This window comes from Pelobates fuscus, chromosome 1 (genome assembly GCF_036172605.1).
Source record: "Pelobates fuscus isolate aPelFus1 chromosome 1, aPelFus1.pri, whole genome shotgun sequence".
NCBI classification, from domain to species: Eukaryota; Metazoa; Chordata; class Amphibia; order Anura; family Pelobatidae; genus Pelobates; species Pelobates fuscus.
The window spans coordinates 386,615,098-386,687,186 of NC_086317.1; the positions used below are offsets into that span (position 1 = coordinate 386,615,098).

At 44.9% G+C, this 72,089-nt stretch overlaps 1 protein-coding gene across 1 annotated transcript; it reads left to right on the top strand.

Annotated features, from left to right (window-relative positions):
- The first annotated feature begins 531 nt into the window (after positions 1 to 531).
- BLOC1S1 (biogenesis of lysosomal organelles complex 1 subunit 1) lies at positions 532 to 34,619 on the top strand. The gene is made up of 4 exons (XM_063426351.1): positions 532 to 763; positions 4,120 to 4,192; positions 32,623 to 32,755; positions 34,484 to 34,619. The coding sequence occupies exons 1-4, from the start codon at positions 703 to 705 to the stop codon at positions 34,592 to 34,594; spliced, it is 378 nt and encodes a 125-aa protein (XP_063282421.1). The 5' UTR covers positions 532 to 702; the 3' UTR covers positions 34,595 to 34,619.
- The last annotated feature ends 37,470 nt before the right edge of the window (positions 34,620 to 72,089 follow it).

A 72,089-nucleotide genomic window follows, 5' to 3' on the forward strand; every position in this document is an offset into this window, starting at 1 on the left:
GGGGTTTTCTGGTATAGCCTGAGGAGAGGATGTCCAGCGTTAGGCGACCAAAAGGTGGAGTTAACCCACAAAAACTATTATTGCAGTTTATTACAACGCCACGAAATTTGCTAGCGCTATATAAATAATAATAATAAAGAAATATATACACCCAGACCGCTTTGACTCACCTCAACTATACTGTCCCTTTAAAACAGTCTGGACAGGCACTAATAAATACAATAACTTCTCAGCAAATGCCCAAGCATACACTAGTCTTGCATTGGTATGTTATACTTTTAATTTATGAGGCAAAGGCTTAGACACAATTATTCATAGGACTTTTACCCTACAATGCAAGCCAGTAACCATTTGTAAGTGTCACAGAGCAGACTCGTGCTAATATTGTGAATACCCATATATCACCCGGAAGACATGAAGCACATGTCACTCCTCTCCACAGTCCATTCTATAATGATGGCCCCCCTCCCTGGATTCATACACTTTAATACCCAGTGAGTCTGTGTATTATGTAAATGGTCGCTCTCAGGGGAGCTCGCTGCGTGTCAGTCAGCAGATAAACCCGTCAGAGCGGTGAAGTAACGCTCTATGTAACAACGCTCCCTCCACTTCCGCTCTCCGCAGCTTCCTGCCCGGACTGCCAGCATCGCACACAGCGCGCCGTGTCACACGGGCGGAGGGTCTCCGCTGTCTGTCTCAGCCATGCTCTCCCGGCTCCTCAAAGAGCACCAAGCCAAGCAGAATGAACGGAAGGAGCTGCAAGGTGAGCCGCGCTTTCCCGCCCACTCTGCGGCCTAGCTGCCAGACACACCACACTGACTGACTGACTGACTGACTGACTGACGGGAGGGAGGGAGGGCAGCACGGGTCTCCGTGACAACAGTCCCCCTTCTATCGCAAGAACGCCCTCTGATTGGTACTTTCTGCTGTCAATCACGCATCTTACCGGAAGTGGTTACTAACAGCCATTGTCATAGTATAATAATAAGTTTTATAGTGAACGAAAAAAAAATGTTTATGAAAAACTCAGGAAAAGCAGCTCTTTTTGCATAAGATCATGTGTTAATACTTGTCTATGTGTGAGAGCTGCAGTGATGTTATGTGCAGTTAGAATTATTTCCTGAAATCTGCTTAGATTGACTTATTACGGTATTTATTTTATTGCTGGTATTTATAAAGTGCCAACAGAGTCCGCAGCGCTGTACAATTAGGGCAGAACGTACAATATACACAGACAAATACAAGAGGTAGAGAGAGCCCTGCCCATAAGCTGATAACAAGCCATGGAAGCTCTTTTATACAAAGTGCCTAGCTAGATAGCCCGTGAGCTTACCTTATCCATCTTTAAGGGGTATAACGCTTTCATTGACTCTTACTTAAAGGACCACTATAGGCACCCAGACCACTTCAGCTCAATTAAGTGGTCTGGGTGCCAGGTCCATCTAGGGTTAACCCTGCTTGCTGTAAACATAGCAGTTTCAGAGAAACTGCTGTTTACTTTAGGGTTAATCCAGCCTCTAGTGGCTTTCTCATTGACAGCCGCTAGAGGTGCTTCCGCGCTTCTCACTGTGATTATTGAGAATGCTTTCCTTTGAGACTGGCTGAATGCGCGGGCGGCTCCTGCCGCGCATGCAGCTGATGACTGCAAAAGAAGGAGGAGATTCCCCAGCGCCGGAGAGTCCGGCGGGGGGAAAAAGGTAAGATTTAACCCCTTCCTCACCCTAGAGCCCGGCGGGAGGGGGCCCAGAGGGTGAGGGGGACCCAAGGACCCTATGGAGTCAGGAAAACAAGTGTTTTCCTGGCACTATAGTGGTCCTTTAATGCTGACTGGCTGTATATGAAAAATGCTGACATGTAAAACAGTAGGGGAAAACAATCACTTTAAGGGACACTCCAGGCACAGCTTATGCCCATTGCTGTGGTCTGGGTGCCAACTCCCACTACTCCTAACCCTGCAACTGTAATTATTGCAGTTTTTTTTATAAACTGCAATAATTACATTGCAGGCTTAACTCCACCTCTAGTGGCTGTCTAGTGGATTTTTTTTTTACATTTATTAAAATAATCGTTATGTCATAATATGCTATCTCTTCATTTATTTTTTTAATTCATGCATACGGAAACTTTTTTAATAAACCACTGGCATACTTTTTTCCACTCCCCCTTTCTGACAGCTGTCTTTGTGCAACATGTATGCAAAATTACACTTCATACATATACACAACTGCATTCACATATATACATCCATACGTTGTACAGCGCTGCAGAATTTGTAAGCACTAAATAAATAATAATAATATGTTCAAGACTGACACAGCATGTAAACAGACTATTTGAAGAACCAACATACAAAAAACACCCATGCATTCACAAAAACATTGACACTGCACAAATGTAATTTTGCGGTCACGAACACTTATAATCTTATGAAGCAGGATGCCACTGGGCAAGGCCAAGGGGTGGGCAGGTGATGTGAATTGCCTCTTTGGTGCCGCCCAAGGGGACCCACTGAGAAGTGGGCAAGTACACCTAAAGAAAAGGCAGGTCAACATGGCTCTCCTTGAGCAGGTCCAATTATGCCCTTCCCTACGCTTTATGGGGACAGTACCATGGTATACCCAAAAGCGGGACACCTGGGAATATAGTCTGGACAGGAACCTAAAATAGGGACTATCCCACTGAAATTGGAACTGTTGGGAGGTCTTTTAGACTCAGGGTGCTTTATGTACTATCCTTAAGGTGCTTTAAGTTTATCCCCTTAAGGACACATGACATGTGTGACATGTCATGATTCCCTTTTATTCCAGAAGTTTGGTCCTTAAGGGGTTAAAACTTCTGGAATAAAAGGGAATCATGACATGTCACACATGTCATGTGTCCTTAAGGAGTTAAAGACATGAAACAGCTTCATTGAATATGTCTAGATGTACAAATATTTGAAGGAGTGTGAATTATTCTAGATAAGTGGGTTTTTTCTCTCTCTTTTTTTCAAAGGATCTAATTATATACATGGCGTGAACTTGGTGAACAATTCTAATATAATATATATTACAATGAATTCTGTACAATGTTTGTAAAAAGAGCATGGGAAACAATTCGTAGGGGAGATTTATCAAACCAGCAGTTGCTCTTCAGAGGCAAAGTGCTAAATAAGAGCAATTACCATGGGAACCGTTGGGAAGCCTCCACATTTAGTAGTTTGTTCTCAAAATGGCATGTTTGCCATGACAATTTTCACTTAAGTCATGGGTTAAACAACAATGCTCTATATATGTGCTATAACAGGTCCCGCAATATAATTTGCTCTAATTTATTTTCAAAACCTACCATTTTTGAACTACAAAGGTTGACTTGGCAACAAATTTACCACTATAAGGGTCTGTTAACTAAACAATGAATTGAGAAAAAATGCAAAATTGAAGGGAAAACAAGATTATTCCCCCCCCCCCCCCCATGCTACTCTGGCCTACATTTTGCAAATTGACTTTCAGCTGACCAAACCCTGCTGTTAAAGGGACACTCCAGGCACCCAGACCACTTCTGCTCATTGGAGTGGTCTGGGTGCCAACTCCTACTACCCTTAACCCTGCAAGTGTAATTATTGCAGTTTTTTATAAACTGCAATAATTACCTTGCAGGGTTAAGTCCTCCCCTAGTGGCTGTCTACTAGACAGCCACTAGAGGGAACTTCCTGGTCCCTAGCACAGATTATCTGTACTAGAGCGTCGCTGGACGTCCTCACACTGTGTGAGGACCTCCAGCGTCGCTCTATTCCCCATAGGGAAGCATTGAAATTAATTTTCAATGCTTTCCTATGGGGTGCGCCAATGCGCATTGGGACTCAGTCTCGCCCACCGGCCGACGGAGGAAGAAGGTGGAGCGGCGGGGGAGGAGCAGGCAGCGACGTGGGACATGTCGCTGCCTGAGGTAAGTGACTGAAGGGGTTTTCACCCCTTCAGTAACCGGGTATTGGTGGGTGGGTGGGAGGGAGAGGGACCCTCCACTGCCAGGAAAACGGATTGTTTTCCTGGCACTGGAGTTTCCCTTTAATTGGTACACAAACTCCTAATTTGTGGTTATAATATAGGGTTTCTCATTGATTGTCACCTTTTCTTACAGAGAAGAGGAGGAAAGAAGCCACAGCTGCTGCAACCACGTTGACAGAAGCATTGGTAGACCATCTAAATGTGGGGTGAGTGTATGATTTGAAGAACAGACAGTACCACCACTAAACTGGATCTTTGTTAAAACTGTATATTTTCTCCTTTGTACATCCTTACATTGCTGTCTGTGTTGGAAAGAATTTACATAATGCAGAGATATACAATCTACTTTATCATGATGTTCTTGGAGGGGCAAGCTGTGAGTGCCAAGGAGAGCCTGGGCTTTTGTCAAACTGCTCCAAAACAGGCCTCCCATTCTCTTGCATCACAGCTACTGCATTGAGCTAAAGTGACTATAGCGCTTGGGTGGATTGTTTAAAGCATATGAAGATATCAGTGGCATTATTGTATATAAAGTTATAGCAGATCTGCAGAACATATAAAACAGTATTCATTTCACGTTTTGTGTTTCACAATTTTTCTACCGAATAAAAAAAGAATAGTTCATCTATAGTTATCTATAAAGTACAAAGAAAAAATATATATAATGCCTGCTTCCCATAATTCCTCAGGTTTTGTAACTTTTAGTAGTACCATACAGCTATAAGTGTGGCCTATGGAAAAATAGCCCTGCGCATTGACCATCTCACACATACAACAGATGCAAGTGTTTGGGTGAGAATGCAGCTTGATAACTGCCTGGACGAGACAATGATGCTATGGGATTTTTACATCTCTATTTATGTACATGACGAACACTGGATAAATAGCAGATGTTTCCCAAATAACAGTACTGAGCCATGTTTCCATATTTAGTTATCAAGAGGGCATGCATTTCTAGTTTTTACTGTTCGGTGCACTAATTGCAAATGTTGACGTTTGTAAAAACATGAAAATCCCTAAAAAGGTTAATTTAGCATAGATATGCTCGGTATCTCTGAACTGCTTTTAACCTAGTCTTCAATAAACCTGTATTTTCTAGTCACTAAACATTGAACTGCTTCGAAGTTGTAAGGAAGTCGCTGTTCAGTGAATTACTTATCACACTGCCAAGTTAAGTCCCTGATGAGGTCTGTGGTGCCAAGAAACCCGCCCAGTTTAATTAAAGGGTTCTCAGAGGCAACACTTCTTAAAGGGACACTGAAGATGGAGATGAATCACATTAGGCTTAACAAAATGAAAGTTAAACAAATATCTTTTGAAATTCCTGCATTTTCAACAAATACTCTGGGCTTGTATCTTCTGCCGTGATCACCATGCTTGCCAGGAAAATTCTCATTGTAATTCAACACTTAGTAATAGCTTAATTTGTGAAAATATGTGAATAAAGCCAGCTTGCAAGATAATAGAAGGTGTTGCTTCCTTTGTTGTACTGAATAGCTACATTGATGTTTTTGGTTTTTTTTTTGTATTAATTAAGCTAGTCAAGCCTGCAACACATAATTTCATGGAAAGCAGTGATAGTAATGCTTATACTAGAAGTAAGAAACATAAATTCCCCATATAAAGTCATTGAACTTGGATCCAATCATGGTGTGCACTGGCACACTGGAGAGGAGATCAATAACCAATTAATAGGAATATCTAGGTTACAAAATGCATATTTTAATGCTTTTGAACAATACTATTAAAAATGTATTGATTTGGTTTTGAGCAGGTTAACAATGAATGAGGGTCCCTGTCCACCAACAGTTTGCCCCTTCTAGAGGTTTGTCTTGGGCAGAGATTACACATTTCCTTTTAGCCATACCAATTCATGCCAGAAACAGGTACTACCATAGGCTGAAAGCAGTCAGCTGACACTCTCAGCCAGTCACAGTTTACCATTGCTGCTCAGTCTAATGCTTCCTTATTAGCTCAAGCTGCATGGATGGGATGAGCTGCTGGTAAAACACTACAAGCAGTTTAACGCTGAATTTAAGGATGCCACCAGTGGACTCTCGATAATATTACCACTTCAATTAGATGGAGTAGCTACAGTGGCTATAGTGTCTTCTTAAATGCTTTAAAGGGAATCTATAGTATTAGGAATACATAGCTGTAACACTATAGTGTCGTCCATTCCCCGGCTATTGCTGCAAGCTAATTAGGCCATCCCTATAGGAAATAATTTCCTCAGTGCTTTCCTATGGGGATTTCACTGACACTGGATGTAATCATGCAGAGTATGATGATGTCCAGCGTTTTTTAAGGGACTCAGTCTGCTAGAATCCATGAAGTTTTTGTTTCTCTAAATTTTACGTTTCAGGACCAAGGGGGGCATGGACAGAACACACAGACCACTTCAATGATATGAAGTGGTCTAGGTGACTATAGTGTTGCTTTAAATGTAGATGTAGGTGACACATCACAAGGTGTAATTAAACATTACTATTGACTTGTGAAGTCCAGACGGGCAGAACATCATATTAAATGGAGGGGGGTGCTCCAAGAGGAAAGGACTTTTCTTCATTTTACAATTTGTAACAAGCAGCCAAATTTGTAGCATCTCATAATATACACCACTCCCTCTTTCATTAATATGAACACAAATAACTCCGCACAGGGCTGATTAGATTGCTTTATGTCTGTGTAAATGATTCATTGCATGAAGATTCATCATGCACATGTTACTTTCTATGCGACTTTTAATCTTGTCAGATGTGGAGTAGTAATTTTGGTCATATTTTGTATGAGAACAAAGCTCATTTTCTAAAAATACTCCACTAGTGTTTTTATTTTGGTACAACCCATGCCATGCATCATGTGTTGTCATGTAGTACTTTTGCGTTGAAACCAGAATATATTTTGTTACATTTATTTTAAAATCTATTGTTCTTCACGTTTCTGACTATGCTACTCCCATCTGGTTTCCAAGTAGTCACTTTTTTCTTGAATTTTAAAAATTACTATTTTCGATAGTGTAAAGCTTCTCTGCCACACCAAACGTACATTTCTCCAATCGTTTCCCTTTTTCTTCCTCTCTCTGAATATGTTCTTCTTCTTTTCCTCTCTATTTCTTTTTTTTTTTCTTCTTCTTGTAAAATAAATACGACAAAGGTGGAACTACTTAAGACAAGCTCAACTTTTTATGTCAAGATTTGTCAAATTCCATTTCCCCAGAATACTCACCTGCCAGTGATGTCCCTAATCTATATTCACCATTCTCTGTCCTTTCCATGCATTCCCAATACTGTTGCTTTCGCCTCTGGGTTCCTGGGCATTAGCGGCCAGTGGTTTTTTCCGTAGCACCAGAGTAAAGACAAATGAAGGCAGAGACTACACGTCACTGCTAGAATACTGAATATGGCGCCCACTTGGATAGAGATCTAGCGCCGGAATAGAATTGTTAACAAAGGTACAATCTGGCAAAACTAAAGAAAAATAAAAAATTCTTAGAAGCGAGAGAGTTGGGGGTGACAATGGGGAAAAAAAATAGCCCATGGCTTTAAGGAATATTTGATATTTGCTTACTATCCGCCTACTATTTTTTTGAAATTTGTATGCATACTCATTGGGGATGTGACAAGTTATTATCTTACTGTCCCTACAACTTATTATACTCAACTTTGCAATGAGCCAAATGATTGGTGTATCCTAATACCCTCCCATGTTACTTACTGTGATAACAATAAAGTAAAATAATATGGTCATGGAAAATGCTTACACAACATGGTAAGAGCTTCTATTTAGTAAATGTTGGTAAACTATACATGCTATCTTACGCTACTTTGAGCATTTCTATCAGAAATGGATTTAGTGGATTTGAAGAAAATAAGCCTTTTGGCAAGAGAATATCAGAAAGTAAATCAACCCATGAAGTACAATAGTAGAGCACAATTGTGGGTTTATTTTTTTTAGCACATACAGGCTACAGATCAAAGTACATTTTTACATCTTGGGGGGTTCATTAAAACTCCTAAATTAGCTGGTAAACTTGCTTCTGAGTAAACACTGCTGTTGAATCTTTCATGCGAGAGAATATAGAACTGGCTTTTTTATGGAGGTTTCTGTGACGTGTATGGCTTTAGTAGGATCTTTCTATTTGTAAACAGTTTGTTATAATTTGCCATAAATGTGAAAATACTCTGGCAGAATTATGCATTAGATAAGTGTATCTTTAATCTGAACATTTGATAGTAAATCCAGTTTACTGTACATACCTACATGAAGGTGACTTTGCCCCCTAGTGTTGTTGATGAGTGTTTACTTTAAGCTGAGTTTGTCAGCTGGTGACTGTTCTTAGAAGTTTGCTTCTAATAACGTTAGGAATACACATTGGTTTTGAAGAGGAAAACATGTCCCTTAATCTGCGTGATGTCACAATTTCCTCTTGGAGCTTCTATTGAGGACTAGCAGATCATATTTATGTGGGTGACTCCTATCAGAAAGGAAGTAAGAGAGGAACATATGATGTTGTCTTACTCATAAGCTGAGATAACTTGGATATAATAACACAAATTTCCACATATCCAGAAAGTGTACACTGGCACCTTCCATGGATAATACCAGTTTAATTTTGAAATTAGAAATCTATTAGACCATATTTTAATGAGGGGTTGCAATTCCAGACTTTCTTTTAACAAGTGCTCACCTCTTAACATGGGATTTGCCTGGTAGCAAATATATCAGAGGCTTCAGCCCAAGGGTTAATGTTGTGGCCCCTCCCAAACCCTCAACCTGTGGGCCGCTTTATAGCAAACCCTAATGTTCTATCAATCACATTGTAATATAAACATCTTTCAACTAATTCAGAGTATTTTATAAACTATATTAATAAACTATAAACCTGTTTTAACCCCTTAAGGACCGGACTTTTTTGCGATGTTGTACATTTGCGACCAGGCATCTTTTTGACACTTTTGTGGTGTTTGTGTTTAGCTGTAATTTTCCGCTCTCTCATTTACTGTTCCCATACAAATTATATATTGCTTTTTTTTTCAGGACAAAAGGGGCTTTCTTTACATACCATTATTTATATAATCTCATGTAATTTAATTTTAAAAAAATGAAAAAATATGATGAAAAATTGAAAAAAAATTCACGTTTTTTGAATATTATGTGAAAAATCTTTTACTCATCTACAAAAGCGAATGGAAAAAAAATGCTAAATAGATTCAAAATGTTGTCCTGAGTTCAAAAATACCCAGTGTTTACATGCTTTTTGCTATTTTTTTGCATGTTATAGGGCTATAAGTACAAGTAGGATATTGCGGTTTCAAAACATACATTTTTAAAATGTATCAATAGTGACATTGTAACACTATTATCTGTCATAAATTGCTAAATAACACCCCACATGTACATATTTTTTTAAAAGTAGACAACCCAGGGTATTCAATATGGGGTATGTCCAGACTTTTTTAGTAGCCACTTAGTCGCAAACACTGGCCAAAGTTAGCGTTCATATTTGTTTGTGTGTGAAAAAAGTAAAAAACTAAATTGAACGCCAATTTTGGCCAGTGTTTGTGACTAAGTGGCTACTAAAAAAGACTGGACATACCCCATTTGCAATACCTTGGGTTGTCTTCTTTTGCAAATGGTATGCCATCATGGGGGTAATTCTCATTCCTGGGCTACCATACGCTCTCAAAGGCAACGTAACCAACCTGGCCATTTTCAATGTAAAAATATTTGACCCATATATTTGACCCTGTAACTTTCAAAAACGCTATAAAACCTGTACATGGGGGGTCCTGTTCTACTCAGGAGACTTTGCTGAACACAAATATTAGTGTTTAAAAACTGGAAAATGTATCACAACAATTATATCATCAGTAAAAGTGCTGTTTGTGTGTGTAAAATGCAAAAAAAGTCACTTTCACTGACAATATCATCGCTGTGATATGTTTTACTGTTTTGAATCACTAATATTTGTGTTCAGCGAAGTCTCCCGAGTAAAACAGTACCCCCCATGTACAGGTTTTAGGGTGTCGTAGAAAGTTACAGGGTAAAATACAGTGATCGCAAATTAAATTCTCTGTACTTTCGGCCTGGGTTGGCAGGCAGGTCCCTTAAATTGCAATCAATAAAATAACTTAATTATGTAAAAATATTACATAAATACGCACGTAGAATTTAAATATATATGCATATGAAGTCTACGTGTATATTTATATAATTATTTATGTAATTTTGTATATGGACATATGAATAGTTTGCATTCTTTTTATTTATTTATATATACATAGATATATATACAATTTCATTCTAAGTGTATTTTGATATAAATATATATATATTAATATCAAAATACAGTTAGAATAAAATTTCGTATAGATATATAATTTTTTTTTTAATTTAAATTATTTATTATTCGTATTTTATAATATATATACAATATATATAGTTATTATATATATTATATATATATATACACGTGTGTAAATTAATTATAAGTGTATTTTTATATTAATATATGTACATATTAATATAAAAATACACTTAGCATGACATTATATATATGATATATAGACATATATTATATAGGTATAATATATGTCTATATATCATATATATACACATATATAATAATATTTTTTTTTTTATTAACTATAACTTTAAATTTTTTTTGATTTTACACTGATTTTACAGTTGCAGGGAGACTGCCTGTCAGCACAGACAGTCCCCCTGCAGGCAGAGACTAGGACACCTATTGTGACCATGTGGTCGCCCTGTTGGGCGATCACATGGCCACAGGGGTCCTAAACCGCCATGGGGAGACTGTCTGGGCTGCAGGCAGTCTCCCCACACCGGGAGCACCACCGATCGCCGCCGGGGGAACGACGGCGATCGGGTAAGTACATTGGACGGTTCAGGACCGTCACCGGTCGGCAACGCAAAAATGCCGATGACGGTCCTGAACCGTCCTCCGTCCTTAAGGGGTTAATATTAATGCCACACCTTGCTGTAAATATCAACATAAAACTTTCACCTGCTGCAATAAAACCCTGCTTCCACAGTCATATCCCCACACCATGCTGTAAAATTATCTCCAAATATGGTGCCTTAAAGTGTCTGTTACAAATTATGTTACTGGAGTTACTATTTCCTTCACAGTGTTAAAGGGGACTCAAGGCTACCAATGTGAGGGTGCCATAATCGGACCAATATATTTACCCCTAAAGTTTAAAACACATCCAAGTCTCATCCAAGTTATTGTAGTCATAAATTACATGTCCTGTTTCTACATGCTGTCATTCATATTGGCATAATAAGTTGTATATTTTATTTTCTAAAACATCCTGACTCCTTTGTGATAATAATGTTTGATCTCTGCTGCACTCTCTGTTTACACTAATTGTGATGATATCACCCTAATATCTTCCGTGGGTACTTACATTAACTTGCACAGCTGATCACTATACTAAGTGCTATGACCTGGGCTTGGAGTCTCTTTACCCACCAGCATTCACATTAAAGCAGATCTTGGATAGTTACAGCAAGGAAAGAGACAACCAGCTTCTATCTTGGTACAAACAGCATCAACCTTTATTTTCACTTTACATCAGGATATACAAACTACATTTCCCTTCCCCCATCTGCAAGTCCACCTTGACAACAAAATCATTCCTCCATGTGCCAGGCAGGTATCTCAGCATGGGGGGAGGTGTTCTATCATTCTGCTATACCTGTCAGATTTCTATACCCTTGTCACTTCCGGGGAGGGGGATCAGCTGGATCCTGTGCTGCACATGCGTGCTAGCACTCCTGGATTAGGGACTTGTTCATATTTAGTGATATTTCACAATAGGGGAATATCACTAAATAGTGATTTCTCACACTCTATTTTAACCCTTACCCCAAGGGTTAGGGTAAGAATAGAGAGTGAGAGAGGTTAGAAGCACTTACCTAACCCTAATTTGAACCCTCACTTAACCCTAAATGTCCCGTGTGCCTAAGCTTAGTGAATGCACTAACTATAATGAAAGTGTAAAACTAGTTTTACTTACCTTCCAGGACCTGACAGTGGAGGAGTAGCAGGAGTGCTAGCACGCATGTGCAGCACAGGATCCAGCTGATTCCCCTCCCCGGAAGTGACAAGGGTATAGAAATCTGACGAGGTATAGCAGAATGATAGAACAGAGGCTCTGCAACTTGTGCCATGTGACACATTAAAGTCTCTTTTTTGCCACATTTCTCCCACCCCCCTCCCACAAAGAAAAACCTGATACAAGGCTGGGACCCTACTGCTCGGGTCACAGGCTGCAGGAGGACAGGGATACCCCTCTATTCTCCTAGACAGTCCATCAGCATTGCCATGTGACTGGCCTTTGCGATAATGGATGGTAAAATTGTACTGCTGAAGTGCCAAGCTCCACCTCAGCAGTCGCCCATTGTCACCTGCCACTCGGTTTAGCCAGCAGAGGGGATTGTGGTCTGTTACCACCGTGAACTCCCTTCCATGGAGATTGGTTTGTAGCTTCTTGAGAGCCCAGACTACAGCAAGACACTCTTTCTCTATGGCCGCATAACTGATCTCTCGATCCAGCAGCTTCCTAATCATCCACGAACCATAACCACTGTAGTTTATTGTAGTGGTGATGGTGCAGTGAGTGGAGTGGATGATGCTATCTGATTTCTGTTAGATTGTTTGAGAAAATCTAGTTCTCTGCAAAGCAACCAAATCCTCTGCAGACAATTGTATAACGTGGAAGATTCGTTTTCACATTGCCTGTCCAATTCTGCCCAACCTTAGACGGCAGTGGGAGCAGTTTTGGTCAAACTCCTTAAAGTAGTTTTACATAATACCAAGGGTAATCGCCAAAAGGCTCAACGCACCACAGCCCTAACAATGAAATATATTGATTTAAGTGCATAGAATGCTTATTTGAAAAAGGACACTCTAAGCACCAAAACAACTTAAAGGACCACTATAGTGCCAGGAAAACATACTCGTTTTTCCTGGCACTATAGTGCCCTGAGGGTGCCCCCACCCTCAGGGTCCCTCTCCCGCCCGGCTCTGGAAAGGGGAAAAGGGGTACCTTTTTCCAGCGCTGGGCGGGGAAATCTCTGCCTCCGATGCTCCTCCGTTCCACCCCGTCGGCTGAATGCGCACACGTGGCAAGAGCTGCGCGCGCATTCAGCCGGTCTCAGAGGAAAGCATTTACAATGCTTTCCTATGGACGCTTGCATGCTCTCACTGTGATTTTCACAGTGAGAATCACGCAAGCGCCTCTAGCGGCTGTCAATGAGACAGCCACTAGAGGATTTGGGGGAAGGCTTAACCCATTAATAAACATAGCAGTTTCTCTGAAACTGCTATGTTTATAAAAAAATGGGTTAACCCTAGCTGGACCTGGCACCCAGACCACTTCATTAAGCTGAAGTTGTCTGGGTGCCTAGAGTGGTCCCAGGGGCGGACTGAGAACCCTCAGGGCCCCCGGGCAAAATAAATCAAGGGCCCCTTTACAGGCCCCACCCATACTCCGCAGCAAGCGCCACCCATGTCCCGCCTCCAGCCACACCCTACACAATCTTTAGACACAAGGAACAAAAGTGCAATAATTCCTTCAAGGCCCCAGTAGAGACTACAATTGAGGGCTAATGGGCCATGGAGGGGGGTCTTTCTAGCAGAGGCTATCTCAGTGTCCTTTAGAGAGTGTGTTAGAAAGAATCCCCTCCAGGCCCTATTAGAGACTACAATGGAGTCTAATAGGCTTGGAAGGGGGTCTTTCTAACAGAGGCCATCTCAGTGTCCCTGCTGGAAACAGTCGCCTCCAGGCCCCAGTAGAGACTACAATTGAGGGCTAATGGGCCATGGAGGGGGGGAGCATTCTAGCACAGGCTATCTCAGTGTCCTTTAGAGAGTGTGTTAGAAAGAATTTCCTCCAGGTCCCATTAGAGACTACAATGGAGTCTAATGGGGGGTCTCTCCAACACTCTGGTTCCTATTCACAATATAGCAACACAACATAGCTGATACCTAGGCCAAGTTGGCTCCTCTTACCTTAATTACTGTTGCTGGCTGGCAGTCTGTGGGCTTGCTGGAAGGCTGTGGGCTTACTGGCTGCGGCTGGCAGGCTGTGGGCTTGCTGGCAGGCTGTGGGCTTGCTGGCTACTGCCGGCAGGCTGTGGGCTTGCTGGCTGCGGCTGGCAGGCTGTGGGCTTGCTGGCTGCGGCTGGCAGGCTGTGGGCTTGCTGGCAGGCTGTGGGCTTGCTGGCTACTGCCGGCAGGCTGTGGGCTTGCTGGCTACTGCCGGCAGGCTGTGGGCTTGCTGGCTACTGCCGGCAGGCTGTGGGCTTGCTGGCTGCGGCTGGCAGGCTGTGGGCTTGCTGGCTGCGGCTGGCAGGCTGTGGGCTTGCTGGAAGGCTGTGGGCTTACTGGCTGCGGCTGGCAGGCTGTGAGCTTGCTGGCAGGCTGTGGGCTTGGTGGCTACTGCCGGCAGGCTGTGGGCTTGCTGGCTGCGGCTGGCAGGCTGTGGGCTTGCTGGCTGCGGCTGGCAGGCTGTGGGCTTGCTGGCTGCGGCTGGCAGGCTGTGGCTTGCTGGCTGTGGCTTGCTGGCTGGCAGGCTGTGGCTTGCTGGCTGCAGTTGGCAGGCTGTGGGTTTGCTGGCTTTAAGCCTAACTGGTGGCCTGTAGGCTGGCTGGCTGTCTACTGGCCAGCCTGTGGGCTGGCTGGCCTGTGGGTTGGCTGGCTTGCTGGCTACTGGGGCACTCGTAGATTATTTAAAGAAATAATCCATGCACAATAACCACTACTACTCTGTGTAGTCGTTATGGTGCCAGGAGGGCCGGGCCCCCCTCCCAGAGTAAGTAGTCAAACCGTTTAAGAACAGTTTGACAACTTACCTGGGGTCTGCTGGGATATGAGGCTGTAGTAGGGTATAGGAGCAGTGGTGCAATGTGTAAGGGGTGCAGTGTGTGTAAAAGGTTCAGTGTGTGTGAGGGGGTGTAGTGTGTGAATGTGTAGGGTGTGTGGGGCAATGTGTGTACGAGGGGGCTGTGTATGTGTGTGGCAATGTTAGTATGGGGGGCTGTGTGTGTATGGGTGGGCAGTGTATGTGTGTGTGTGTGAGGCAATGTGTGTAAATGTGTATGGTGTGTGTGGGGGCAGTGTGTGTGTGTGGGGGCAGTGTGTTTATGGGGCTAAAGTTCACTCTCACCACTGCGACCACCAGGAATACCTGGTGGTCACAGTGTTGAGAGTGAACTCTAGCCCGTAGCTCCAGGGCTAGAGTTTACTCTCGCAAGAGCCGTAACGTTGCCGTGGTAACCGCGGCAACGATCTGTGCTCGCGCAAGAAGGACCCAGAGGAGCTGCAGGCTGAGCTCCCGGGTCCTCTCTTCCTCCCTCCCCTGCCGGCTGCCCGCACGGTGCCTGCGGACAGGGGAGGGGGCAATTGCCCTCCTCTTACTCCCCCCTCCCCCTCTTCTTACCCCCCTCCCCCTCTTCTTACCCCCTTCTTACTCCCACTCTCTTCTTACCCCCCTTCTTACTCTCCCCCTCTTCTTACTCCCCCCTCCCCCTCTCCTTACTCCCCCCTCCCCCTCTTCTTACTCCCACCTCTTCTTACTCCTCCCTTTTCTTACTCCCCCTCTTCTTACCCCCTCCCCCCTCTTCTTACCCCCTCCCCGCTCTTATTACCCCCCCTCTTCTTACTCCCCTTCCTCTTTTTACTCCCCCCTCCCCTCTTCTTACCCCCTTTACTCCCCCCTCTCTTCTTACTCTCCCCCTCTCTTCTTACTCTCCCCTCTTCTTACCCCCCTCTTCTTACTCTCCCCTCCCCCTCTTCTTACTCCCCCCTTCCTCTTTTACTCCCCCCTCCCCCTCTTCTTACCCCCTTCTTACTCCCCCTCCCTTCTTACTCCCCCTCCTCTCTTCTTACCCCTCTCTCTCTTCTTACCCCCCTCTCTTCTTACCCCCCTCCCTCCTCTTACCCCCCTCCCTCTCTCTTCTTACCTCCCTCCCTCTCTCTTCTTACCCCCCTCCCTCTCTCTTCTTACCCCCTCTCTTCTTACCCCCCTCCCTCTCTCTTTTTACCCCCCCTACTCCCCTCTCTCTTTTTACCCCCTCCCTCTCTCTTTTTTTTTTTTAAATTCTTTATTTTGAAAGATTTTTGTTTTATGGGGTGGGGGTACAGAAAAGAAAACGGGAAGTTAAAGTTTGTAGTACAAATTTCACAAAACAGACGTGTGCTTTTTACAGAAGGCAAACAGTTCAAGCGTGTATATCAGTTACCTGTTGGTGGTTTCCACCTGTTTTAATTGCAAATAATCATTTTCTACAGTCTAGTCGATATCTGTTGTTCTTTGTCTGGGGATTGGGGTGGGGAACAGAAATGAAAAGGGTGGGGGGTAGGGTACATATTCCTTTACTTTGCGTATAGAGTCCATGGTATTGTCAGGTTGTTTGGTAGGGTGCAGGCCCTGAGGAGAGGGGTCAGGGAGTTACCCAGTGTCCCGTCTATGTTTCAGTGCGTCTTGTATCTCTTGTGTGCTACTGCTATCGAGTAGTTGCAGGGGGCGGTGTGTGTCATCTCGGATGGCCTCATTATCTCCAATGTGCAGTGCCTATGTATGCAGTTGGCGTGTTCATGAGGGCCAGTGGTGTGGGAGAGGGTAGGTATTGGGGTTGTCTATGCAGTTTGTGAGTCTCGGTTGGTTTCGGTTAGCGGAGTGTTGCCGGGCAGAGTCTGGTCTTGTGGGAGATGGCATAATTTACAGTCGTGTATCGGCTGTGTGGTGGGTTTTGAGTGTTGCAGGTGGGTGTGGATGGGATTCACGGCCTTGGGGGAGGCCATGTGTTAGGTGAGGGAGGTGTGGGTCAGTGAGACGGGTGCTAGGTCATCCGGTCTCAGGGGTTGTGCATTAGGTGGTGTATCAGCCAGGGATCCCATATCTTGTTGTGGTGGTGGGTGGTGTCATGTAAAAGGGCTGAAAATTTGTCCATCTCCATTGCCTCTTTTATTTTTTGTATCGTCGTTGCCAGAGTGGGGGGGTTTTGATTACCCCACTGTTCTGCTATTGCACGTCTGGCAGCCAGCGCTATCTTCGCTAGTAATTTGTTTTGGGATCTGACCAGTGGGGCATAGGGTTTGGAGAGTAGCCATATCCAGGGGTCCATGGGAATGTCCGTGTGTAGGACTTGGGATGTCAAGTTGGTAACGGCTGTCCATAATTGGGATATGTGGGGGCATGCCCACCATTGATGGATGTAGGTGCCTTGGGCTCCGCAGCCCTTCCAACATGTATCTGTGGTGGAGCAGCCCATTTGTTTCATTCGTAGGGGTGTTAGGTACCAGCGGTGGAGCGTTTTATATGCCTGTTCCTTGTGGTTTACGCATATCGTGAGGGAGGCTGTTGCTTCCCATATGCTCGCCCAGTCCGAGGTGTCGGTCGGTGGGCCTATATCTCTTTCCCATGTTCTGGTGTAGGAGATTGCGTCTGTCTGGGAGGTGGAGTTTAGTTGGAGGTAGATGGAGGAGATTTGGCTTTTGTGTACTGGTTTGTGTATGCAGTTGTGTTCGAATTGGGTAAGTTTGGTGGTTGCTGTGGCCTTGTGAGTGGGGTTAGAGAGAAAGCTGCGGATTTGTATATATCTGAATTGGTCGTGGGTGGTCAGTGGGGTTTGTCTGGGCAGGTCTGGAAATTGGATTAGTTGGGTGGCTCTGAAGAAGTGGAAGAAGCGGGAGAGGCCATTGTCTTCATAGTGTGCGAAGTCTCTGGGTGTCATCCCAGGGGGGAATTGTTTGTTGCGTAGGATTGGGGTGAGTGGGGAAGGTTTGTTGATGAGAGTGGTTTTGCGGATGACTCTGTCCCATATTTGGAAGGAAGTTTGCAGGGTTGGGGCTGTTTGTGGGGTGTTCGGTCTTAGTTGCTTTGGGAGCCAGAAGAGTAGTGAGGGGTGGTCTCCGCCTAGCAGGTCGTGTTCTAAGTCAACCCATAGTTTCGTACCTGGGGCGGTGTGTAGATGTTGGATCTGTGCTAATTGGGCAGCTTGGTAATAGTTGTAGAAATTTGGGAGTCCGAGACCTCCAGCTTTGGTGTTTTGGTACATTGTGGAACGTTTGATTCGTGGTCTCTTATTGGACAAGATGAAATTATCAATTTTGGTTTGGAGCAGTTTGAAGTCTTTTCGGGAAATTTGGATGCTCAGGGTTTGAAATAGGTATAGGAATCTAGGCAGCAGATTCATTTTAATGGAGGCTATTCTGCCCAGCCATGAGATTGGCATATTGTCCCAGCGTTGGAGGTCTGTGTATGCTTGTTGGATTAGGGGGGTGTAATTCACACTGTAGAGGGTGGGGAGGTGATTGGGGAGTAGAATGCCGAGGTATCGGATATTGTCGTTTCTGAAGGTGAATGGGTGCGTGGTTTCCAGTTGTCTTAGAGTTGGTTCGCTGATTACCAGTGGTAGGGCTTCAGTTTTATCGAGGTTTAACTTATATCCCGATAGTGTCGCGTATTCGTCTAAGAGTGTGATCAAGGGTGGGAGGGATTGCGTGGGTTTCGTGATTGTCAGCAATATGTCGTCTGCATAAGCTGCGATTTTGTACTCGTCTCTGTTTATTTTAAGGCCCTGTATTAATGGGGAGTTCCGTATTTTTTGTAGAAGGGGTTCTAGGGATAGGGCGAAAAGGAGAGGTGACAGTGGGCAACCCTGTCTCGTTCCGTTGTAGATTGTGATTGTCGTTGGCGTCGCGTTGGGTATCAAGAGCGTGGCCGTTGGTCTGTGGTAGAGGGTAGTCAGGGCTGTGGTGAAGGGTGTGGGGAATCCGAATCTCCTAAGGGTGGAGAATAGGTAGGGCCAGAGAAGGCGGTCAAATGCCTTCTCTGCGTCCATGGAGAGGAGAAGGGTCGGGATCTGTCGGTGTTGGGCTACCCACATGAGGTCCAGGGTACGTCTGGTGTTGTCGCTTGCTTGCCTGGAGGGGATAAATCCCACCTGATCCGGGTGGATCAGTGTTGGAAGGAAGGGTTGTACTCGGTTTGCCAGTAGTTTAGTGAATATTTTGGTGTCTACATTTAGCAGGGAGATGGGTCTGTAATGTCCCGGGTCAAGGTGTGTTTTATTTGGTTTCGGGATGAGGCATATGTTAGATCTCAGCATGTCGCTTGGCAAGGCGTCGCCCTGTAGGAGTGAATTGAAGACCGTAGCTAGGTGTGGGGTGAGAATGTCGGGAAATGTTTTATAGTATAGGCCCGTAAATCCGTCCGGGCCTGGGCTTTTATGTGGTTTGATTGTTTTCAGCGTGTATGTTATTTCCTCCGTCGTGATGGGGGCTGCGAGTTGCTCTCTCGCTTCGTCGGTCAGTGTGGGGAGGGGGATGTCGCGTAGGTAGGAGTCTATGGCTTGTTGGGAGGTTGTTTGGCACGGTTGTTGCCGGGCTTCCGGTTTGTGGTCGTATAGTTTAGTAAAGTATTTGGCGAAGATGAAGGCTATGTGGTCAGGGGTGTCATAAGTTGTCCCCTTGGGTGAGTTAATTTTGTCTATCCGTTTGGTTTGGGTTTTATGGCGTAGTTTGCGTGCAAGGAGGGAGTCTGCTTTGTTGGATTTGTCGTAGAAAAGTTGTTTGGTCCATAGGAGTGCTTTTTGAGAGTCTTTGGCCATGAATGATTTGACTGATTGCTGGTGGGATTTGATTTGCAGGAGGACGTTTGGGGTTGGGTTCGTTTTGTGTTGGTCTGTGAGGGTCCGTAGTTGGAGTAGGTGGTGTTGTAATTCCGCCAGTTTTTGTTTTTTCTGTCTGGTGGCCTGCTCTATTAACTTCCCTCTAATCACCGTCTTGTGTGCCGCCCAAAGTGTGCCCACTGAGGGTACCGAATCTTTGTTTTCCTCGAAATAATTCCCTAATTCTGTACGTATGGTCTGCCTTATCTCTGGGTTATGGAGTAGGGTGGGGTTCAGGCGCCAGGTCCATGTCCTAGTGGAGAGAGGGATCTGAAGTTCTAGTGAGATGTCCGCATGATCTGACCATGTAATGTTGCCTATGGAGGAGTTTGTAGCCAGTGGAAGTAGTGAGGGGGAGATCAGGAACATGTCGATCCTGGAGTATGAGGAATGTGGGTGTGAGTAAAAGGTAAAGTCTGGTGTGTCGGTATGTTGGAGTCTCCATACGTCTAGGAGCCCGGTGTGGAGTGTGAGATCCGTCAGCGATTTATCAAGTTTGTTGGGGTGTTTGGGGTTTTTATTGTTGGTGGTCGTGGCCCGTTTGCGGTCTAGAAGGGGGGACATGACCGCGTTGAAGTCACCTCCTAGTATAATGTGATGTGAGGTAAATAGCTTTAGGTGGGCCTTGAGGGTTATCCAGAAGAGTGGATCCGGTTTGTTGGGCGCGTAAATGGTAGAGATGGCATACCTGTGGTTCCCCAAGTTGCCAGTGAGAGTCAGGAATCTGCCTTGTGGGTCTGCTATTGAGTCTTGGAACGTTATCGGGCAGGATTTGTGTAGGAGTATGGCCACCCCGTTATGTTTGCCTGTTTGGGAATTTGCTAGGTGGCATGTTGTGTAGTGTTTATTTTTAAGGGGGAAATGTCTACTTTCCTCATAGTGTGTTTCCTGAAGTAGGATTATGTCAGCCCTTGTGCGGGTCGCCCAACGCATCAGTTGATGTCGTTTGGCTGGGTTGTTTAGGCCCTTGCAGTTAAGCGATACACAGGAGATTGATCTAGGCATTGTTTGTGGTGGGTTGTCTGCGGGTTTGTGGTGAGAGGCCTGCAGGTCCGGTTCTCTTTATTCAGAGAAGGTTGGGTGAGGGGTGTGGGGTGGGTCGTGGGTTGATCGTGGCGATCTGGGGTGGGGTGGAGAGGTTGAGGGGGATGTACCTGGTCTTATATCTCTGGTGCCAGGCGTTGTGGGGGGTTCGTTGGTGCCTGTGGGGTGGGGTTGAATGAGTGGAGTGCCCCTTAGGGGTCCGGGTGTGTGTGTGTCCGGGAGAGAGGAGGAAGGTTTTCACGTTCCCGCCCGTAACCTCTCCCCTCTAGCACATTATGTCGTGTGTTACTCACGGTTTTTGAGAGATGTAAGTCATCCATATTGTCGTGAGTCTTTCCCCTGTGTGTGTCGTGGTTGCATCGGTGCTGTGGCTGGTTGGTTCGGGTCGGAGGTTTAAGCGTGGGGTCGCTGGGGTCATGAGGTATCTGCGGTGGAGTCTGGAGAGGTTGGAGCTCGCGAGGGTTAGCGAGGAACATACCAACATATGTTGTGGCAGATATCTGCATAAAATTATAACAGTACAATACATATATAATATAAATGATAGGATATTTTAGGGATTCTGCTGATGTACCTAGAATAGAGGATAAAACATAGTGCAAATATTGTTTGATACTCAGAGGTAGTGTACTGGTATATATGCACTCACAGATTCCAAATGGATTTAGCGTTTTAAAGGTGCCGCCCCACAATGTAGATGGGGGGTATCAATCGGTGTTCCTCCTCGAGTGGTAGCCACTGGGGTATCAGGGTCAGGCTAGATGGTTCAAAAACAAACTCCGACCAGAAGAATTCCTCCAAGGCAATTTATTCACTCATAAGATCAGGAGGTGTACAAAATAAGTAAAAACAAATATGAAAAATAAAACAGGTCACCGGTCCTACGCGTTTCGTCTTGGAACAAGACTTCCTCAGGGACCCTTTCAATAAAACCAGCAGTAACATGTACAGTAGTTGGCAATGACATCCTAAAAAACGCTAACACATAAAATCTTATATAGGGCTAGTCCCTCCAAGTCATTGGTGGAAAAGTGGGTGTCTTCTTTCCTCTCAAAATTCATTCGCTGCCCGGTATTTTCTTCAGGTGTGGATTCTTGCCGGAGATTGGAATTCCTCCTTGTGTGATTTTCCTATCGCTTCCGCGTACGTCACGCGTTACGTTCCGGTCACGTGACCCGTATGCGTTCCACACTCGGGAGTAAAACATGGCCGTGCGTTCCACCATAAAGGAAAATGAGTCAATGTATTACTTGATGGTACTTGAAAATCTAAACGAGAGGGCTGTTATACATTGCATACAGAATACCCATAATGCCAATAGGGACATTGATATGTCCTCTCTAACTTATTGTGAGAGCAGAAAAGTGCAAGAAATGAAATAAAAAATATATGAAAAAATATATATAATAAATGCAACAACTTCTACCCATAATGCCAATTAGAACATTAATATATCCTCTATACCTTATAAAAAACAAAAAATTGTATAAAACAGATGAATGCAGCAACTTCCTATCCAAGTGTGCATACAAAATTAATTCTTAAACTATATATCACAAATTTCATATTGTATGCCATTAATAGTTAATAGATTGTGAGTTTCTTAAAGTGCCTTTTGAACCCATAATTCATGTAGATATATAGCTATGGTTTTTAAATCTCTTATTTTAAAGTGACATATCCATATTTACATTTGCATGTTGTGTTAACACTAATTTATTTCTCGTGCTTAATCGCAATCCAATAATTGCATGTGCTTATAATGTGCAACATAATTTATTTCTTTTACCAAATCATAAAAAATGGTGTGCTCAAGTTTCAAAAAACTTTTGAAAACTTTTGAAAAAACTTTTCAATGTCAGAGGAAAAGTATATATATCTCTCTCTCTTTTTGACTACATCAATCCAAAAAGCAGATGATGTCCATATCTACATTCAGTCCCCTTGGTGTAAGGGTACCCAGTCTATGAATCCAATAGGACTCTCTTTTAGCCAAACGTTTTTCTCTATTCCCCCCTCTCCAGTGTGGTTGAATTTGTTCCATCCCCATGCACCGTAAGCCTTTTAAAAAGAAATGTGGGCAATTGTTGCAATGAAGAGAAACAGAGTGGGTCTCAAGTTTTTTCTTGATATTGTTGATATGTTCAAGAAGCCTCACTTTCAAGCACCTCTTCGTACGTCCAACATACTGGCTGCCACACGGACACTGAAGTAAGTAAACCACAAAGTCCGAGCGGCAGCCAATCCCCGACTTAATGTGAAACTCCTTCCCAGTGGTGGAGCTGGTGTATGACATAGCTTTATCTGTATTGACCTGTGAGCAAGCTTTGCAGTTCTTACATCCCTTGAAACCTTTGTCACTCTTTTTACTTTTAAAGACATTTTTTAGGGCATAACTTGGTGCCAATAAATTTTTTAGATTTTGTTTTTTCCTATATATAATTTTTGGTTTCTTGGGCAGATGTTCTCCCAAAATAGGATCCTCCAGCAAAATTGGCCAGTATTTACACAGACTCCTCCTGATTTTAGGATGATCTATGTTATACTGGGTAAAAAAAGATTGTCTAAAGTTCTCTTTGTTTTTACCCTTCGGATTATTTATTAAGAGGTCATTCCTGTCTTTTTTAGACATCATATCAATTTCTCTATCTATTCTCTTTTTGTTGTAACCTTTTTGGACAAGTTTATTAGCCACATGTTTGGCCTGTGTCTGGAAATCTTTAATGTGGGAACAATTCCTCCTGATCCTGGTGAGTTGTCCCTTTGTTATCCCTTTCAACCACGGTTGATGGTGACAGCTATGTTTGTGTACATAGCTGTTTCCATCAGTTGGTTTAAAAAAACACTTTGTTCTAATTTCATTTCCTTCACTAAACAAGGTAAGGTCCAAGAAATTAATTTCCCTGCGATTCCATATTGGAGAGAGTTTGAGATTATAAACGTTGGAGTTCAGGTAGTTCACAAAAGTCATAAACTCCAGATCTGACCCCTTCCAAATAATAATGACATCGTCTATATACCTCCGCCATAGGACCAGGTTCTCCACCCAGTCATGCCCCAACCTCACATAGAGGTCTTCCCACCTGCGCATGTATATGTTGGCATAACTGGGGGCGAACCTGGTACCCATGGCGGTCCCCACCAACTGTAAAAAAAACGACTGATCAAAGAAAAAGTAATTATGTTCCAGTATGAACTGGATACCAAAAAGTACAAAGGTTTTCAGTTCTGGAGAAATGTCTTCATCCCTGTCCAAATAATAGGCAACTGCTTTCAACCCCAAATCATGACTGATAACTGTATACAGCGAGGTCACATCTAGTGTGGCCCAGCTGTAATCTTCCCGCCACTCCAAATTTTCAACCTCCTGTAGAAATGATTTAGTATCCTTGGTATATGACCATGCCTTTTGCGCATGTTTTTGTAGGTGAAAATCTAGGAAGGCGGACAAGTTTGCTGTAATCGATTCAATGCCACTAATTATTGGGCGTCCTGGTGGATTTCTTAAGTTTTTATGGATCTTTGGAATAAAATAAAAGATTGGAATAACGGGATAAGGATTCAAAAGGTATTCAAAATTCTTTTTAGAAATAATATTTGCAGCTTTTGCTTCTTCTAAAAGGGTTTTGAGTTCTGCATTAAAGGCTACGGTGGGATCACTTTTAAGCTTTTTATATGTCTTCTCATCTGCCAAAATGTTAAAGGCCTCTTGTCGATAATAATGTTCTGACATAATCACTATCGCTCCACCTTTATCCGCCTCCTTAATGACAATGTCTTCCCTTGAGATTAAATTTTTTAATGCTAGCTGTTCCCCCTTAGTTAAATTTTGTGCCTCCTTTCCTCCTTTATATTTATTTTTTCCTGTCCATTTTTCAAAATCTTTTTCCACTAGACTTTCAAACGTCTCTAAATGGGCCCCTTTACTTTGTACTGGAAAAAATTTTGACTTTCGCTTGAAACTCTTTGGTATATCCTTTTTTTGGACTTCAAAGCTTGTCTCAATTGGATTGGGGAATTTTAGAAAATGTCTCGTTACCGTCATGGATCTAATGAATTTTTTTAAATCAATGTACAATTGGAAATCATCTGCTGTCTGATTTGGAGCAAATTTCATTCCCTTCTCTAACAGATCAATCTCTTGTTCTGTCAAATTGGATCCGGATAAATTGACTATCCCCCTCTTTAGTTCTTCCGCCAAGGGGTCTAATCCCTCCCCTGTAGTCTCTCCTGATCCTCTGCTCGTTTTCTCTTTTGTGGGGATTCTATGTATAAATTGGAAAAACGATTGGGATGTTCCCACCTTTTCTCTCGGGGACGGAAATAGTTGGTGATCATTTTCTCTTTGGGGGCTCGGGTTCTCCCCTGAAAATTTTCCTCCTCTCTTGAGTCGGAAGTATTTCCTTTCCTATTCTCATCCTGATTTTTTAGGGCCTGTGCATAAGATCCAAACCTTTTTATGCCTCTGTCTGGAGATCTTTCCATACCATTCGAGTTCCTATTTACATGACTATTTACATCATCATCAGCTGTTCTTCTAAAAGGTGGTCTCCCCTCTCTCTCTGGGGTTCTCTTATATGTCCCCCTTGTTTTTTCTGGGGTTCCCTTTCTATAGTGATTTGATGACTCTCTTTCTCTCACTTGGATTCTCTCTTTGTGATGGATAGGAGGGGTTTTTTTACCAAAAGAATATGGTGCTTTCCTTTCTCTCTCTGGGGTTCTTTTTCTAAAATTCGATGAATTTCTAGTGAATTTTCTTTGGGCATTTGATCTACCTGATCTCTTCCGAGTGACCCTATTTCTAGTTGAAAAGGTATTATATGTCAAGTCCTCTTTATCCCTTAGATATTTATTATTTTTGGTATCTGAAATTTTTTCATCTAGATTCTTTAATCTTTTGAACATGGTTTCCTCTTTCTCTTTAAATTCTGGGTCCTCTCTGTTCCCAACTTCTATTTTATCCAAAATTGATAAATCCTCTTCTGCTTTTGCTTTACTTGCTTTAGAGAATTCTAGTAATAATGTCATTAGTTGACAAGAGCAATTGAACAAAATATGATCCCATTTATTCAAAAATTCCTCATTTTCCAAACCAAACGCTGGGGTTTTATCTATGCGGAGCCCTCTCGGAATGAGGCCTTCCCCTAGATAACTCTCCAGAAAGGCAATTTCCCACCATTTTTTTGTTTCCAAGCTTAACAGCTTCTCTTTCTGTCTAAAAAATTCCTCTAGCCCTTCTACACATTTCGGTTTGGCTACATTCTTAAACATTGACTCAAATTTTTGAGATCTCGCTTTCTGTATCCTTTGTAAATAGCTGCTGCTATCTGCCATTGTATCTGATTTAAAAACACAATATGGATATGTATAGCAATACTGGGAATGTAACAGAAATACAAACAAACGCGTGACGTACGCGGAAGCGATAGGAAAATCACACAAGGAGGAATTCCAATCTCCGGCAAGAATCCACACCTGAAGAAAATACCGGGCAGCGAATGAATTTTGAGAGGAAAGAAGACACCCACTTTTCCACCAATGACTTGGAGGGACTAGCCCTATATAAGATTTTATGTGTTAGCGTTTTTTAGGATGTCATTGCCAACTACTGTACATGTTACTGCTGGTTTTATTGAAAGGGTCCCTGAGGAAGTCTTGTTCCAAGACGAAACGCGTAGGACCGGTGACCTGTTTTATTTTTCATATTTGTTTTTACTTATTTTGTACACCTCCTGATCTTATGAGTGAATAAATTGCCTTGGAGGAATTCTTCTGGTCGGAGTTTGTTTTTGAACCATCTAGCCTGACCCTGATACCCCAGTGGCTACCACTCGAGGAGGAACACCGATTGATACCCCCCATCTACATTGTGGGGCGGCACCTTTAAAACGCTAAATCCATTTGGAATCTGTGAGTGCATATATACCAGTACACTACCTCTGAGTATCAAACAATATTTGCACTATGTTTTATCCTCTATTCTAGGTACATCAGCAGAATCCCTAAAATATCCTATCATTTATACTATCCTACTAAACGGTTATCTACTGGGAAATAACCTTGGGAGCTGTGTACCCAGAAGTTAAGTTTTTTAATCACTTTGTTTCACGGGTGATTTTGTTTGTATTCCAATACATATATAAACAACATTGCAGGAGAAGCAAACACAAAGAACATTGTTAAACCATTAATAACAAAAACCATCGTCATTACATTTTACAATTCGGCCAGTGGTATGCATATGCGTGCTGTGTGGGTCTGCTTGTCCCTATCCCTGAAGTCAGATAAGATCATTGGGTCCGGTGTATTCTCTGTCATAGAGTGGTGGAGCTTGAGTGTTCGGTCAACGTGGATTTTGGTCTCTCCCCATGGGGAGTGGTAGCTATCATTATGGTGGTCTATGCGGGGTGGGTCATGGGTTTCACTGAGTGTGGAGGATCGTGCTTGTGTTGTTCGTGTGGGTGACCATGGACTTCGTGTGTTTGCAGTGTGAGTGGTCGTTGACGGTGGGATTGTCCAATTGTGTATGTATGTGTGTGGCTTGCGCCTGTTAAGGGTGGTCTGTCTGCAGTCTTACTACGTCCTATGGGTATTGAGTGTTGTGTGGCGTGCCCATGTTTCAGGCGTGTGTTGTATGTGGATAAGTGCAGGTGCGTGGTTATCCCGTGTGCCCCCCAAAGTCCGCATTGCAGTATACTTGCTAGACCACAACGGTAAATGGCGGTCTTCTTGCGACAGTAGGCTGTATCGGTGGGGTTTCAGGATGTTGGGTAAGTAAGTTCTCGATGGAGTCCAGTAGGCCTGCGACTATCGATGTTGGCATGGATGTAGCAGGCTTAGAGTTGCGGGTGTTAGTAGGGGGTGGTGGTATAATGTATAGTCCATGGGTTTCCCGGTTGATGAGTGCCAAGTGAGTTGTGGCAGGTGGGTTGTTGCGGTTTTCTATATGTTAGTCCAGTCCATTTGGTGCTGCTGACCGTGTGGGGTTGAGAGGTGGAGGGGGGGGATTCCGGGGGCACTAGTCCTCGGTGCTCGCCCGGCTTCCCTTCTGGGGGTGGTTGTATTGGGGTGGTTCTCTTGGCAGATGGTTGAACGTTGCTTTCTGGGATTCAGGGTCGGGTTGCAGGTTGGCGCTGGCCATTGTGCAGTAATTGTGGGTCACCCAGGTGGGGCGGTTGGAAGGTCAGTGGAGGGGTAGTCGTGCCAGAGAAGAGTGGCGTATTTTGTGTCAGTTACCTTCTCCGCGGCCCGGGTGGACCTATCTTGATATGGTGGCATGGTTAGTGCCTAGGAGCTGTTCGCTCCAGTTCCTCTGGTTGTGGTTGTGTCGGAGTTGGTGTTTTAAGCTTCTTTGGTGGTTGTTGTGTCCTTGGCTCGTCTGTGTGTCTGGAGTCGGACCAGTTACGGGTTGGTGGGGCGTATTGTACCAGTTGGATCCCCAGTGAGTCAGCGAAGGGTCCCATTTCTATCGGGGAGAGGAGGGTGTGGGTTTGGTCATCTTTTCTTACCATCAGTTTAAAGGGGTGACCCCAGGTGTATTTCATCCCCTTTTGTTAGAGGGCTAAGGTGAGTGGTTTCAGGTCCCTTCTTTTTTTCAGCGTCGATGGAGCGAGGTCCTGGAAGAAGGTGAGGCGATGATCTTGGTATGTAGGCTGCTTGTACCTGGCTGCTTGGAGCAATTTCTCTTTAGCTGGGAAATGGTGGAGTCTCGTGATTATGTCTCTTGGGGTGGTGGGGTTTAGGCTGGGGGGTCGCAAGGCCCTGTGGGCCCTATCCATTTCCATATCTCTCACTGTGAGGTCTGAGGCCAGTGAGCGAAATATACCTTTAAGAGTGGGAATCAATTGGTCCGGAGTGACTGATTCAGGCAGGCCTCTAATTCGTATGTTATTTCTCCTTGAGCGGTTGTTAAGGTCCTCAAGGCTGTCCTCTAGGGCTGCTATGCGGCCGTGAAAATATGCAATGTCCTGGGCCTGCTCAGTGGATGTGGTTTTGAGCTTGGAGATGTGGGTGTCTGTGAGGTCGGCCCTATTAGTGAGCGCAGTGATATCCTTTCTGAGGCCTACCAGTTGTTTGGTAACTTCGGCAGCCACGTGTGTCTTTATGTCGGCCGTGGCCTCGTGGAGCATACCCCTCAGGATGCCTATTGTGAGTGGTGCTGTGGGGTCCGAGCTGTGGGCATATTCCTCCGGTTCCGATTCTTCCTCCTCTCGGGGTTGCGAGGAGGGGGGCCGTTGCGAGGTGGCCGGCGCGCGGAACATTGTCGCCACCGATGGGGTAAGATCCTTCTTTTTTTTACCTCCGCCCATGGAGTGGGTTGTCGGGCAGAGCTTGATGCACCGGTACGGTGTGATTTCGGGGTCTGTGTACAGGGGGGGTCGCTGATGGTAGCGGATGGCAGTGCTATAGGGAGAGGGAGCACAGGGATCAGGCGTCCATCTTCCTTCGCGGTCAGGCTCCGCCCCCCCTCCCTCTCTCTTTTTACCCCCCTCCCTCTCTCTTTTAACCCCCCTCTCTCTTTTAACCCCCCTCTCTCTTTTAAACCCCCCTCCCTCTCTCTTTTAACCCCCCCTCCCTTTTAACCCCCCCCTCTCTCTTTTAACCCCCCTCTCTCTTTTAACCCCCCCTCCCTCTCTCTTTTAACCCCCTCTCTCTTTTAACCCCCCCTCTCTCTTTTAACTCCCCCCCCCCTCCCTCTCTCTTTTTACCCCCTCCCCGTAGCGTGGCCGAGCTGCTCTGCGTCCGCGGTGCCGGCCGGAGTGATAGGAAGGTGCACACACACTGAGTGTGCACCTTCCTGTCAGTCCGGCCGGGTACAGGAAACAGAAACTCCTGTTCCGCGCGGAGTTTCTGTTTCCTGTACCCGGCCGGACTGACAGGAAAGTGCACACTCAGTGTGTGTGTGCACCTTCCTATCACTCCGGCCGGCACCGCGGACGCAGAGCAGCTCGGCCACGCTACGGGGAGGGGAGGTGAGAAGCTGCAGCCGCCTGAGCGCTCTTAAGAGAGCGCTCAGGCGGCTGCAGCATTTAAAGGGGCGGCCGGGCCCCCTGATGGCGGGCACCCCTCCCGGCTGGGCCCTCGGACCATGTCCGAAGTGCCCGACCGGTCAGTCCGCCCCTGAGTGGTCCTTTAAGTTTAATGAAGTTTTTGGTGTATGGATCATATGTATAGATCGTACCAATGCGGTGTTACTCCTTTTTTACAATTTCTGCCATTTAAGAGCTTAATCACTTTGTTTATACAGCCTTAGCCACACCTCCCCTAGCTGAGAGTCACACAGCCTCCAAACATATGTCCTGAAATAGTGTCTGAAAGTTCCATTACTGTTAATAGTCTAACAAAGCATGCAGTAGTCTCCTGTGTGTGATTAAAGTTCATTTAACAGAGCAGGAGATAATGACTTCTAAAGTAAGCACACTGTGCTGTAAAATCTGTAAAACCATGTTTATCATGGAAGCTGAGTGAGTCAGTCATGGGAGGTGTACCTAAAGCTTTTTAAATACACAAAAGGGATTTAACGCCTAAGTGACAGAGAATTGAGCAGTGAGACTGCAGGGGCATGACGTATACATTAAACTTGCTTAAATAGTTTTAAAGCTTAGTGTTCCTTTAGGATAATAAATTAGGGATATAATCCAGTGGCGTACACACGATACATGGGGCCCCGGTGCGAAACTGATCCGTGCCCCCCCCCCCCGACACATACATACAGACATACATAGAGGCGCGCACACACATACAGACACATACATAGGCACACACGCATACAGAAACACACACGTACACCCCCCCGACAGACACATACATATACCACACACGCATACAGACTTATACACACACACACACACAGATACATACAGAGACACACACATACAGTCTATATATGTGTGTCTGTATGTATGTGTGTGTGCGTCTCTATACATGTCTGTCTGTATGTATGTGTCTGTCTGTGTGTGTGTGTTTCTGTATGTATGTGTCTGTATGATACAGATACATACAGAGATACACATACAGACACACATACATACAGACACACATGCATACATACATACAGACATACACATACAAAATGTTTAAGTCACCCTACTGTTTCCTACCTTTTGCAGGAGGGTGACATCCCTGGGGTTCAGTGTGGGCTCAGCCTGATGGGAGTCAGAGTTCCCACTCTGACTCCCTCCTCCTTCCTCCTGCGCAGCTCTGTCAGCTGGGAGGAGTGACGTGCAGTCACTTCCTCCGAGCTCTGTCTGACATCATCACAGGGGGCCTGGTCAGCGCTGGGCGGGCTGTTAAAGCGCCCAGCGCTGACCGGGCCCCCTGACAATCCGTCTCCATCGGGTGGCCCAGACAGCATGCGCCATCCGATGGACCGCTTAACACGCGGGCCGGGGCCGCAAAAGATGGTGGCAGCTGGTACCCAGTGGCAGGGGTCCGCAGGGCGGCCGGACCCTCTGGAGTGACGGGCCCGGTCGCAGATGCGACCGCTGTATGTACGCTGCTGTTATAATCTAACTTTTTAAGTAATTTTGTTTTGTGGGTTAAATTTACTATTCTCGGTGCCAAGTATGGAGACCCACCATTTAACCTAAGAGAGCAGAACTATGTATGTTGATTGAGGGATTTTATTTTAGAAGTCATAACAATGTGTTAAGATTAATTAGGGGGTAGGACTGCTAACCTATATCCTGTCAATTAGCCCTCCCCCGTTTTCCTCCGCTTTTACCGGATTCACAAGCTCCCAATCTAATAATATGTGGACCCAGGTACACCCATATTGCCCAATCATATACTGTATTTTTCCCGTGTATAAGACGTCCCCATGTATAAGACGACCCCTATTTTTTTAACTCAAAATTAAGAAATCCATTTTTAAGCATCAAATAGAACAACTTTGATATTTTAGAGGTGACTTCTGAGGAGATCAACACACTTCTGATTCTGATGCCTCGCCTGTGCTACGGTATTCTGTGAGGTTAATGGCTCTGTAGTGCATGCTGGGAGACTACAGCTCCCACAATACAGCAGGTGGTGTGAGGGCATGCTGGGACATCACAATAGTATTCCCTCTGCTCCCTGATCCCCATTTCCCCCCCATGAATATAAATCCAGAAGTAAGACCTACCCGAGGTGGAGCAAACCTTAATATGGCTGCTCCTTTTATGATGTGGCATGTCTATGGAGCTCCGTTGATGGTGAGTGCTGATGTCTGCTGCAGCTCCTACACATATAGGGGCTTCTTCCTCCTTGCCACAGCATTTAGAAGTGGACCAGTGGGAGGGAGGCCAGGTATGTGTGTGGGCCGGGGCACTGAAATGCGGCAGGCGCCATCTGAACTTAGGTTAACTTAACCCGCGCACAAGTGTTTTTCTTTAACCCCTGCAGTGACATTCCGTGTATAAGACGACCCCCAATTTTAGACTAAAACATTTAGAAAAAGACATCTTATACATGGAAAAATACGGTCATTTAATTTTTTAAATGCTCCTCCAACCAATATAGGACCAGTTGTTGCCCAACCATTTAATCCCAAGTGGATAGCTGGCAACTGCTTAAAACTCACTACCCCATTCCAGAATATACAAGACACTCTATCTGTCCCCTTCGTCCAACTTTAACCAAAATAATATGATGCTCAAGTCAAGTAGCTGTAGTCCACAGCAGAGCAGAACAGGGCAGCGTCTACCGTTCCATATGACCTTTCAAAACTATCCTCGTTACTACTGGAATCTACATTTTTTAAAATTAATTGACAAAGTCTCAAAAGGTTGCCTACAAAAACTAACTAGGCATCTGAAATATACTTTTTGACACTCCTCCAGACCCCCCCCTCCCTCCCAATTCCTGATGTTTCTTTTTAACTTGTACTTACATTTATTTATTTTAGTGTGGCACAAGCGTATGTGAACCAAAGAAAGTTGGACCACGAGGTGAAGACCCTACAGATACAGGCTGCTCAATTTGCAAAACAAACAACACAGTGGATAAGCCTGGTGGAGAACTTTAATCAGGCCCTTAAAGTAAGATCCATAACAAATTAAATAAAGTTGGCTTACATGGGCAGACAACAGAATCAGGGTTCCATCTGCTGGACGTTAACTAAAATGCTACCATTTTATTGTCTAGTAGACTGGTTTAAATAAAGATGCATGGATGAAATGATTTTATACAAAATGAAAGTGACAATAAAAAATATTAAATTTTTTAAATTGTGTTTCACATAGCAGAATGTAGTAGTTTTCTCTATATATGTTCCTAAAGTAGTAATATTAAGATGTATAACATTAGTTGGAAATGATTGATCCCTGCAAAAAAGTGGCAAATGTTACTCAACCAATTCTGACCCTCTAATTGGCACTGCTCTACATATCTCATAATCCCCTGCCCAGTGCTGTTTATGGCATATTTAGGTCCGCAGTCATAAATGGTTTAAAACCTTAGTGACTTCATGCAGATTCCATCATATGTTTTAAATAAACAAAGACACTCCCTTAACAAATCTGAAATGACTTGTATGGTGGAGGACACTTTTTCAGCTCCTGGCAGCTTCCCCTGGCAGGAGTCATTGTCAATATTGTCTTCTCGCACATGCACGTCAGTGCAAAATGGGGTTTACTGAATATCCTGTGCAATAGTCATCTATTGCATATTAAACAAGATGATGCCTTATCCCATTTGCCATTGTGGTTATTTGCCATCTAGGAAATGACAGGGTAGCGGTGAAATCTTTGGCAGGGGGTTAATTTGCAAATCCTTATGAAGCACACAATTATATAGTTTACAGTTTTTAAGGAGACCCCTTTTTTTTTTTCTTCTTAGCTTAGCAAAATCTTAAAATGACATTGCAGTCTAATGGGGATAAGAACTGAGACATGTAATGTTACCTATAAATCCTCCCTACAGTGCTGGATCCATCAAACAGTGCAAATTTGGAACCCCTTGCCCACCAGACCGGATTCTTCTGAGGCCATCAGAAATACTCTGATACACATTATCTGCTTCTCAAACAATGTTTGCCCAAGGATCTGTAACCAGGCAGCCTTGCTGCCAGTGTGATGCTCATTGCCATTCTTTGTTGTTGACATACCTCAACCTACCTTGATTTCGTGCCTCCCAATGTTGGCAGTTTTTGCTAAAACATACAATGTATTCATATATAAAGATTATCAATTGCATTTTTTTACACACTGCTCTTCCACCAAAATTCTTTTTGAATAGAATGATCCTGCTAGCTGGCCTCAGTTAAAATGAAGGAATAATATCTCAACTAAGCCCATACTACAGGAAAATAGCATTAGTCTTTTATAAAATTATCTTCATCTCTGCATTACGTTTTTGTTTTTATTTTCTCTTGGTTTAAAATTAGTTGTTTATTGAGGAGAATAAAAAATATTTAAAAACATTCAAATTCAGGGGGGCACATAAATGATAAAGGAAAGTAATTCAGCCTTGCAATACGTGAGCTTTCTGTGGCAGTACAAGCTGCATTTCTTGCCAATGGGTGCTTTAACTCATGTATTCAAAGATAGAAGCTACTTTCAGAGGCATAGATAAGAGGGGGGGGGGGGCTGTGGGGAACTATTGTCACCAGGATGAAGGGCCACCACAGTGCTATCCAGGCCACTCCCCTTTTCCCCCAGTGCCATGGCGGCAGCGCCTGCTGCTGAGGTGACATTTTAGTAAAGATCTAGCAGTCATTGGAATTTCCAGGATATAACTTAATCCACTTGGTTTTTCTTTTTTTTCAGGAGATTGGTGATGTGGAGAATTGGGCAAGAAGCATTGAGAAGGACATGCGCATTATAGCAACTGCTCTTGAATATGTATATAAAGGACAACTTCAACCGTCTGCCTCCTAGGTTGCAAATCTTCTTCTTTTTTTCTTTTTTTGCAATCAGTCGACTATCAGCATCTTTGGTGCCTGTTATGATTACACCACTACAGTATTAACTGTTGGTAGCTAGGATATATGTCTTTGCATTTTGATAATAGTGTTATCTACTTTTAGTCTTGGTTCCCAGTCCAACTTGTAATTACATAATTGTGCCCCCTACCTCTTTTCCATAACTGGTGTCTTAGCTCGATGCACACAAAACTGAGGCCATGTCTTGTCCACAGTATGGAAAATATAACATAGCTTGTGTAAAGAATATTAAATGCACTAAATGCTTGTGTCAATGTGTCTGAATTATTATTATTATAATTTTTTGGGGGTGAATTTATTTTTATGGTGATTCAAATTTCTAGTACAAAATACAATAAACAGGCATAAATAAATTATTAGTACACACCTAGTTAACATTCAACATAGTGAGAAAAATAATTGCCTTCACAGGTCAACGGGTATGGTAGAAGATAATTAAATTATAAAAAGGGGGTGGGGAGACCAAAGTCACCTTCATTTCATTTATTGTAGTTGGTTAAATCTTATCACAATAGTTGGAACACACAGAAGGGGAATGCATGATTTTATGAGATTGGTATACAAGAATAGTGCTAAAAAGGGTGTAAGTCATTGGGAATCATCAGTCAGGGCACTCAAACCTCTGCCTGGTCAATTACCGCTGTTATGCTGGGGAAGTGGGATAAGTTAGTAATATATTTACCAAGAAGGTACCTCTCCTGGCAGTAAAGCTTGAAACTCTGCAGATTGGTTGGTCAGTAGCCATTGATACCTTATGAGGAAGTAGGTCCAATCTGATGTGTTGAAAATGAATTACTCTATAGTGTAGACACTCTTAAGGGGTGATGGAGTGGTTTGCTTTCAAAATGAGGATAAACCCTTTGGCGATCTTTAACATACTGATTGTCAAAGACTTTTTGTATATACAGGTCTTAACAGTAGGGTAGTAGCCTAGCAGTGAGTTGGAAAGGTTGGGAGTTATTTGAAAATTGCACTAAGATTGTATGAATTCTCTTTCCAGAATGGTCGTACTATGGAGAAATAACACTAGATGAGAAGGATAGAGCCCTCCTCATCAAGACACTTCTATAAGCAATTGCCTGCTGAGTCATCAATGGCATGTACCAGTTGGGGTGTCTTGTACCAAAGGGATTAGTGTTTATAAGCTGACCCTTGGAATTTACTGGATATGGAGCAATGTAAGGTTAAATTGCATATTTTCTGCCATTGTATAAGAATGAAATTAAACCGCAAGGCTTCTTCCCACTGTCCGAAAAAATTGCACCTGGTTCTGAAGAGTTGCATACAAGTATGCTACTCTGTGTTCCCACAGTTCAGGTGTAGAGCATAGGGTCAGGTCCCTCCAGCGTTGAGGATATTGAGGTATGGAGGTATGTAATGAGGTTTGTTTGTTTTTTTTACACCGAAACTGCTGCATAAAGGTGATCTGGGAAGCACCCTAATAGAGTTCTTGATAATGTCTTAATTTTGCCATTCTCAATTAAATGCTGGACTGAGATTGATATGCCCAAAAAGGTCAGAATATACGGCTGCCTTAAGCTTAGGGGGAACACCGGATTATGTACTAGTGGTACGAAAGGGGAGGGTATAGATGTAAGTTCTAGTTTTGGAGCCAAGCATGCCAGACATGAAGTGTAGCTGAATTAGAGGCTGTGGATTTGCAATTTTAACACCCGAGGGCCTGTCCATGCACACGAATACCACTACAGATGTACTTATCTTCATGTCTTCCACTTGGCCAGGGAACCATTTGTGTCAAATTTTGCATAATATTGTGGAGTGTCATCTCCGAATTTGTCACATAAAATAGATCACCAGCATATGCTGCAACTTTGTGTATAGTCGTCCCTACCGTAAGGCCTGTGATGTTTGGGTTTTGCTAGACTACATTAAGGAAGGAGAAAGCGCAGCGGAGATAAGGGGCAACCCTGGCAGGTACCATTTTGAATCGGAAAGGGTTCAGTATAAGCCCCATTTACACATATCCTAGCTGACGGCGATGTGGCTTGTATAAAAGCCAACAAATGTGGTCCAAAGCCCATATTATTTAGAGTAGAAAACAGGAAGTCCCAACTTACCCTGTCAGAGGCCTTCTCTGTGTCAGTAGACAACAAGAGGAGGGCCTTTGAAGCCAATTAAGAATGATTAATAAGAGATAAGATACGGATGGAGTTATCTTTCGCTTCTCTTTTTGGAAGAATCCCCAACTGGTCCCCCTGCACCAGGTCGGGTAAGTAAGCCTGTAAATGTCCAGAAAGAATTTTGGTAAACAGTTTTAAATTAAACACGGCAAAATGCAGAGATATCCTTAATGAAAACCTGGTCTTGAATGCTCAGTACATCAGACTGGACCAATGGTTCACCTTCCAACAGGAAAATTACCCTAAACACACAAGCCAAGACAATGCAAGAATTTAGGGACAACTATGTGAATGTACTTGAGTGGTCCAGTCGGAGCCTGGACTTGAACTTAATAAAATATCTCTGAAAAATTCTTGAAAATGTCTGTCCAATTACAGTCCCCATTCAACCTGACAAAGTTTAAAGGTACACTGTAGGCACCGAGACCGCTCCAACTCATTGCAATAGCGCCTGCTTGTTGTGGAACAGAGGAGGGGGTGGAGCATTGACAAGTTGAGTAAATAAATGTTTTTTAATCCATTATTTAACACAAGGGGGGTGGGGGGAGAGGCGGGGGAGCTATAGTGCCAGGAATATAGCTTTATATTCCTGGCACTTGTAGTATCCCTTTAAGAGGATCTCCAGAGGTGAATGGCACTACCCAGATCCAGTTGTGAAAAGCTTGTTGCATTATATCCAAAAAGACAGACTGTAATCATTGCCAAAGGTTTTTCAACTAAGTACTGAGTTAAGGGTCTGATTGCTTATGACAATGTGATCTTACCATTTTTTCCATTTAATGTATTTGCAACGGTGTCAAAAAGTTGCTGTTTGCTTTGCCATCATGGGATATTGAGTGTATATTCATGTGGAAAAATATAAATGAATCAATATAAATGAATCAACTTTTGCATAAGGCTGCAACATAAAACATGTGAAAAAATGAAGAGGTCTGAATACTTTCTGAATGCACTGTATACACGCATATTTGACTTGGGGCAGCTAGTTAATATTACCTTCATATTCTTTATGAACACCACCTGCTGTTTTCTGTCAACATGATTTTTAATATCTGTTTTAGACATCAACTTTTGTTGTCATTTCACAGCAGTTACTCAGCAACAAGGAAGTCAGCTGCTAAGGCCAGTATTGTGTGGGAAATGATTGAAGCCATCTGTTTGTAATGACATGTCATGACAGCAGCTTGTCCTAGTACCTATCTTGGTTTATGTAAGTTATTGCTTTTTTGTTTGTTTTGCTCATGTTTTAAAGCAGACCTGCACAACTTGGCAGTAGGTAAGGCCCAAAATTAAAATAGGTTAAACTTCCTCGGGCAGCACACAGGGTTTTTAGCACCTCACTTTCTAAGTAAAGGTATAAAATTACATATAAAAATACAGATACACACACACACTGACAGACATACAGATACGCACACAGACACATACAGATACACACAGACACACACACTGAAAGACATACATACACTTTTATAGCCACCCTCCAGTTTCCTACCTTTTGGGTGCTGGTGTCAAGTCTGCAGGCTGAGGCTGTTGGGAGATAAGGGCTGGTTCTTGCAATCCTCACCCCCTTCTCTTCTGCTCTGTCCTCCTGTCCCTCTACCAGCCCCCCTCCTCATTGCCTCCTCCCCCTCCTGCGCGGCTCCAGTGAAAAGCTATCACTTCCTGCCAGGCAGCAGATATGCAAGGGGATCGATCTTGTTGTTAAAGGGCCACAGCGCCCGACCGGGTCCCTGCTGACATATGCCCACAAAGTGGCCCTAAGTGTATGAACCACCCAATGGGCACCCTTGGTAGTTCCGCCACTGACTCCAATTCATCACATAGAGTCTATAATTTTGAGGGCCGCAAGCATTCACAGGCTGTATGTTGTGCAGGTCTATTGTATCAGACAGCCACTAGAGGGTCTTCTGGGTCGTTTTTATCGCCTAACTTACGCTGGACATCCTCACGCTATGCATGACGACATCCAGCAGTTGATGGTGAGCATACGTTTATTGATGCATTTTACAAAAAAAGTGCTGATAATGGATATCCTAGTTTTATAAAGTCTGTCTGAATTCTACAGCCTTGAAAACAGAGAGAGGCCAAAACCCACAGTAAGAGAAAGCTTGACTGGGTGACTGATTGAAGTACATATGTCACAAAGTGGATCTTGCTTCTCTAAATCAGCACATGAGACCAAGATAATCAATTTGTATGAACTGGTGTGAAGACACAGCCTCAGTATATTTGCCTGATATAATCTCTGAACATGAGCTGGTGTCATCAGTGTGTGCCCCATATATATTATTATAAGGACACAGCCTTAATATATGTACCCACTATATGCTCTATGTATGAGCTGGTGTGATGCATTGCCTCAGTATATGTGTCCACTGAATGCCCTCTGTATGGGTTGATCTGAAAACACAGCCTCAGTATATGTATCATCTTGACATATGCATAGTTGCCCTCTAGGCATATGCATTACATTACCCAGATATGCTCTGTGTATGAGATAGTGTGAGGACACAATATCAGTATATGTACCCACTATATACTCTATGTATCAGTTACTGTGAAGTCACTTAGTATATGTCCTCAATATGCTCTATGTATAAGGTGGTGTGAAGACACCACTTCAGTATGTGTCCTCTAGTCAGAAATCAAAAATCAGCCGCAGTATATGCGCATGATATAAATACACCGCCTCAATATATAAGTCCAATATAATCCTTGTGTATGAGCTGTGTGTGTGAAGACAACTAAAGTATATACGTCCAACACAAGCCCTGTGTGTATACTGCTGTTAGTCACAGCTTCAGGATTGGTGAGTGATATAATCTCTGTGTAGTATGAAGTAATATGAAAACTCAGCCTCAATTTATCTGATTTGTATAATCTTAGTATATGTACAAAATAGAGTAGGGGATTATCTGCTAAACACAGATAAAATGGAAAAACATAGCGTTTAACTGTGTGGGAAAAATAAGGATGTATAATAAGCAATTGGCCACTCACAAATTTTCAGATGTAAAAAAGCCTTGAGTGTAATCTTTTTCCTCCAGATTTTCTATGTTCATCCTCACACTCCCATCAGTAGTTTAGAGATATTTGCTCCAAAAGAGAAAATATATACAGAAAAATAAGGTGCAAATCCAGAGTGTAGTAAAAAAGATTTAATAACTTACATGTATATTTAAAACAATCAGCATATCACCACTGGGCGTCCTACGCGTTTCGTCCTAAAATAGGACTTCCTCAGGGACTTGGTGCATCAAATGACAGCAGAAAGACAAATATAAAACATTCCCCCCCCCCCCGAGTTCTTATATATCCCCTCCGGACATTCATTATTCCATCATTCTCGGCCGGTGTTCTTTCGCCGTTCAGGCGGCACTTCCGGTTTTGACGGGATGTTGTCATCACGCACGTCATCTGCGTTCCAGGCGTGCGTTCCACATACCCGGAAGTGGGTGGCGATCGGCAATTATGCAATGTTTTCTCGGAGGCATGGAAACAAATAAGAGCACATGAGGGGGAAAAAGCATTAAAAAAACTCTGGATCGCTCTACAATGTATTACTCTTATTTCTCTTGCTCTAAACCACACAAAAGTGGATGTATCTATTATACTTAAGTATATATATATATATACTATATGAACCCTGAAACATACATAAATCATATATATAAGTCCCATATGTACATATATGATCCCAAAATAAAATTATGTACAATTTTTACAACAGGTATGTACAATAAGACAGATACATTCCAGATGGGGAAGGAGATCGGAATTTGTGGACCATCACCTCCAAAAATATGCACAGGAAGCACCTTCCTATTTGAAAGACACAGCACATATTTTAAGAATCATGGAACACATAACTTGGGAACCAGATTACATCTGGGTAACTATTGATGTTGCCTCATTGTATACTGTTATCAGGCACCATAAAGGCCTGATTGCAGTAGAACAAGTTATGAAGGGAGACGAAAATGTAGCACCAGATTTTCGAAACTTCATCCTGAAGAGCATTCATTACATTCTCAAACATAATTTTTTCTTTTTCAATGACTCATTTTACTTACAGACAACAGGCACGGCCATGGGGACCAGGTTCGCCCCCAGCTATGCAAACATATATATGCGGGATTGGGAATCCAACCACATATGGAGTGGGCATGGCTGGGCAGCGAACCTGGTCCTCTGGAAACGTTTTATTGATGATATCATAATGATCTGGCGAGGCTCACGAGAGGAGCTATTATCCTTTTTGGACTATATTCACCACAATGAATACGGTCTAAAATTTACACACGAGATGGATGTGACCACTATTAACTTTTTGGACATATCCTTTTTCGTGGAGAACAACAAAATTGAATCAAAATGCTTTTTTAAAAAAACTGAGGGCAACAGCTATATACATAGAAAGAGTTGTCACCAGGAGAGATGGTTAGAAACAATCCCAAAGAGCCAATTAATACGGGTGAGGAGGAATTGTACAAGGAAATCAGATTATAGGGAGCAAGCCGGGCACCTAAAAAACAAATTTATAGCTAAGAAATATGAATCTACCCTGTTAGATAAAGAAATTGAGGAAATAGAAAAAAAGAATAGGAAAGATCTAATGATACCTAAACCAAAAAGAATTCCCAAAAAAGATTATAATTTCTCCTTCATCACACAATATAACACGCAACATTGGAAAATAAAAAAGATATTCAATAAACATTGGAACATTCTATGTAGGGATCCCATATTAGGCAAAATACTACCAAAGAAAACACCAATGATCTTTAGGCGAACAAGAAATCTAAAAAACATATTGGCACCCAGCTATGCATTAAAAATGGAACGAAAAGGTAGACCATTGAATATCAGTGGTTTTAACCCGTGCAATACCTGCAAAGCATGCAAAAATCAAAAATTTATACAAAAGAGAGAATTCGTTAGCTTCACAACAGGAGAAAAATTTAAAGTAAAATCTAACATAAACTGCAATACTAAAAATGTAGTGTACATGCTTCAATGCCCATGCGGGAAACAATACGTGGGAAGAACTTGCAGAAAACTTAAAGAAAGAATATTAGAACATCAAAATAATGTAAGAAAAAAATCAACTAAACATGTAGTACCACTGCATTGTAACTCTTGTAACCAATTTGGTGAGCAAAATTTTTCCTTTATGGGCATTGAGCGTGTAGATCCCTATTGGAGGGGAGGAGACCTGACCAAAAAACTCTCGCAAAGAGAAACATTCTGGATAAATAAACTAAAAACACTCCAACCTTGGGGTCTGAATATAGAGATTGATCTGTGGAGTTTTTTTGAGGATTAATTGAGATTACATAAGCAATATTTTCATAGAAGTTGCACTTCTCCTTTTCTATTTCATCCTTCCACTTTATCATTTTTGTTTATGTATATTATCGTTTTTCAGGTATATACATTTTATATGTATTTTTTTTATTTTTTATTTTATTTTATTTTGTATGGGGGTACTAATTGGGAAAGGCCATAAGAAAATTCTTACATAATATAACCCCTTCCACTAAAACAGAAATAAATACTGATATTACCATCAAAAACTGGGGGGCTTACATACCAAAAAGCCTAAAATAAATTAAAAGGAATTTTTGAAAAGAGAATTCAATTGATGGAAGAAACCGAATTATTGTGGAGGGTGAGATGAAAGAGGAGAAGTACTTGGTACATAAGGGTTTCCACCTCACCTAAATCACTTATATAAAGTAAGGCACTAAAATTGCTAGTCGGATTTATATGTTCTGTACACATTCTTAGGATGGGAAACGAAACAATTGATTTACATGAAGTATCATGTTATTTAATATAAATCTCCTTCCCCATCTGGAATGTATCTGTCTTATTGTACATACCTGTTGTAAAAATTGTACATAATTTTATTTTGGGATCATATATGTACATATGGGACTTATATATATGATTTATGTATGTTTCAGGGTTCATATAGTATATATATATATATACTTAAGTATAATAGATACATCCACTTTTGTGTGGTTTAGAGCAAGAGAAATAAGAGTAATACATTGTAGAGCGATCCAGAGTTTTTTTAATGCTTTTTCCCCCTCATGTGCTCTTATTTGTTTCCATGCCTCCGAGAAAACATTGCATAATTGCCGATCGCCACCCACTTCCGGGTATGTGGAACGCACGCCTGGAACGCAGATGACGTGCGTGATGACAACATCCCGTCAAAACCGGAAGTGCCGCCTGAACGGCGAAAGAACACCGGCCGAGAATGATGGAATAATGAATGTCCGGAGGGGATATATAAGAACTCGGGGGGGGGGGAATGTTTTATATTTGTCTTTCTGCTGTCATTTGATGCACCAAGTCCCTGAGGAAGTCCTATTTTAGGACGAAACGCGTAGGACGCCCAGTGGTGATATGCTGATTGTTTTAAATATACATGTAAGTTATTAAATCTTTTTTACTACACTCTGGATTTGCACCTTATTTTTCTGTATATATTTTCTCTTTTGGAGCAAATATCTCTAAACTACTGATGGGAGTGTGAGGATGAACATAGAAAATCTGGAGGAAAAAGATTACACTCAAGGCTTTTTTACATCTGAAAATTTGTGAGTGGCCAATTGCTTATTATACATCCTTATTTTTCCCACACAGTTAAACGCTATGTTTTTCCATTTTATCTGTGTTTAGCAGATAATCCCCTACTCTATTTTGTATGTATGCTGAAGACAAGAGGAAGTCTTTGGGGACCTTTTCCAGGAAACTTCACCTTATACAGGGAAGCTCCGTTTTTTGTATATTATCACTGTTTCTCACTGGGGTTGTGATCACATATTTTGTTTGTATATAATCTTAGTATATGCACTGGTGTGGAGACATAGATACCGTATGTCACTATATATAGAAAATGTATGATGTACTGTTGAAACACAGCCTCAGTTTAAGGCGACTGATTATCTCTGTATATGAGGTGGCATTGAACAAATATATGTAAATTCTCTCCTTCAGTTTTCTAAATGACGACAATAAGAGAAACATGATGCCTTTTGTATTTGCATTAGATTTCACCTACCACATGTGTTTTAGGATTAGCAATTAACCACTTTAGATGGACTGCAGGTGTTACTGAACATTTCTGGGTGCCTCTGATTTAAAAGTCTTGAATGCTAGCTGTTTGTATCACCAGGTCACAAATCCCAATATTCTGTTTAGTATGTCCCCAACTTTAGTAATAATTTAGAATTTATGTAAGATTATTATCTGCAAAATTCATTACTCCTGGTCTAGTTTAAATGATCAAATTCAGGTTTCAGGATCAGTGCACTGAAGTTGGTTTAGAAATTCCTTTACAACTGAGTGAAATTTCTTAACTCCTTAAGGACACATGACATGTGTGACATGTCATGATTCCCTTTTATTCCAGAAGTTTGGTCCTTAAGGGGTTAAAGCTTAATCTGTTTGAGAACATGCTATTTGTTATATTTAGTATTCTGCTATTTGATCCCTTGAGGATCTTATGTTTGGCAATCCCTTTAATGTTTGTCATGGATGGCTTGCTCTTGGTTGTTAAGGAGCAGGGCCAACACATCCTATAGGTGACTTATGCAGTCGCCTAGGACGCCCATTACGAAGGGGCACCGCCAGGAGTGCCGGCCCCTCATGCTGCAGCCGCCTGAGTGCTCTATGGAGAGCCTCAGGCGGCTGCAGCTCTGCCCGGGCCGTCGCGTCCATGAGGCAGCACTTCCTGTCAGTCCGTCCGGGTACAGGATATAGAAGCTCCTGTACCGCGGACTGGACTGGAGCTCGGCCACGCTACGCTAGAGGTAGGGGAAGGGGGGTGAGGAGAAGGGAGGTGGAGAGAGGTAGACAAGGGAGGGAGGGGGCGGAGAGAGAGACCATGAAGGGAGGGGTGGAAGAGAGAGACCATGGAGGGAGGGGGAGAGAGAGAGACCATGGAGGGAGGGGAGGACAGAGAGACCATGAAGGGAGGGAGGGAGGGGGGAGAGAGACATGGGAGGAGGGGGTGAGAGACATGGGAGGAGGGGGAGAGAGACCATGAAGGGAGGGAGAGGCGGCGAAGAGAGATTATGAAGGGAGGGGGGAGAGAGACAAGGGAGGGAGGGGAGAGAGAGACTAGGGGGGAGGGGGGAGAGAGAGACCATGAAGGGAGGGAGGGGGTTGAAGAGACCACTATGGAAGGGAGAGAAGGTGGAGGAGAGACCACTAAGGGAGGTGGGGGGGGGTGAGGAGAGTCCACTATGGGGGGGGGGGGTGAGGAGAGACCATTAATGGAAAGGGGGAGGAGAAGATGAGAGACCACAATGGGAGGGCGGGAGGAGAGATCACTAATGGGGTGGGGGAGAGGAGAGACCACTAAGGGACAGGGTAGGGGAGAGCAATAAGGGACAGTGGGGAAGGATACAGCAGTAAGGGACAGAAGGGGAGAGCACTAAGGGAAAGGGGGCAGGGAGATCACTAAGGGACAGTGGGGCAGGGGAGAGCACTAAGGGACAGGAGTGAAGAACTCTAAGAGACAGGAGGGGAGAGCGAGAACACTGGGGGGGACATGAGAGAGGAGAGACCAATAAAAAACGGGGTGGGGGACAGGGCCGGATTAAGAGCACACTGGGCCTGGTGCTGACAAATATGATGGGCCTAATTACAGAATCTTATCGACCAAAAACACTAAAACAGTCATACCTCCCAAGCGTCAAGTATCTGATAGAGATGGTGCTGGAGGGAAACTCATAGGATGCAGCTATAAGAAAACACATACTCTATGCTAATCTCTCTCTAATTTATGCTTTCATCTTTCAAGTAAATCCATAACCCCTCACAGCAGTGTCCAGTGAAGCAGGAAGTCAATGGGCGGGGTAAAAGGGTGGGCCACTGGTGCGAATCACGTGACCAGACCTGCCAAAAGGGGAGAACATGCCCAAAAAGGGGGTATGTTTGTCTAAAGAATTGGAAGGCCAGCCTGGCATGAATGCATGTCAGGCTGCCCGCCAATCCTGCAGGCTGTCCAACTTAGGGCATACTATGCAGGCAGCACCATGAGCTTGACATAAATGGATCTAATGATGCGCTCACTCCGTGCTTTCTAAGGACTGTCCCCTAGCACTCGCTGGTCCACTTGTCTCCTTGTCTTCTTACTAGCAGGCAGAAGTTCCTGGTATATAGTCTGAGACAGAGAAAAGGTGTATGTAGTGAGTGTAGAAGAAAGGGGACATGCCACAGTGTTAGAGAGACCAGCGTCTGCATTACCTAAACTAATTTTATTGTCAGCTAGTCCACACAAGTTTTGTGCCCATACATCCCTCTTAAGCTTCCAAACTTAAAGGGACACTATAGTCACCAGAACAACTACAGCTTATTGTATTTGTTCTGGTAAGTAGAATCATTCCATTCAGGCCTTTTGCAGTAAACACTGTCTTTTCAGAGAAAATAACTCTAATAACACTGGCTACTCCTTAGATGGCTGCTAGAGGTGCTTCCTGGGGCAGTACTGCCTAGTGTGCAGCATTGCCATTCAGTGTCTCTACCCTCTGCATGCAGACACTGAACTTTCCTCATAGAGATGCATTGATTCAATTTATCTTTATGAGGAGATGTTGATTGGCCAGGGCTATGTTGGACTTGTGCTGGCTCTGCCCCTGATCTGCCTAGTTGACAGTCTCAGCCAATCCTATGGGGAAGTATTGTAATTTGCTCAGACCACCACTTCTGATGATGTCAGCAGACAGTCAATTCAGAGGCAGAACCAGCAGCTGCAGACTTGAATACAAGTTATATTTTACTATACCTAGGCAGGCAAGAAGGGACCAGGGTGGTGGTTTTAACATAATAGGGTCAGAATACATGATTGTGTTCCTGACCCTATAGTGCTCCTTTAAGCAAGAGTATGTGAAGAGTAGTTAGGGTTGCCACCTTTCTTGGAAAAAAAATACCAGCCTTAATCATTTGTATAATCCCAAGGAGTGACATCAGAGAAAATTCTGTAAAATCACCAACAAACTACTCACAGTTTGATTCTGCTGTATAGATGGATTGCTCCCAGTGTCTCAGTCTCGCAAGTCACCCAGTGTCTGTGTCCCTATGTATCACAGTGTCAGTGTCCCCATGTCACTCAGTCCCCTAGTCTCCCACTGTCCCCATTTCTCCAAGTGTCCTAATGTCTCAGTGGGTCCCCATGTCACTAGGATACTGAGGACACAGTGAGACATGGGGACACTGAGAGACCCGGGGACACAGAGACATGGGGACACTGGGAGACATGGGGACACTGAGACATTTAGGGAAACTCGGAGAAATGGGGACACTGAGACACTAGGGACACAGACACTGGGAGACATGGGGACACTGAAACATTTGGGGACACTAAGACACTAGGGACACAGAGACATGGGAACACAGACACTGGGAGACTAGGGGACACTGGGAGACATGGGGACACTGGCTGGGAGACAGACACTTGGGGACACTGGGAGACATGGGGACACTGGGACATATAGGGACACTGGGAGACATGGGGACACTAGGCACACTGAGAAACTAGGAACACAGACATTGGGAGACATGGGGACACTGAAACATTTGGGGACACTAGGTAACTAGGGACACAGAGACATGGGGACACTGGGAGACTATGGGACACAGACACTGGGAGACTTGGGGACAGTTGTGGACATAGACATGGGGAAACTGGGACACATGGGGACACTAGGCACACTGAGAGACATGGGACACAGACACTGGGAGACTTGGGGACACTGAGACACTAGCGACACTGGATGGGGGACATGGGGAGAAATGGGGACATAGTGTCTCCGTGTCCCAATGTCTCAGTGTCTCCCAATGTCCCTATGTCTCACAGCATCCCCATGTGTCCCAGTGTCCCCTAGTGTCTCAGTGTCCCCATGTTTTCCAGTGTCCCCAAGTGTCTGAGTGTTTCCAGGTCTCCCAGTGTCTGTGTCCCCACGTGTCCTAGTGTCTCAGTGTCCCCTAGTGTCTGTGTCCCCATGTGTCCCCTAGTGTCTGTGTCCCCTAGTGTCTCAGTGTCCCCATATGTCCCCTAGTGTCTCAGTGTCCACATGTGTCCCTGCTGCATTTCCCCCCATCCCTCACTTACCTGAGCTGTAGAGCTGCTGTCTGGACTCTGTGCTGTGTTGCTGCTCCCCCACGGATCAGTAAGTAGTAGAGAGAGGCAGGGATATGCTGTAACTTCCTATTGCTGCCTCTCTCCACACACAGTGGCCCCTACTGGCTGGTGCTGGTATTGCAGAGTACCGGCACGGCCAGGCAGCCTCAAATACCGGCTGTGCCAGTAAAATACCAGTCAGGTGGCAAACCTAAGAGTAGTGTGTAAAAAAAGATTTTTTTATTTTTTTTTTAAATGGGCCTTTTCCAAGGGCCTGGGCCTGGAGCTGCAGCTCCATCAGCCCCTATGTTAATCCGGCCCTGGTGGGGGAGAAGAGACCAATAACGGACAGGAGGGGAGAGCACTAAAGGCAATGGGGCGGGGAGATCACTAAGGGACAGTGGGGCAGGAGAGAGCTCTAAGGCAGGACCCAGCACCTATCATACCCCACAAGCTCTCTATTTCACATTACACAAACACAATGCATCCCTATACAAACACAGAAACACACAATGCATCCCTACACACACAGAAACACAACATGCTTCCCATACACACAGAGTAACACACAATGTATCAATTACACACACACAGGGGATACCGCCTACAGCTCAGGTAAGTGAGGGATGGGGAAAAGGGGTGCAGCCTGCAGATCCAGTAAGTTAGAGATATGGGGGGGGGGGGCAGCCTACAGATTAGGTAAGTGAGGGATGGGGGAGACAGCCTACAGATCAGATAAGTGAGGGATGGGGAGGGGGTGCAGCCTACAGATCAGTTAAGTAAGAGATGGAGGGGGGCAGCCTACAGATCAGGTAAGTGAGGGATGGGGGGCAGCCTACAGATTATGTAAGTGAGGGATGGGGGCAGCCTACAGATTAGGTAAGTCAGGGGTGGGGGTGCAGCCTACCAATGGGGGAAAGCGAGAGATGGGGGAGCAGCCTACATATCAGGTAAGTTAGAGATGGGGGGATCCACCTACAGATCAGGTAAGTGAGAGATGGGGGGACAGCCTATAGATCATTTAAGTGAGGGATGGGGTGGCATCCTACAGATGAGGTAAGTGAGGGATGGGGGAGACAGCCTTCAGTAAGGGTCAGAAGGAGCAGGAAGGTAAAGTAAGAGAAGGAGCAGACAGGAGAAAGAACAGAAATGAGCAGGAAGGGACATCAAGGAGCAGGAAGGGGCAGCAAGGAGCAGGAAGGGTCTGCAAGGAGAAGGAAGGGTCTGCAAGGAGCAGTGTTGGATTTCATTTGCTTAACCCCTTAAGGACCAAACTTCTGGAATAAAAGGGAATCATGATATGTCATACATGTCATGTGTCCTTAAGGGGTTAAAGGAACACTATAGTATCAGGAATACAAACATGTATTCCTGACACCATAGTTGTGAAAACGCTATTCACCCTGGCTTTATGTGATAACGACTATGCCCCTTCCCTTTCGTGACACTGTCAAAAAGGGACCAAGCATTGGTATCATTACAATTATGCCCCCCCTGGAAAAATTATTGCGGGCGCCCATGCTTCTGGGTGTCCTACTATCTGGATTTTCCAGCCAATATGTGGCTTTACGTTGGGGAGTCATTCTGTATAATATAATATTGTAGTTTGTTTGTGGCAAACATTTTTCACATGGTCTCTGTACCTAGATCCATGTCCATGTGTTTTTCTTTTGTTTCCCTGCAGGGCCCATGGACGACGTCGAGCGGCTGTTGGAGGGGATCCGGTCGGCAGCGAGACACCAGGGTGCCAACTAGTTGCGGGCCCAGCTGGGATCGGCGCTGGCGCAGGCGGCGGAACAGGACGGCGGAGGTGGAAGGCCAGTCCGGGCCCAGAGGCCCCCACGGAGGTTGAGCCCGGGCGCAGGGGGCCGGTGACGGCGAGGCTGGCGGCCTTGGAGACTCCGGTACAGGCGGCGGTAGGCCCGGTAGCCGCTTGGTTGAGGCCCTGCCTCCCGTGTGCGGCCGGGGCCTCGGAGCTGTGCCCGGCGATGGGCGGATGCCCTGGACAGGGGCGTCGCGGCTCCCTTGGCGGAGGTGGATGGGCGGCCCCCTGGAAGGACCGGGGGCTCGGAGGTGCGGCCCAGGAGGGCTCCGGCCCCATTGGACGCTGTGGATGGCGGGGCTGGAACCGGGAGGACACACGGCCGGCCCCCGGGTCAGCAGGCAAGTGCAGGGGGCTCCGGCCGGGGCCCCCTTGGTGGGCAGGGCAAGGGGGGGATCCCTCATCGGGCAGGGGCTGGGGGGTGGCGCCGGGAGGCGGGCAGGCCCTTCAGAGTGTTCTGGGACTGGGAGGGGGGGTGGCCGGGGGAGCCCAGGGCAGTGGTGGGGTCCATGGTAGGAAGCGTGCTACAGGGGAGGGGGGGGAGGGTCCGTGGGGGGACTGCAGGCTCTTCTCTAGGGGTGGGTGGGTCCTCTGCGGGTGACAGGAGAAGGCCTTTGCAGTGGGGGCAGGCTAGGTCTAGTGGGACTGGTAAAGGGGCTGGGGAGGCCACGGCAGTGCTTGGAGTTGGGGGGGTGCAGGATGATGCTGGGCGTGGAGCCCGCTCGGGTGGGGGGCTGGGTTCTCCCCTGGAGGGTGGGCAGTTGGATGCGCGCAGTCCTAGGGGGGGTCTGGTTCGGGTTATAGCAGCGGTAGCCCCTCTCCTGTTAGGTCCATGGGGTCTGGGGGGCGGGTGGGTAGGTGCTGGCGGCACCGGTCCACGTCATGCAGCTAGGACAGGGATAGGGCAGTTACCCCCAGGCATGGTCGGCGGGGGCGGTCCCCGGGTACGGACGGGCGGAGTCGAAGTCCCAGGGGTGCCCAGGTGCAACGTGTACGGGGCAGTAGGAGGGAGGCTTTGGTGGCGGGCAGGCGCTCCCAGGGCCGGGCCGGGAAGGGGGCACGGTCTCAGTACACCCTACCCAGGACTTCTTCTCCTATTTCCAGGTCTCGGAGCCGTTCCCCATCTGTACGTGCGAGGCACCGGGTGGGCTCCCCGGTTGGTGGACTATCAACGGATGTCGCTCATCCTGGACGTCTGTCGCTCGCCGACGCAGCCCCTGCCGCTCTGGGGATGAGGGCCTTGGCCGGTGAAGTTGCACAACCTGAAATCGGTTGCGGACTTCCCGGTTGTGGTGCGGGAGAAGTTGGACAAGGAAGTCGGGCTGGGAAGGATGGATGGCGGGCCGGTTCACGGGACCTCCGCTGGAGGGCTTACGGGTTTCCCCCCTCGGGGTGGTTCAGAAGAAGGAACCGGGGAAATTCAGGCTCATTCACCACCTCTCCTTCCCGAGAGGCGAGTCGATGAATGACGATATTGACAAGGATTTATACTCGATCTCGTATGCATCATTTGACCGGGCGGTCGAGCCGGTAAAGCGGGCCGGGTGCTGGGCTCTGATGGCGAAGGTGGATATCGAGGCCGCCTTTAAGCTGCTGCCGGTCCACCCGGATTGTTATCACCTGCTGGGGTGTTTTTTCGAGGTGGCATATTTCGTGGACTTGTGCCTCCCTATGGGTTGTTCCATCTCGTGCTCCTACTTTGAGAAATTTAGTACTTTTCTCGACTGGGTGGTGCGGGTTAAGGCGGGGAGTTGTTCGGTGGTGCACTATTTGGATGATTTCCTTTGTGTGGGGCCTGCTGACTCCTCCGCGTTGAGTGGGTGGCGCATCGCTTCGGGGTTCCGCTGGCGGCGGATAAGACGGAGGGCCCAGCGACGTGCCTTAGTTTCCTGGGGCTGGAGATAGATTCGGTTCTGGGGGAATGTCGGCTGCCGCGAGCGAAGCTGGAAGGGCTGAAAGGGGCGGTGGCAGCGGTGGCGCGGGTGCGTAAGGTTACCCTGCGGCAACTGCAGTCTTTGATTGGGATGCTGAACTTTGCATGCCGGGTTATACCAATGGGGAGGGTCTTCAGCCTATCGGCTGCGACGGCGGGGGTCCGATCCCCACGCCATTTCATTCGGGTGTCCGCGGCCATGAGGGCCGACTTGGACGTATGGGACACCTTCCTGAGGAATTTTAACAAGATTGGTTTTCTTCCGGCAGGAGGGCGTGTCGGCGGCTGAGTTGGAGCTGTTCACAGAGGCTTCGGGTAGCGTGGGCTTCGGGGCATACTTCGGCGGGAGATGGTGCGCGGAGAGGTGGCCGGAAGCGTGGGGGTCGAGCCCCCTCATGCGCAACCTGGCTTTCCTGGAATTATTCCCATTGGTCATCGCGATGGCGCTGTGGGATGAGGGGCTGCGGGACCGGAAGGTGGTCTTTTTCTCGGACAACATGGCGGTGGTGCACGCAGTGAATAATCAGTCTGCTGCTTCGAAGCCAGTGGTTCGGTTGCTGCGGCGTCTTGTGTTAATGTGCATGTTGCGAAATGTAGTTTTTCGCGTGCGCCATGTGCCTGGGTATTTGAATGACGTGGCTGACGCTCTGTCTCGTTTTCAGTGGTCCCGATTCCGAAAGGTGGCACCAGAGGCGTTGGAGGTGGGTCAGGCGTGCCTGGACGAGATGTGGCAGCTGGGAACATCCTGCTTGCGGGACTCGTGAAGGCTTCACTGGCGCCGGCCACGTGGGCCGCATACAGTAAGGTCTGGGGCTCTTGGGAGCGGTCACTGGAAGGGCTGGAGCGCGTATTAGTGGGGGAATCGCTCCGGGATGCTTTTCTGTGGTACACTTGTCAATTGCTGGCCAAAGGGGTGTCCCCGGCTGTGGTTGACAGGACCATGGCGGCGATGGCTTTCTGGTTCCGGCTGCGCGGGGAGGTTGATCTTACCAAGACGTTCGTCATCAGGCAGGCACTTAAGGGGTATAGGAAGGGCCACAGGCTGCCTGACACCAGGCGCCCGGTGTCGGTGCGGGTGTTGGGGGACCTTGTCAGAATGTTGCCTGAGGTTTGTTTCAGCGGATTTGAGGCATCTCTGTTCAGGGCGGTTTTCCTATTGCCCTTTTTCGGGGCTTTCCGTATAGGGGAGTTGGTGAGCGCCAATAGGGCTACACCAGGGGGTCTGCTGGTTTCGGGGGTTCAGGGACTGGAGGGGAAGGTGGTGGTGCACCTGGCCAAATCCAAGACCGATGTCAATGGCGTGGGCAGGGACGTGACACTGTGAGCTTTACCGGGGGCGGTATTGTGCCCGGTGGCTGCCGTAGAGGGGTACCTAGCCCAGAGGCCGGCGGTGGGGGGATCCCTGTTGGTGCATGCGGACGGCTCTTCCCTTTCCCGATTCCAATTTACCAAGGTTTTTCGTTTGTGCCTTATGAAATTAGTGCTTCGGGCGGAGTGGTTTGGAACACACTCCTTTCGCATTGGGGTGGCGACGGAGGCCGCACGGTTGGGTCTAGGGGATGAGACGGTGAAGCGTATAGGGAGATGGGAGACGGTACGGTTTCGTTCTTATGTGCGTTTGGGTTTACTGGACTAAACAAAAATAAAACGGGGGGTACACTATAAGGCGGGCATGTTGGGGGGGGAGGTTATTATTATTATTATTATTATTGCAATTTATATAGCGCCAACAGATTCCGTAGTGCTTTACAATATTATGAGAAGGGATTTAACTATGAATAGGACAATTACAAATAAACTTACAGGAACAATAGGTTGAAGAGGACCCTGCTCGATCGAGCTTACATTCTATAGGAGGTGGGGTGTAAAACACATTAGGACAGGAATTTGCAATCAAATAAGGTGGACTGCCCTTTAGGAGAGGGCAAGAGACAGGTATGTGAGGTAAGGGTTAGTCTTGGAGGCCATACGCTTTCCTAAAGAGATGGGTTTTAAGGCACTTCTTAAAAGATGCAAGACTATGGGAGAGTCTGATGGCGGTAGGCAGGCTATTCCATAGGAAGGGAGCCGCCCGCGAGAAATCCTGCAAGCATGAGTTGGCTGTATGAGTGCGGACAACGGACAGGAGGTGGTCACGGGCAGAGCGGAGAGACCGAGAAGGGACATATCTATGGATCTGTGAGGAGATATAAGAGGGGCTAGAGTTGTTCAGTGCTTTATAGGTGTGAGTTAGTACCTTGAATTGACTCCTATAGCATACAGGAAGCCAATGTAAGGACTGGCAGAGGGGTGAGGTGTGAGAGAAACGACTAGGGCGGAGCCTAGCTTCCTAGCAGGGTGGACGTGCTTCACAAGTGCTCCTGCACACCGTCGACTGAAACGGGGGATAAACCCCGATCCATCGCTCACCCACTGCTGGGAAGGTGCCTGCTGAATGGGGGAGGCCGAGGGAATCATTTTGAGGTCAGACACTCACCCGTGCCCCAGCGGGTCCCCACAATCCCGACCTGAGGCCTAACCGCGACTGAGCCAGGGAGAGACGGCCGCTCTCCTGGATGGTAACCTAGCAGGTGATACCCACGCAGCACTCACCTCCAACCCCCCCCCCTCTGGACCGGCGGGGGTCATCCCGGTCCCTGCTGGGGACAATCACCCCCACAGCACGGCCAGCACGAAAGACAACGACGGACACGAAGAGAAAGTACTAGGCCCTGATCAAGATGGCGGCACAAGCACGGTCTTACAGAAACCGCATACTTCACACGCCACCACAGCACATAGGGGTGTTCTTTGACAAGATTGGTGCCAGCCTGTGGACTACGCTACACACTCGGAGGCCAGCCTACATGAGGGCAATACAGGAGGTGGCAGCATGGATTCGCCCGGCAACACGACGCCGTTTAGGCGGGAATCCCCTTCCACGCAAATACAACCGAGGTAAAGTCCAATTAAAGCATCAGCTCCAGCACCCAAGCCGACTGTCACCTGCCAAGCCCCTGAAACAGCAGACCGGCACATCCCGGACCGTCTGTTGGTCACCACTCTTATGCCCATCGTTAGGCAAGCAGCAGACCCGCTCATCACGGCGGGCAGGGGCAGAAAGAAAACATAGGATTAAACTCACAGACCCCCGGGACTGCTACTCCCATAACCACAATCTGGACGCTCTCAGATCCAAAAGCCCGCAACATCCTGCCTCACCCCGGGTTCCCATTACAGATCACCGGATTAAAAGCAATATGAGCCAGCGGCAAAGCGTCTATACCCCCCTCCATAGACTGGGCATCGGTTAAACGGGAGAAAAGACCCGGACCGCCTGCCAGCCAGCTCCGGTGATGATGCCGTCATAGAAGACCCTGCAGAACACATTTAACCTGGCGAATATGTACAATGAGCGGACGTTTATAATTTTGTAATTTTGTTTATCATTTTATAATCTTACATCAGTTTATATCACTACATCAGTTAATCACTCTGCATACACATGTGTCAATTTCAGTCGAGGCCTGATACCTCACATTGATTATTAATAAGCGCTCAACTAGTTCTCGATATACTCTGTGGGTGCTGTTTGCGGTTGTAGACTGCCCCTACCGCATAACACATAACATGGAACTACAAGCGATGGCTCGGACATTGGGACCCGTCCTATGTTAGTTTAAGCGAGAATGCACGGTGACACGCAGTATATACAGTATAACCTGGAATGCCTGACATAAATATACATGCATAGTCTAAATACACATTAGGAGCCTAAACGATGAAAACCCTATGCTATTGTGTCTGTAAATGCAGCACTCCAACTCTGTGCCTCCCCTATGTCTTTACCTGCTAATGTTAAACAGCTAGTTATCTTCAGTTTCAGAAATCCAAGCATTAGTATTGTTTTCTTACCTACTCACAATGTCAGTATATGTTCGGATCTTTATTGCTTTATAGTGCCTGTTCCACTGACATGAGCTGCAGTTTAACCCTGAACCAAGCATGACACTTATAAAAAAAATGTGCAGTTGTAATCTATGTCGATTTAATGGCCGGCACCTGCTGTTGTGGCAGTGCTGGCATGTTTGTTATCACTATGCACGCCAAAATAAAGAATAAAAAAAAAAGAAACGACTAGAGAGGAAAATCAGTCTAGCAGCAGCGTTCATTACGGACTGTAGGGGTGCAGTACGGCTTTTGGGAAGACCAATCAGTAGAGGGTTACAGTAATCCATGCGGGAAATTACTAGAGCATGGACAAGCTCCTTGGTAGTATCTGGTGCAAGAAAGGGGCGGATGCGGGCTATGTTTTTAAGATGGAATCTACAGGATTTTTTAAGATGGAATCTACAGGATTTGGTTCCCTTCCCTTGATTTCTCTCACTGTTTGTTTTCTTCTCCCCCCCACCCAGGCCGTGTTGCATGGATCGCGGGCCATTCTTTTGTCTACTGGGCCGAGAGGAGGGCTGCAGCTCGAGCGCAGGGCCAGCAGCTGGGCTTTCCGAGGGACCAGTTGACAGTGCAATGGTTTGGGTACAGGGGATTTTGCTGGGGAGAGGTCTGCGGGGCAGTGTTTCGGATGGTGGCGAGTGGGCAAAGGCCGGACTTGCTGGTCTTCCATGCGGGGGGCAACGACTTGGGCCTCACACCGCAACGACGACTGGTGAAATGGATGAAGCAGGACCTCAACAAATTGAGGGACCTGCTTCCTAGGGTAATGTTAGTTTGGTCAGAGATCGTCCCGAGGCGCCGGTGGCGGCACGCACGGGATCCGTGGCTATCGATAAGTGCAGGAAGAAGATGAACAGCTTCGTGAGGAAAGTGGGGGGCGTGGTAGTGCGGCACAGCGAGTTGGAGGGCGGGTTGCCTGGGTACTACCGCTCGGACGGGGTTCATCTCTCGGCAGTGGGTTGGGATCTGCTGAACTTGGGGTGGCAGGAAGGAATGCAAAAGGCGCTATTTCTTCGGGGTGGCGGAGCTCAGACAGCTTAAGGGATCAAGGTCTGAGCTTGTGGCGGGATAGGGAGCTGAAGGAGAAGAAATAGGCTCCCTAGGATGAACGTGATGGAAACAAAAAGTGGTGGTCATTGGTGGTTGATAGATTTCGAGTCCTGTCGGTGGCTCAGAACCTGGTGGGGTAGGGGTATCCGGGTATACCCCTGCCGTGGTTAATGGATGGTTGGCACTTTAAGTTGGTGTGTTGGAATAATGTTGGTGTATGTTATATATATATATATGTGTTATTTATATGGGGGTCATTGTCTTTTATATTAACAGAAGGATGCGGATGCGAGGGCGGAGTATGGGAGGCAATGACCCATGTTCTACTTGTTAAGTTATTAACATTATTATTATTATTATTAAAACTGTTGAAATGGTTATTAATTAAGATTGTTTAATAAAGCTGTGGACAATTTTTTCCCATATACCCTAGTGTCTGTACGTTATTGGGTTAGGTATGTGGGTTGATTGTTCTGGATTCCGACTGCCCAAATGGCGACTATACACCGGTCATGTCTTTTCTGCTGTGAGGGGAGAAGTAAATGCTGCCATGATTAAAGATCAGGAAAAGAAAATTAAAGTATGAAAACTATTTTCCATATTCTTCCTCTTACTTACACACTCTTACTGAGCATCAGTACACAGCATTATTTAAGCCTTACTAACTTTTCTTTAGGGTTCAAGGCTAGCACACGTCTGCTAATTAAATATTTTTTACTGTTTGTCATTGCCTGTGGAAGGTGTTCTTATTTCAAAATGTGAATTTATATGTTTGATTGCTCAACCTTTCGATGTATGACTAATTGCAGAACAATAATAAAGGGTGGCCCAAAAGTAGGTACAAAGTATAGTTTATTTGAATAAATCTTCCATCAACGTTGCAACATTCCAATATTCTTTCCAACTGCCACACTGATATTTAAATGCCTAAAATTTAAACGCCACTCTGTTGTGTGTCAGTGTGTATGTGTATTTATATCATCTGTTGTGATGAATTTCATTGATTTAACTGTATACCTACTTTTAGGCCACCCTGTCTATTCCTGGGTAAAATAAAGTCACTGCTGTCAGAACATCTCAAAATTATAATATTTGGCTGTGTATGGTAGATGTGCATTGCACATTCAACACTGTAGAATAAATATATATACTCTAATTAGTCTTTCTGCAATTTATATGTAAATATTATTTTAAGTATTTATATATTTCCACAATTGGCTTGCACTCATGGGAGTACCTTTGCCCTGTGCTGTAACCTGCAGTATATCAGCATACAAAAATCCATAGATGGTTAGCACTCATTGGTCTTGCAGTTGTTAAAAATCAGGACAATTAACACTCTAAAAACACTCACACACACACACACACACACACATATATATATATATATATATATATATATATATATTCCGGAAAGAGTGCACTCAGAGGACTTGAATAAACTTCAAATAGATGCTTTATTAAGCAATAATGTGCAGAAATATGCAGTTCAAGTCGACGTTTCAGTCCAGACGGACTTTTATCAAGACAATATTCTAGCGTGCAAAAAAGATTTAAATATACATCAATGCGTCATGATTGGAGAGTGAAAACTGAAATCGAGGTTCTGTACAATGTACTTACCCTCCACCAATTAAAAAAAAAAAAAAAGGCCATACAAGCATTACTATGGCAACCAGGACACAATTCTGATCAGCAAATCTCTTTTGTACAGAAGGGATTCGCTGATCAGAATTATGTCCAGGTTACCACAGTAACGGTTGTACCAACACCCAGGTATAAGTAATCCCTAGTGAGGCTTGCTGTTTGTACCCTGGAGTGGTGAGCACACCTGAATGGCTTTTTTTTTTTTACATTGGTGGAAGATAAGTACACATTTTATTAGTAAGTGTGTGTATATGTAATATGTGTGTTTTTAGAGTGCTAATTGTCCTAATGAAAGTTTATATTTTTAAACTGAAATGTCGATGCTGCAATAAAAGTTACATTTGAACAACTGTAAGACTGTGCTGATTATCTATGGATTTATATATATATATATTCTATGATAATTTTCTGCAGTTAATAATGTAGTATCTGGTACATTGTATTATAGGTATTGTGATATTTATATATAGTGTTAAAAAAGTTAAATTATAGAAGAGCTTGAGAATTAATGTAGTGTTCCTAAAAAACAGTTGCTAAGCAAAGCATATAGGGCTATATAGAAAGACTAATTGTGGGACAAAGGTCTAAACGTGGAGTGGCCACCATGGAAACCAATTTGTTCTTGCTGATTAATGACTGCTGGCTTTACAGAGATCAGAGATACTTGATATAGGTTAATGGAATTGGACAAACACAGGGAAATTAAACCCACGAGCAAGGTATAGAGATAATTTTCTTAGTAGATAAATAACAAATATGGGGAGTGGGTAAAATGGAAGAAAAACAAGTGAGAAAAGATACTGGGGAAATAGAAACAGAGGACATTGGGAAAAAATAAATTGCAGAAAAATAAAGTTGTAATAAATAAATAAATGTAAAAAGAGAGAAACTAGGTGACCAAATCTCAGAAGCCGAGCCATTCAAGAGTTTAGTAGCTATTAGGATGTTTTCTTAGTGGTAAGAAAAGCTTGTAAAACGGTGAGCTCAGATTTTTTCCGCGCTTTACTACATAAGAGTACTTTTGCATCAGATGGTGTTCAGGCTGGTGTTATTTCCTCTCTTAGTCCTATGGCTGGTTACTAAACCACAGCCTCCCCACACACTACAACCCCCCCCCCCCCTGTCATCTTTTCACACTATAACCATCCCCCCAAACTGTCTCCACCTGCCACACAGACTGTCACACTCCCCCCTACACTGTCACCATCCCCATGCACTGTCACCACCCACACATGATGTCACCATCCCGGACACACACACACTGTTTGTCACCATCCCCATACACTGTCACCACCCAGACATGCTGTCACCCTTCCACACACTCACTGTCACCCTCACTGGAGGCAGAGAGATGGCACAGAGAGGCTTTTATGGCAGAGAGATTTCACTGGCGGACACATATGACTCATTGGCATGATATACAAATTTTATGAATTTACTGCTCTTTGGCATGTTATTCAGGATTCATGAATTTGCTGCTCATTGACATGATATGCCAAGTTTATACTTTTACTGCTCATTGGCATGATATGCAAGTTTTATATATTTACAATTCATTGGCATGATAAGCAAGGTTCATGCATTTACTTCTAATTGGCATAGTATGCCCACTTTTTGTATTTATTGATCATTGCCATGATATACAAGGTTTGTGCATTTACTGCATTCATATCATTCCTTTGTCCCCAGGGTATGTGTGTGTGCTTGTGTGTGTCTGAGATAGTGGGGGTGGAGTCTTGGACAATGTCTTGGACCAGCCCTGTCGTGTTGGAAACATATGAAAAGCGGGAACTGGTTACTAAAATTGTTGAATCCCACTACTGCTACAAAAATAAATATATATATATAGCTTTGCATCTGATAAATTGTGAGTAGAAGCTTGACCTGTTTCCTTGAGAAAATTAACAAATATTATTATGGACTGTAAGTAAAGGAATACTTCAGCTGGAAGTTACCCCAATGTTTTAATGTGTTATATAGGTATTGCATTGGAAAATATGCCACGAAATATTGTACAAAAAAAACAAATAAATAATTTGGGTGTCATATGAGGTGATTGTGGGGGTGCGTTTAGGTGATTTTTGGGAATAAACATCTGGTTATTGGATTTTTGTAATTTTGTTATTTACAACACTGTTAACAGTTTTCTGATTGCGTACAGTATTCATTGATTATATAGCCACAGCTCAGGCTCTGTCTCCAAAGAGGGGGATCACATTAGGGACTTGCACTGTGTGAACCCTCACAGCATTCACTGTCTTAGAAGTGTTATGTATGCTATGTAAAATCCCAATTAAAATCCATTTTACAGGATGTAACGCTGCAAAAATGTTGACCCTTTCAATGAATGAATTACTACTTATGCCAAGCTGTGTAAATTGGTATGGTGTTTGCACTTTGCAGTGTCCCTATGTATTTACCAAAATCCAGCCAAGTTACTTTTAAGGTGAAAGGGGTGATAATGCTATTTGGTAACGTTAATGAAAAATTGTAACCTGTAATTTAGCAGTACACTGTAGTTGAAACCGGGTCCTGTATAGATTTATGGAAACTTGTTGAATGAATAATACAGACAGAGCCCAAACAATTTCAAATATGTATGAGCCGTGCATTTCACAATACTCTGGTATGCAAAGGGTAACGATATCAGGAAACCAGTAAACTTCGTGTACGCTATTTAAGCACCTGAGCAATAAACAACTACAACCACAAAGTAGATAATCTATGTGGTGGGGACGGGGGGGGGGGGGGGAGAGAGGGGGATTCTTGTGATCCATATTACCACCCTCCTCCCCCTGCTAATTTGTGCTTTATTAATTCTATCATTGTACTGAATGGCTAATCTCCCTCCTGATTCGCATTGCGGCTAACATGGATTGGCGGTCAGGAGTTTGACAAAGGCAGCTGAGCTGAGAAAGCCGGAGCCAAGGAATCCTAAATCTCCAAAGCATAATCACTGCACTTATGGAATGCAGGTCACATGAAGAAGCAGGAGCTGGGAGAGAGTATTGTGCTTTGTGTCTCGTCCTTTACAATACAATGTATATCTTCTAAGGACCAATGGAAATTGGAGCAAAATCCCAAGGGAAAAAAACATTGTCAACCACCTCCAAGAGATATCAAGCTCGCACAAGGTCCCTTGTGTGAGAATGGTCCCCAAAAAGAGGGTTGCAGAAAAGTGGTTGAAATTATTTACTGATGGAAATACTTTATTTTAGTGTGCAATAAAAGGATAACATACAAGCTTACATAGCCACGACAGCATCCACAAGCTTATTATGGTCAAACATTTGCATACATTGCCATGACATATGAAACAATTGCACTTTTTTTGTTTTTTTTAGCGTAAAGAAACAGGCTGAATTGTAGATTGTATTGTAAAACTTAGAAAATTACAGGCTAGAGACCCTGCGTGAGTAAAAGGTAGATTATTCAGGCTTAAAACAGGGCTTTATATGACATGAGTATTTTACATGGAGAGTGAGACAGATATCTTTTCTACGAGTTTTGACCCTTAGGGGGGCCCCCCAATTAGCTAGAAACTCAGTCCCAGCGGGAGATAGGAAAATATGGACATGCCGACAGTGGAGTTAAATGCACGGCATTGCCAGAAGGGAGACCTAATCACAGCTGTGAGTTAAGTCCATGCGTTGTATGATTGTATAGCTAATACCCTGCATGGCTAGGCAATGTAATATGAGTTTAGTTGGTCCCAGAACAACGAAAAAGACATGTTTAGGTATAGATCTACAGATAAACTTTAGAATATTTATCCCACTGGGCCCAAGGACACAGCAGTATAAACTAACATCGCATATGAGCTGAACTGGCATTCTGTTTGGTTGTGCTTTCGCCTTAAGTATTTGTAAAAGTGTATGTCAGAATTTACTAGTCGATGAGGAGCAGGAGTCCACCATTTTAAATATGGTCTGCAATGTCCCCTGTGCCAGCATCCTCGCCGCAGTATGCTGGCAGGCACGTCAGGTCTTCGCCTTTCCTCACCCAATACCCAGTCTGTGGGGAGGTCGCTTGCCGTGCAGCCGCTCGGTCTCTCGCTTTGTGGCTTCGGTCACAGGGATCTGGGTCGTGCTGTGCCGAGCGGAGGGGAGCAGGTTTGGTGAGGCCTTTGTTGGTGCCGCTGGTATGTAGGGTTCACCTTTGTGTAGTCGCCGGCGGGTACCTGCGTCTTGGAGACATCGTGCTTGAGAGGGATTGCGGGTGCCCGAGGGATGTGTCGCCTTTTCCCGCCATCTCGTTGTGTGGTAAGTGATGTGCTGACCTTTGGTTGTTGGGACCACTGAACGAGGAGTAGATAGTGCCTCGTTCCGTGGCTCGTGCACGTGAGTTTCGGCTCTCGAGGGACCCGGCACTATCTCCCACCTCTCTGAGCGTCGGATCCGATGCAGTCTGGGGGCTGCTCTGACGCTGCCAGGGGGGTTCCATGGAAGGATGCGCCGGGTGGTCGGGCGTATCCACGCTGCCACCTCCCTCATAGCCAGCCTGTAGGTTTTTCTTCGGGCTTTAAGTTGTGCCCAGAAATAAGTGCGTAGCCGGTCAATGAAATCTCCTGTGTGCTTGGGTGGCTTGATGCATGTGTGCTGGGTCCCAACCATCGTCCGTGCCGCCATCTTGGCTGGGGCTATGGGGTCCCGTTTGTTTGATGGTTTAGTCGCTTGATCATGTGTGCTTGTGGGGGTAATCGTCCCCAGCGAGGACCGGGATGTCCCCCACCGGTCCAGAGGGGGGGGTAGCAGGGCTGTAGTGGGTTTAGGAGCTTGTCCCGAGCCAGGAGATCGGCCGCCTCCCCCGGTCCTCAGGCTCCGCTCTGGTATAGGCCGCATGGTCAGTTTAGGATTTTCCGCGGCGCACCGGTACCGGACAGAAATCATTTTGTTCCTGATGTCGTTGTGCGTCTTGTACCGGTCCCTGTTTGCCGCTAATGTTTGTATATCGGTCGGTATCTTCGCTCTTTTGTTCAATGCTGCAGGAGCTCATAAAATGTGCGACCGGCCATGTTAGCTGTTAGGCCCCGCCCCTACTGATGGAAATAAACCACAACCACTAGAATGTTGTCTTGCATGTTTTATGTTTCATTTTTACATTCTGTAAAGCATAGAGCTGGACATTGATTTTATGCGGAGAGCTGGCTTAAACAGAAAGTTTGTTTTGGTATATAAAAAATGTACTCATTGAGGTTAGTGAAATCTAGGATTAAATCTAGATTAAATTAAGCAATATAGAACCACTAATTAGGCCAAAAGTTCATTATTACTTAGCCAGTTGTTCAATAAATTCAAAATCAGATTCACAAATATCTTGATATCTAATTTTAGGCAGTCTAGAAAGTCTAGCCCCAAGAGCAAACACGCATGATATAATGTTTACCTACTAGGATGATATCGTATTCATTAAAATGCCTTTGACATTTTCTGTACTACCTTGAACAACAATAGTCTGAAAGAGATGAGCTAACCCACTCAGGACTTGCAGCCTATTACTGTGGTCCAATGTTGGATGGCTTCGGCTGGATAATTAATTTCCTCATTATTTGAGCCACAGCAGCAGGGCTGGGTTTTAGTTTTGTCAAGCTACACTAAATCTATTCAAACCGTAACCATAACCATGTTTGATAAATCCTTTTATTTTGGGCCAAAGCTAATGGGCTTGGAGATCCCAGAAAATCTTAGGAAGAAGCTTATCCTACACTCCTTCCGGCATTTCTGTAGGAAAAACCTGTGTTCTTGTTCTATGCCTTTTCCTGTTTTTTGTGCATGAATATTAATTCCTTGCAGCATTTTCAATGCTGCCCTAATACCCTTTATTATGACTAGACTACTCTAATATTGTCCCATTCTCTGACTTCTACTTATCTACAGACAGGGCCGGATTAACATAGGGGCTGATGGAGCTGCAGCTCCAGGCCCAGGCCCAGGCCCATGGAATAGGCTCATTGATTTACAATTTTTACACACTACTCTTAAGGTTGCCAGGTATTTCTCAGGTATATCTTATGGTTGCCAGATATTTCTCAGAAGTATTTCTCAGGTATTTGAGGCTGCCTAGCCGGTGCCGGTATTGCAGTAATACCTGCAATACAAATGTCTGTCTCAGTATAAAAAAATGATTTACTGCAATACCAGCGCCGGCCAGTAGGGGTAGCTGTTTGTGTGGAGAGAGGCAGGGATAAGAAGAGATGGGGACACAGACACTAGGAGACATTGGGAGACACTAGGGCACACTGAGACACTAGGGGTCACTGAGTTACTAGGGGACACTTGGGAACACAGAGACCTGGGGACACAGACACTAGAGGAAACTGTGAGATGTGGACGGTGCGAGACTAGGAGACATAGGGATACTTGGTGACACTGAGACTCTAGGGGGCAGTTGGAGACCTGGGGACACTGAGACACTAGGGGAACTAAGACATGGGGACGGTGAGAGACGTGGGGACACTGAGACATTGGGACAATGGGAGATATAGGAACACTGGGGAACATTGGGACCCTGAGACACTAGGGACACAGTTGCCCCATGTCTCCCAGTGACCCCTAGTCTTTCAGTGGCCCCTAGTCTTTTAGTGTCCCCTAGTCTCTCAGTGTCCCCTAGTCTCTCAGTTTCCCTAGTCTCCCAGAGTCCTCTAGTCTCCTAGAGTCCCATAGTCTCACAGTGTCCCCTAGTCTCACAGTGTCCCAATGTCCTAGTGACATCGGGACACTGGGAGACTTGGGGACACAGACTCTAAGGAACACTGGGAAACATGGGGATACAAACACTGGGCGACATGGGGACACTGAGACACTTGGGGACACTGAGAGACATCGGGACACTGGGGGAAACTGAGAGACATGGGGACACTGAGAGACATGGGGACACTGGGAGACTTTGAGACCTGGGAGACATGGGGCACTCCCAGTGTCCCCATGTCTCCCAGCCAGTGTCCCTAGTATCTCAGTATCCCCATGTCGCCCAGTGTCCCTGGTGTCTCTCAGTGTCCGTAGTGTGCCTGTGTTTTCTAGTCTCCCAAAATCCCCTAGTCTTCCAGTGTCTCAGTGTCCCAGTGTACCCATGTCTCCCAGCTCCCAGTGTCTCAGTGTCCCCTAGTATAAAAGAAAACAAATCTCAGGTACTCACTGTAATAGATTTTAGCAGGTTTATTGGACACCGCAACGTTTTGACCTGTACCCAAGTCTTTATCAAGTCTCCAGTGTCCCCTATATGTTATTATTATTATTATTATCGCCATTTATATAGCGCCAACAGATTCCGTAGCACTTTACAATATAATTAGAGGGGGGATTTAACTATAAATAGGCCAATTACAAGGAAACTTACAGAAACGATAGGTTGAAGAGGGCCCTGCTCAAACAAACTTACAGTCTATATATCAAAGTGTTCCCTATCTATCACAGTGTCTCAGTTCCCCCTGTCTCCCAGTGTCCCCTCGTGTCTCAAAGTCACCCAGTGTCCCCAAGTGTCTGTGTCCCCAGGTCTCCCAGTGTTCCCTGGTATCTCAGAGTCCCCATGTCTCCCAGTGTCCCCAGGTCTCTCAATGTCTCCTAGTGTCCTAGTAACATGGGGACACTGGGGACATGGGGACACAGACACTAAGGGACTGGGAGACACAGACATGCCCCCTTTTTGTGTATGTTCGCCCCTTTCGGCAGTTCTGGCTATGTGATTTGCTTCAGTGGCTCACCTTTTTTTTTATTCTTTATATTGGTGTGCACATGAGTAACAGTAAACCTTAGTGCGCTACAACAGCACCATCATGGTTTGTTAATAAACATTTGCATTACAGGTTGTGGAATTTGATTATCAGGCACATTTTTTTTTTGGTTAGTGATTACAAGATTGCAACAACATTGATGCTCTATTTGGTTAAACTTTAAAGTATGCAAGGTAGCTTTGAAATAAAAAACAACACGTTTAGCTCAGTGATGTGTCAACAGTAAGAGTAAGGTAAAGCACAGTTATTCTCAGAGGTATACATTATATCGCTTGATCTGCACCTAGAGGGCCTGCCCAAACGTGAGACAGGTTTTATTTTTCGAGATACAGAGGGACAGAAACCTCAGGTAGGCTCATAGATTACCAATAAGCTTTAAATATGAGAGACAACTAGTAGTTTGCATGCTGCCACACACAGAGTCCTGCAGAGTCTGTCTGATTTATGGTATTACCGAGAGGGGCACAGCATAGGCAGTGAGTCCAAGGCTGGGGTCATCCATCCCTGACGGGTGGCAGTACAAAGAGAGCTGCACAGATGAGTCAGCTGCACCTTCTTTAGCGGAGCCGGATTATGTCTGAGTGATGTAGTCGCCAGGTTCGGTTGCCTTGGTATCGGCTTGTGGCAGTAGTCGGGCAGAGCTGCAGCTAATGCCGCTGGTGGTCTGCTATGATCTGACCTTTTTCATACCCAGCTTCAGGGATGTGGATTGGGCGTGACTTCCGTGGGCTCCGTGCCATGCCGCCGCTTTCCATCTCCGCTCTTTGTGCAGCCTGGAGGCAAAATCATGTGCAGGCCTGTGGGTAGGAGTGACGTTCAGCAGGCTGTTGTTTAGTGTAGGCCGCCATTTTAGCGACCATGCGTGTGGTGTTCAATGCCAGGAAGGCGTGATGGTGGGCCTCTGTGTGGCGGTGATTCTCTCTGGTGGGGATCAGGATAACCCCCCCGGTCCGTGGGGGGAAGCGGGGTCCGCGAGGCGTATCTCTAGGCTTCTGCGTGGCAGCCGGGCTCCCGAACAGGACGGCGGCCGTCCGTCCCGCTCTCCACCCTCGTAGGCCGCAGACCCCAAAGTCTCATATCGCCCACGGGGGGGCTCCGAAACTCCCGACCTCGGGGACCACGGTGGCTCCGGCATCTGCTTGGATACTTGAGACAGCTTTTGGTCACCCAGATTGCTGTGGTGCTTAAGTTTTGTGCCACAGGGGACCAATTTTGTCAGGAGCCTCTCCAGCCTGCGACCGGTCAGCATGGCGGTCGGGCCCCGCCCCCAGTGGCTCACCTTTTTACCCCATCCATAGACTTCCTGCTTTACTGGACACTGCTGTTAGCGGGTATGGATTTACTTAAAAGATGAAAGCATGAGATTAGCATAGGGTATGCGTTTTCTCATAGCTGCATCCTATGAGTTTCCCTCCAGCACCATCTCCATCAGATACATGCTTGGGAGGTAGGACTGTTTTAGTGTTTTTGGTCAATAAGATTTTGTAATTAGGCCCATCATAATTGTCAGCACCAGGCCCACTTAGGCTGTTAATCTGGCCCTGTCTACAGAGGGCACACCACTATGCCAGATTCATTCTCCCCACTCAATGCTTTGGTTTTGGCTTTAAAGCTATGTATGTCATCCCATTTTTGAGTCCTAATCACTCATACCAATCATAGCCAAAACATTATAGGGTATCCCACTGATTTCTGTCAATACATTTGTTTGAAGGGACACTATAGTCACCGAAACAACTTTCGCTTAAAGGGAATCTCCGTTTTCTTGGCACTGCAGATCCCCTCTCCCTCCCACCCCCCAATCCCCAGCTACTGAAGGGGTGAAAAATAACTTCAATGCTTTCCTATGGGGAAATGAGCGACGCTTGAGGTCCTCACACAGCGTGAGGACGTCCAGCGACGCTCTAGCACAGATAATCTGTGCTATGAAGGAGGAAATTACCTCTAGTGGCTGTCTAGTAGACAGCCACTAGAGGTGGAGTTAACCCTGAAATGTAATTATTGCAATTTATAGAAAACTGCAATAATTACACTTGCAGGGTAATGGATGTGGTTCAAAGAGGGGCTGGGATCACAGGATATCGAAGTAGTCCAGATTAGTTTTCAATTCACTATATTTGATGTTTATTGAATAAACACCCCAAAATATTTCACAGATATTACTCCCGAAAATCCCTGCAGTTGATTTTCATTCACAAACAGAATGTCTAGTCGATGTATTGCATTCAGCTACCTCTTCAACTAATATTTACACAATTCCCTGATTCACATGTACTAATATTTACACAATTCCCTGAGTCACATGTACTAATATTTACACAATTCCCTGAGTCACATGTACTAATATTTACACAATTCCCAGGGGTCTGGTTTTTTTTTAGATACAGCACATACTAAATACTTTCTGTTTCTATTGTTGCAATAAATATACATGTATGAATATACTAAAGGAACACTGTAGTATTTGGAATATATCTGTTTATTCCTAACACTACAAACCTGATTTGGCTGTTTAGTTAATGGCCCCCCAGGTTTAAAAAAATAAATTAAAATTAATAAATGAATTAAAACAAATGACTCCTCTTTTCTCCAGCACCAATGCATGTCGTCACCAGGATGACTGTACAATACAATGCTCCTAATAAAGAAGGATTGAGGACCTTAGACACTCGTGCGGCACTCACCGCGATGTGCCATAGAGAATCATTAAATACAATGATTCTCGGTGGCAGACTGTGACAGCAGGGTGCATGCATGCATGACATCACAGTTGTTATAGTACGAGAGCAGGTAAGCAAGATTCCCAGCTCTCATACCTAGAGGGCTTGGAGGCGTGGCTTGAGTCTTCTAATTAGTGAAATAAGGGTTCTGGAGGGTTGGAGAGGGCATAAGAGCAGACACTCTAATAAGATTAAGTTGTAATAGTGCCTACAGTATTCCTTTAATGATACATTAAATTATCACTTCACCTCAATTCTATTTTGCACACTATACACAAAGGGCTAGGGTTAAAGTCCCATCAATCCTAGGTCAGGGCTGGGACATACAAGTTACAAGTTAGTGGGATTTAAACTTGCAGGTTTGTGCTGCACTGATTGGGTCATTTCCAAATATTGTTGTGTAACATAACTCTTTGGACAATGTATTCCTGAAGGTAATGCACATTTCTTATCCACAAAAGGCATTTTGTTAATTTAAGAAATGTTATTTCACTCTAGGGTTTTTGCAATCACTATTTTCCTTATCTAAGTCTCTTACTGCATACTCCTTTTCTAAACATTGCTCTTTAAGAATGTTTGTTCGCTCTTCGTGACTACTTAATTCCCTACAATTACATTTGATTCTCAAGTGACATTCTGGTACATTTCTGACTCAGTAGTTGAAATGGTAACTTTGGTATTTGGTAGAGAAATTTATGTAAACCTTTTGACAGGATTTATGTCATCATGTTAGTTGTCATATACTGTAGAATTTTATGTTCAAGCAATCCTTGATCCAACACGATATTGGACCTCTGTCCCATATTCTATCCCCAAAAAGTGCAGTCATAGCATATCATTAAAAAAACATACGTGGCAATGCTAGAAAGCTTCTGCAGGACTCTGCACGGGTAGCACAGATGTGCTGGTACTTCTGGTCCAATCAATTGAGACTGCTAACCCCATTTTTGTACTTGCATCCACATCCACTTTCCAACCGTACGTCCCTCTCATCCCTAATTTCACACTTGCCAGAATTCCCAACTATTTTATTTTTCCAATTCATTTTTGATTGGTTTTGCATATATTCTGTTACATCATAGTAGGTACATTTCACACATAATGCGTAGCCATAAGCAACTTGGTTCTCATGCATTGGTGTTAGTAAGAGCTGTACAATGATACACGTTACATACATCATCTGTGGGATCTGTGTGGTCTTCTAGTTGTTACTTTAGTGGCTTGTGACGACACTAGGGGTAAGCTATTACGTGCTATGTGTATGGGACCGTGCATATAGATCACTGCCTTTATAGGTATCAGCCAATAATATATTTCTGAGAGAATAGGTCTCTCGTTAGGTCTGTACTGGTGCATCCCCTGGAACAGAGAGTATTAATTAGAATATAAATTAGTAAAACATAGAAACAATACATAAATACATATTTGCTATGATGTCTGTCTCATTCGATGTGTCTGTGCTCTTTTAATACTAAATTAGTTCTTCTTGTGTACCCTGTGTTAACCTGGTTTACGGGATGTTCCTCTATGTGTTGTTTTATTGTGTTTAGATGGTTTCCGCCTCTACTGAGTATCCGGGATAAGTCCCACCTTCCTTGTATGTCTGCCAGAGACGGTTGACCTCTCCTGTGTTGTTCCTGAATGCAAGTGAGAAGCGGCTAACTGTTCTTAGTCTACATTTGTGGAGACCATAGCTATTAATTCAGCTTTGCAAGTTATCACTGCAAATCTCCAGTTCCTAGCTAGTAGGGTAGTTGCAGCCATTAGGGTAAGGAATATCAGTTTGCGTACTGGTTTGGGAAAAGTCTTATGCATTATATGTAGCAGGTAACTCTCTCTATGGAGGGTGGAAGCTGGGCACCGGTACAGTCTGGAATTACTTCTTCTACCACTGACCAAAATGGCAATATTTTTGGACACGTCCACAAGATGTGGAGAGTATTTCCCATGTCTGTGTGGCATCTCCAGCATATTTTCAAGTATGTGGTGCATTTTTCTCTACCTTGCCGGCTGTCAAGTACCATCTGTATAGCATCAATATCTCTAATTGAGATGCACAGGAAGACATGCCATTAAAGGACAGAAATGCCTTTTCCCACATTTGTTTTCCCCCCTTGATCTTTATGCCATTCCCGTAGGAATGTCCATACTGGATTTATGGATTCTGACATAAGAGATGTGTAACAGAACGATAGAGTTGTCTTCTGTTTGAGTGTATTTAGGCACATATTTTCGACCTGGGTCATGTGCGATTGTTGACCAAATTGGTCTGACTGTTTTGGTCTTGTTATGAAAATTGGGCTGATGCTGGCAGGTGGAATATAGATTGTAGATTCTGGAAGCTGCTAGTGGTCCTCTTGTCTGTCACTGGGTGTATATGTGTCACTGTCATTGGAGCATACTTTATGTCTGTTTGTATCCCATATTGACAGTAATAGTTTGGTTGAGGGTAATAATGATTTTATTGAGGGTCTTAGCCCTTTCGGTATCCATATATAGTTTGCCAGGTGTGTGTGTCCTAGCTTCTGCGATTCCAGTTTTACCCATTGTGAAGTGTATGTCCTGGAGTGGCATTTATGTGTCACCGTATAATATTCTCACAGGTTGGGGAAGCCCAACCTAAGAGGATATTAAGGGGGTTAAGAAATTAAATTTCTTGGGGGTGGGACCTAGCAGCCGATCAGACTGGTCGCACCAAGCAAGAGCTCCGTGCATGAACCCACTTAAAACGACTAATTTATACCATACCATAACAATATTCATATCGATATACTAGGAGAGCATCGGTGTTACCACGTGATGGTGGATCTCCATGCTCGGAGAAGCAAACTGACACCGACAATGAACTGCGGCCTACCAGTGGACGCAAGCGTCGGAGAGGCAGTCGATCTCCCTGCGAGCTGTACTGCAGGAAAAAGCTTATGCACTTGGGACCCCCATTTCCTCCCTTGCCGGTGAGGGATATCCCGGCACAATCATCATACAGGCTCTACTTCACGGCAGCGAATGGAGCCTGGGAACTCACCCGATCCTGACACAATGCACTGCAGCACAGCCAGAGCCAAGATGGCAACAATGGCGCTGACCACAATGGCACAGGGCCTGCTGGACAACTTTGAGCAGCGCCTGGATGCAATCTTCAGCGACTTCTGGTGGAAGCTGCGGAATAAAGCAGAGCAGACCAAGGGAAAGTGGCAGAAGAATGACAAGCAGCGGAACATGCCTCCCGGCCGTCTGTACCACGAGGCTGGCAAGCCTCGATGACTCTGTCCAGTATTATAACCATTTTGATAGCCGCACATCTGCCCA

What these genes read in the sequence shown, in the direction of transcription:
- BLOC1S1 (XM_063426351.1), top strand. Translation starts at nt 703, where the DNA reads ATGCTCTCCCGGCTCCTCAAAGAGCACCAAGCCAAGCAGAATGAACGG. An exon ending in TGAACGGAAGGAGCTGCAAG is followed by an intron (nt 764 to 4,119) that starts GTGAGCCGCGCT and finishes CTTTTCTTACAG; the next exon opens with AGAAGAGGAGGAAAGAAGCC. An exon ending in GTAGACCATCTAAATGTGGG is followed by an intron (nt 4,193 to 32,622) that starts GTGAGTGTATGA and finishes TATTTATTTTAG; the next exon opens with TGTGGCACAAGCGTATGTGA.